This window comes from Bacillus rossius, chromosome 18 (genome assembly GCF_032445375.1).
Source record: "Bacillus rossius redtenbacheri isolate Brsri chromosome 18, Brsri_v3, whole genome shotgun sequence".
Lineage (NCBI taxonomy): Eukaryota > Metazoa > Arthropoda > Insecta > Phasmatodea > Bacillidae > Bacillus > Bacillus rossius.
Window position 1 is genome coordinate 4,129,910 of NC_086345.1, and position 61,060 is coordinate 4,190,969.

A 61,060-nucleotide genomic window follows, 5' to 3' on the forward strand; every position below is an offset into this window, starting at 1 on the left:
ATTGAAAAATACCTGCGCATGAAGAAATACGGAAGCAGTGTCTCACCATAGAATAGCGCGTATTGGCAGATCTCTACATTTCCGTTTCTGCCAACCTAGAAAACACTTTCTTTGGATAAAAAATCAAAATTACATAAATATTTTTGTAGTTTATTTGTTTAAAAATTTAACAAGTCTTATCAAATATAATCTACTTAAAATTACCCGTGATCACTATCAACGTAGTAGAAAATATTTTTCTGAGAACAAATATGAGCGTGTGTAACTAAGCACAAGTGATGAAATGAAAATTATATGGAAAATCAAACCTTGACTTGTAAGTTTTCTTTTTGTCTCTTTTAGTTAAATATATATTATTTTTACGTTAAACATTTTTTTCTTCAAAATAGTATTTATTGTTTTATTGTTTTATTTTTTTTTGGAACAGGTTTCAGAAACTAGATGGTTGATTGTAGACCGCTATCATGGAATGTGACGTCACGGTAGCCAAATTAATGATCAATTGACTCAAAATTCTTCAAAAATCACTCGACATTCCTCAAAAAACCTAGTAATATCCCTAATTCAAGGGGGGAAAATCAGTTTTTGAAATAGAAATATGCCGTTTTATTTTGCTAAAAATGGCACAGCCTTCAATTGTTTCCACTGTGGCTTAAATTCCCCAAGAACAAGCTTGCTCTAGAGGGGAGCTTTGACCTTGACCTTGTACTCGACCGCCATCTTGGATGATGTCACGTCCACTTTTCGTAATTTTCAAGCTTAAAAAAAATTAATTTAATAAATCTTCCTAAGATGCGTAATGAATATCTTCTGCTGCTAATATCTTTACTTACATGTTGATTATTCTGCTGCTAATATCTTTACTTACATGTTGATTATATTTATAATAAATATTACTAAGATCACTGGAGTCTTCTATTTTAACACCAGCCTTAAATTAACTTTCTTCATCGACCCAGTTATCATCGCAAGCTTGATCTGAATAATTTATTTCACACGTCGTTTCCAACATTTCTGTCTCAACATTAAATCACAGACATCCATCGTGTCAGCTTCAGTTGTGTCATAATAGTCTTATGATTTTTACATTCTTCGCTATCATTACAGTCATTTAATATTTTGCCTTCTTTCCTCTTCCTCAGTGTTGTAGACCAGTCCTCGATATCTTTAGTCAGCTTAGTAGTACAGGTCTTGCAATGTATATCCAAGAAATATTTGCCCAAATGATTTACGACGCTGGTTTTTGTTAAGGACCCAAAACACACTCTTATTAAGTTTAGCATTTTTCTGAAGCTAAACTCCTTGCCGCAGTATCTGCAGCAATGTCTCTGATACAGCTACAGCAACGAACCAGGATACATGTAGCTTCAGCACTAATGCCAGTTGGGAACTGAGAGTTATAAATTATTACTTTTGTTACCTAAATGTAATTTTTTCCAATTTTTCATCAGTGAGAGTTATTTATCTCATATAAGAAACATTTCGCAAGTAGTTCTGTTTATAAACAAAACATGTCGCCACGTGTTGTGTTGAGGGAAATATTATTTCATTTTCATGTGGGATGCGAGATGCTCACTAACGATCCCAAGAGAAGAATGGCTTCGCTTGACATCAAGAAGAAAGAAGTTGTCTTGCACAAAAGTGCTTCTCAGCTGTCTCAAGGCATATTATTTGACTTAGTAATGGTTGTTTTTTGTTTAAATTCACACAGATAATAAATAATTTTTGTCATAAATTGCTAGCTGAAATTCACAAATAAAATGTTATACTGAATAAAATTGCGTGACTCATTAAGTAAAAATAATTTTCGTGTAGATATCGATTTTTCAGAATTAACCAGTAGCACTCGGAGAACATTAGTAGAAGTCTCGACAGGAATAATGAGCACATGAAGAATACCATAAAATATTGGCAGGAATAATCAGGAGCACATGTCCTTCATATCAGCAAATTACAGAAAAAAATAAAAAAATACAAAATCATAATAAAAAAATAATAGAAACAAAAAACCGCTTTTGCCAGCTTGTGAACTTCTACTTTGTTGAACAAGGATGGACTTATAGCACAATCTGTTCTTTTAAAAATAAGGCAGGTTTTCTAGATACGTACGCCGTTAAATAGTTATTTATTAAGTTTGCTTCAAACGAAGTGAGAGGGGACGTGCCAAGGCACACCGGCGGAAGGCACGAGGCGTGCCTGCACGGGCACTTGGGCACACACGTGCTTGCACGAGGGGAGTGTGCCTAACTCGACGTGGGATAAGCTTCTAGTGGAATATGACCGCCCACAGCTGAGCAACTAGTGGCCTTACCACCGCCTGCGGGAACATGAGTTTTAAAAGACCACACAAAGAGGAATAATGAAATAGTTTTAAATTATGAAATCCTTAAAAAGGCTTAACATATTATCTTTACAATGTACTTGTTAATAATTTATTAAAACCTTAATTTTAAAAATAATTCATTTGCGGCACAATTTAAATTACTAATCCTTGAAATTAAAATATCAGTTGTCAATATTATATTAGTTTACATTAAATAAACACAATTAAGGACAATCGATTAACATTTTATTGCAAATGTGTTGCAGTGGAATATTATTTTTTAAGTACATATAATGTGTTAGATTTTATTTGAATTCATTATAATTGAAAATGTTATCTAGGTTTGCGTAAAAGATATTAAAATAATTATGACAAAAAAATTGTTGGCACAGAACCCAATAATTTAGTACAAGTTGGACATTACATTTTTTAAAAATAAAAAAGATAACAATTCTTAGACTATAACATTTATCATTGACAAAAAGTTCATTTAAAAGCAGTTTTTTTTACCTTACATTCGTTTTCGGCTTAACTTTCACTTTTTAAATACAGCTGATACCTGCTTCTGATTAGATGGTTTTTAGGAAGTAGAATTGCAATAAAAAATACGAATTTTTCCGCTTTTTTTATGTCATACTTGTCTTTTCTAAAAAAAAAAAAAAACAAATCTAGTGCAATATTTTTACACAATAAATAAAAACTAATTATATTGGAAGAAAAAAATTGGTAACCTTATTCAGTCAATTTTTAGTCGACATTTCACTAGTTCCTTGAAAACATTCAGTTTTTCTTGATCTGTGCGTCTGTATATAGGTTTTTTTTTAAAGTTTACTTCAAACAACCTGAAGTGACTCACGTCACAAGGCTTAAAGGCATCAACTCCGTCTGAACGCTGCACCGACATTGAGGTCACGAGAGAGGGATTGAGGTTGAGGCTCCGAGAGAATTCCCTGGCGAGGAAACAGGATTCGTTCCCAAACTGCAAGGAATCTGGTTTCTACCGCCCGGTGGTAAACCCCGGATCTTCTTGGTGGGAGACCACAGATCTTACCACTTAACTACTGTGGCCGCCTAAAAAAAATATTCCATAAATTGGGTTTTGATTCGTATGGAAAGAACTACATAAAAAATTTGCCAAAGTCAGACTTCAGCGCCTGGAAACATTTAAACAACCAATGAATGAAAAATAGGTGATTATTAATAATCTCCCCAACGAAAATATCTCTTCATGACCGTGCCTCAAATCAACGTTCGTTGGTAGAATTAATAACGAGAAAAAAATTTTTCCACGTTCATATATTTTACAGAAAACAATCAAACATATTAATCAATTACTTTAAACTTAAAGTCTGTGTTTGACTTTTTTCATTCAAGTAATGATTTTATTACTTTTAACACTTTTTGTTAATATTTTTTTATTGCATTAACGCTATCAACTAGAAATATATTTGGTACTGTATATAACATAATTAATATAATTATTTCCTAAAGGTTTGTGTATTACTGATGCATATAATTTAACTCGATAAAAATACGAAAATGTTATTTCTTTCATTTCACTTGTTTGGTAAGAAAAAATTAATATTACATTTTAATCCTAAGAAAAATGCTACTGAAAATTCTACTTATTAAAAGTATCAACACTGCAAATAAAAAAAGCTATTTAAGTGTACCTTTATTGGTAAATAATCATATAGGGAAGGAAATATCAAGTTAAACTTCATGTTTGCTTGAAGTAATATTATATTATTTTATATGAAACACTTTATGACGTTGTGTGAAACAATAAATTAAAATCAAGCAAGAATGAAATGAAATAAAATATTTACATTCGTTGCAAAAATATGGGAATCAATGTAATTAAAATTAAATTGTGTGCCAGTGTTTAACAAAATATTTAATTACAAATAATGATTTTTGTTATTATTTAGATACCAAAACCAAAAATAAAGTTAAAAAAAAAAAAGTTGTCTGTAAAGTCGGTTTACGGACGATAGTTTAACGTGACAACGTCATAACACAACATTGATGAAATTATTGATCCTGAAAAAAATGAAATATCATATTCGGCCTGAGACTGAACCGTAATAGTTTTTGAAACCAAAATATTTAGGCATTAAAAATATTGTATTATTTAAGGAAGAAATATTTTTTTAAATTTTTCTATCATTTGTATGATAAAATGTACCTCTGCATAATTTTATGAATAAAATTGAATCATTTTTTTTATTTATCACTATTTTAAATGGATACAAAGAAGGAGTGAAATGAAATTTACAATTTAATTGATAAATTTACTTTTCTTTGCATTCAATAATTCAAATATATTTATTACTTTTGTAGTGTCGCACGCGCCATATTTATTTTTACAAGTACAAAAACGAAAATATTGTAGTGGCCGGGATGCGATCGGTCAACCTTTCGATTGGTAGTCAGCGATGCTAAGCGCACAGCCATGAGGCCATATTGGAATATATTGTTTCAGATGTTATATATTTATAAAAATTTATTTCTGTTGTGGAAGTTTTAAAAACGTATTTAGTCCACCATGTTTATTTCTTATAGTGGTAGGCGGGAAATTAATAACCGTAGCTACCGATTGTGCTGAAAATCGGTACACGATCTTTAAATTACATAATATTAATAATAATTTAAACGACGAAAATATGATTGAAAAGTCAAATCGATGGTTGTTCCAATCAGGTGGAAGAAAGATGCCACGCATGCATACAATGAGCATAAAAGGACACATCGGTAGTAGGGCATCGGCAGCGGGACAATTTACGTTACGGGACACTTTTTCGTGCGTGCAGCCGGCGTTCATCGATTTATTAGACGTTGTCACGTCAAAAATTCTGTTAACCAAATGTAAATATAGGATTTTTTCTATTTAATTTTTTTTTCAAGTAGCATGTATAAAATTCATTTTGTATATGAGTTATTAAAAATCTTCCAATATTACAAAAATATGACGATAATTAGAATTTTACAAAATTCTTACTGTATGTATTTTTCAGTGCCTTATATTCAATATAATGATTTAAAAATTCTGGAATAAAAATAGTAATAATTTATAAAACTTTTTTAATAACAAATATAAAAGTATTGATTTTTCTGTTTATATAGTTTTTAATAGTTTTTGAATAAATATTTATAAGTGGTTAAATGAAATATTGTTAACAAAGTAGTGTAACTGCGACCCAGTGAAACTGCAGGCCTGGCTCGCTGCTGGAGGTGACATTGCGGGCTTATCTGCGCACACGTGCCCCAGGCGTGACCGCGGCGCCATCACCAGCTGCATATAACCACCCGGCGACCTGCAGGCGCCACTCCGCTGCTGCTGCAAGCCGCGCCATGCACCACCTGGTGAGTGTGCCGAGTGCTCAGCTGTTGGTAGATGTGCTACTACTTGGGAAACTCTGAACTACAGTAGTGGGTATACCGGCAGCGAGAGAAAAAGGGAGAAAGAATAATTTTTTTCTATATAAACATTAATTTACAAAATTATTACTCATTTAAAAATAACTACTCATTATTGGTCATTCAATATTGATATAAAAATCTTTTGAAATACTCACCCCATAAGATATATTTTTTAATTAATGTCAAAAAACAGGATTGATTATAATAAATTAGTTTTTGATTTAATTTTATATTATGTGTAGAATAGATTTGTTAGAGCATTTTTCGAGAATAATTTTGTTGATCTGCATATATATAAACTTATCATTGAGTTATAGTGCAACAGATTTTGACAGTAGTCTACATAGACATATTTCAATGTATTCATAGGCTTTGATAATGTACTGCTGTCGAATGAATGAACAGTGACAACATGTCCGCCGCTCCGAGACGCGAAAACTAAACGGCACGAACCTTCGTGACAGTAATTCTTGACATTATAAACCATATTGCCACAAAGTTAAAATTAAAACGTTTAATATTATACGCACGAGATCTGTTTAAAATATTTTTAATTAGATTTTTCTTCGTTGGAATGAACATATTTACATGCTTGTCGGCTCATAGTTATTATACAGTGAATGATTTTGTTTATTAAATAATAACACGTGATATATTTAACCTGCTAAACAAAAGCATGAAAAGCATTATAAGAGCAAGATTTATTTAGTTACACAGCTTAAACTATAATCCTATAACACTATTAAACAATACTAATTAACAAAAGTAATTGAAATAATAACTAACGTCCGCAATTGTTTAAAGTCATAAAGGTTTCGCAACAATGTATCACGAAAAAGTTGAAATAAAATTTGGCCTTGTAATATTTCTTTTACCGCGGGTAAGAACGTTTCATTTACATAAAGAAACTATCAGTTTTGTATCGAAAACCAAACTTACAATCTTTCACTGATTTCGCGAGTAAAACAAATTCTGAATCCACATTAACTTTACACTCTGGTTAAATCGGTTCTATGATTGGTTTCTGGGTGCGGTGTCAAAATGGTGGCTTCTGCAGATTTGGAACCACATCCTTGGAGACGTTACTGCGGCCATCTTGGATGACATTTGACCATGACATTGACCCTCAAAATTTGCCAATGTTTATAAAAATTCTCTGAAATATCTAGTTTTTATAAATCAATTACTGCAAAAAATATCCTCTTTCAATTGAAAAGAAATTTTTTTGAGGGGTATTTTCCTATTTTAAACTTCAAAAATGCCAGAGACATTAATAGTCCTTTAAGCAGCTTAAAGTCCTTGCATACAAGCCATATTAAGCCGCTAAAGATTATGACCTTGACAATTCGGATGCCATGGCCGCAATTTTGCAGTTTTACATAACCTTTGCACTTTTCGTTATTACCATCATGTTAAAAATCCTTAAATATTATCAGATTTTAATGGAAAAAATTAAAATTTATTAAATATATTTTATTATAAATAATTTCCGCCATTTTGATAATGGTTTGCTAATTTGACATTTCCGTAATTAGAGAGCTAGAATTTCGAGAAAAAATTTATAAATAATAAACATTTAGTAAATAATAATTTAATGAGTAACGCACTTAAGTCATAAAGTGCTCGGTTCAAACACAGTGAGGTCAATCGATTATAAATGTCGACAGATCCTTCCTCCATGAAGCTACCGGCAGACTGACCTCCACGTCTAATGCCAAGGCTGTTAATATCGCCAGCCAGTATGATGTCATGGCAGCCAATATTTCTTCCTGAAAATATTTTTTTGGTTTCTACAAGTCATTATGGTAATTCATTGTGTGGACTCTGTTGGTTTTCTCTGTGTGCTCCTGGTTACTCCTGGCGAAACTTCTGCTGATGTTCTCCGAGTGCTTCTGGTTATTTCTGAGAGATAATTCATTTGAATTGCAAACATGTTTCATTTAAAGACCGAACTAAACATAAACCATACATGATGTGGCTAATATTATTTATTTAGGATTGATAATCGCTTATGAAGAGTTATAGTCAATTCAATTTTGGGTGGTATGTAATATAACCGGGTCAACTAGTTAATAATTAAAAAATATGTACTTAATAATTTTATCTAGTAATATTATGACATTATATTTGTATTATTAACAAAAATGTAAAAATATTCAGAATAATTTATGAAATAAACATAATAATACATTAAAAATTTATATATATATAAAAAAAAATTCTATCACTTATTTACAATATATATATAATTTTAATTATATGTACCAGTGTTCAATATCAGTAAATCAAAAACTTATTTTTTTTATTAATATGTAGCTACTTTCATGGAGTCAATTTTTTTTTTGACATTTGAGGACAAGCAACGTAAATTTATACATTCTCATCATAATTCGTTCAAAACGTGCCTAAAGAAGTATAACTCAACAAATGGTTTCTTATCTCCAGATCGTTTTCCTCGCCATCCTTGCTGTGGCTGCCGCCGCCCAAATCAACATAATGATTCCCGGCTTAGTGGCCTACGACGCCCCCGGCATGGCAAGTGCTGACGCAAGTGCCGACACCGTGGCATACGCCGCCCCCGGCATGGCAAGTGCTGACACCGTGGCCCACGCCGCCCCCAAGATGGCCAGTGCTGGTACCGCCCCCTTGAACTACGTACCCTCCGCCGAGGAACGTGCCTCTCAAATAGTATGGCCCGCCCACTAACTGCATACGCCGCCCCCGGTGCCGCCCCCGGCTCGGAGGCCGAAGCTTACGCCTTACCGCAATCGTCAATGCACACCTCATTTTAGCAATTGAAATGTTACCAATAATGTTGCACCAAAAAAAATAAAGCATTATAATCAGATTGTTTAATTGTAGAACCTATTTCCAGATACACCTTGAATATGACACATTTTACCCTTATCGGCCGAGACTTGTGAATTGTGTTTCGTATCGCATCAGGATGAACTGGGACGACAGAATTGTATCCCCTTGGAAAGGATACGTTTTTTAATTTTGGTGGCGGTAGTGTAACTGGGTAGACACTGGAAGGGTAACTTTTACGATTTCTTAAAATGTCGAACTTTTAATGCAAATATGCACTCGAAAGGTATCCCCTCGGAAAGGGTACCATTCAGAATTTTCTTTGCAATAAAACAGCAGAAAATAAACCGGAAAGTTACCATTTCCGATTTCTTAAATTACAGATTATTTTCTGCTTTAAAATCGTAAAAGATATCCCCTCTAACCAAACCAAACGCATCACCAAACCTAACATAACATAACCGAACCTAATATAACCTAACATAACCTAACCTAACCTAACCTAAACTAAACTAAAATAAACTAACTTAAACTAAGCTTACTTTCCGAGGGGATATCTTACTAGCCCATATTTACAAAAACTAAAACATTTTAAGAAATCGGAAAGGATACCTTTCCAGTTCATTTTCTCTTTTGTAATTGTACAGAATTTACTAAAAGGTACCATTTCCGAGAAGATACCTTTCCATTGCATATTTTCATTAAAACCGAAACATTTTAAGAAATCGGAAAGGGTACTGTCATGTCCACCATTTTGGCCTCGGCTGGTATGATAGCACAAGCCCCAAGTGCGCCACCCATCCTACATAATCTATGGGGAGGAAAGTTAGTTCGCCACCCGCCCCTAGATGGCAGACTAAGGGGAATGTAAATTAAGGAAACTTTGTCTACCTGCCCAGCCTAATTCAGGACAATCATGTAAAGACCCAGTATTGTAACAAGAAGCCTTTAAATTATACAAGTGAACGTCAATATTATTGTAATTCGAATATGTATGCACAGGAAGGGTACAGATGTGCCCTCCCTGATGAATATGTACATACCTTGTATATTTACTATGGCTGAGCTAAGCCAGGCGGAAAGCTCTTCCCAGTAATTTCTGGGTTAATAAAAGTGGCAAGAATACTTGAGCAGTATTGTTTAGGCAGCGACCTCTCTGGAGGACCTCTCCTCCTTCCTACCTCTCCCTGCTCTTGGGCAGCGACCCCTACTCGGGGACCGCTCCCGCTCTCTCCCTGCTCTTGGGCAGCGACCCCTACTCGGGGACCGCTCCCGCTCTCTCCCTGCTCTTGGGCAGCGACCCCTACTCGGGGACCGCTCCCGCTCTCTCCCTGCTCTTGGGCAGCGACCCCATCTCGGGGACCGCTCCCGCTCTCTCCCTGCTCTTGGGCAGCGACCCCATCTCGGGGACCGCTCCCGCTCTCTCCCTGCTCTTGGGCAGCGACCCCATCTCGGGGACCGCTCCCGCTCTCTCCCTGCTCTTGGGCAGCGACCCCTACTCGGGGACCGCTCCCGCTCTCTCCCTGCTCTTGGGCAGCGACCCCATCTCGGGGACCGCTCCCGCTCTCTCCCTGCTCTTGGGCAGCGACCCCTACTCGGGGACCGCTCCCGCTCTCTCCCTGCTCTTGGGCAGCGACCCCATCTCGGGGACCGCTCCCGCTCTCTCCCTGCTCTTGGGCAGCGACCCCATCTCGGGGACCGCTCCCGCTCTCTCCCTGCTCTTGGGCAGCGACCCCATCTCGGGGACCGCTCCCGCTCTCTCCCTGCTCTTGGGCAGCGACCCCTACTCGGGGACCGCTCCCGCTCTCTCCCTGCTCTTGGGCAGCGACCCCATCTCGGGGACCGCTCCCGCTCTCTCCCTGCTCTTGGGCAGCGACCCCATCTCGGGGACCGCTCCCGCTCTCTCCCTGCTCTTGGGCAGCGACCCCTACTCGGGGACCGCTCCCGCTCTCTCCCTGCTCTTGGGCAGCGACCCCTACTCGGGGACCGCTCCCGCTCTCTCCCTGCTCTTGGGCAGCGACCCCATCTCGGGGACCGCTCCAGCTCTCTCCCTGCTCTTGGGCAGCGACCCCTACTCGGGGACCGCTCCCGCTCTCTCCCTGCTCTTGGGCAGCGACCCCATCTCGGGGACCGCTCCCGCTCTCTCCCTGCTCTTGGGCAGCGACCCCTACTCGGGGACCGCTCCCGCTCTCTCCCTGCTCTTGGGCAGCGACCCCATCTCGGGGACCGCTCCCGCTCTCTCCCTGCTCTTGGGCAGCGACCCCTACTCGGGGACCGCTCCCGCTCTCTCCCTGCTCTTGGGCAGCGACCCCTACTCGGGGACCGCTCCCGCTCTCTCCCTGCTCTTGGGCAGCGACCCCTACTCGGGGACCGCTCCCGCTCTCTCCCTGCTCTTGGGCAGCGACCCCATCTCGGGGACCGCTCCCGCTCTCTCCCTGCTCTTGGGCAGCGACCCCATCTCGGGGACCGCTCCCGCTCTCTCCCTGCTCTTGGGCAGCGACCCCTACTCGGGGACCGCTCCCGCTCTCTCCCTGCTCTTGGGCAGCGACCCCTACTCGGGGACCGCTCCCGCTCTCTCCCTGCTCTTGGGCAGCGACCCCTACTCGGGGACCGCTCCCGCTCTCTCCCTGCTCTTGGGCAGCGACCCCATCTCGGGGACCGCTCCCGCTCTCTCCCTGCTCTTGGGCAGCGACCCCATCTCGGGGACCGCTCCCGCTCTCTCCCTGCTCTTGGGCAGCGACCCCATCTCGGGGACCGCTCCCGCTCTCTCCCTGCTCTTGGGCAGCGACCCCTACTCGGGGACCGCTCCCGCTCTCTCCCTGCTCTTGGGCAGCGACCCCATCACGGGGACCGCTCCCGCTCTCTCCCTGCTCTTGGGCAGCGACCCCATCTCGGGGACCGCTCCCGCTCTCTCCCTGCTCTTGGGCAGCGACCCCTACTCGGGGACCGCTCCCGCTCTCTCCCTGCTCTTGGGCAGCGACCCCTACTCGGGGACCGCTCCCGCTCTCTCCCTGCTCTTGGGCAGCGACCCCTACTCGGGGACCGCTCCCGCTCTCTCCATGCTCTTGGGCAGCGACCCCATCTCGGGGACCGCTCCCGCTCTCTCCCTGCTCTTGGGCAGCGACCCCTACTCGGGGACCGCTCCCGCTCTCTCCCTGCTCTTGGGCAGCGACCCCATCTCGGGGACCGCTCCCGCTCTCTCCCTGCTCTTGGGCAGCGACCCCATCTCGGGGACCGCTCCCGCTCTCTCCCTGCTCTTGGGCAGCGACCCCATCTCGGGGACCGCTCCCGCTCTCTCCCTGCTCTTGGGCAGCGACCCCTACTCGGGGACCGCTCCCGCTCTCTCCCTGCTCTTGGGCAGCGACCCCTACTCGGGGACCGCTCCCGCTCTCTCCCTGCTCTTGGGCAGCGACCCCATCTCGGGGACCGCTCCCGCTCTCTCCCTGCTCTTGGGCAGCGACCCCATCTCGGGGACCGCTCCCGCTCTCTCCCTGCTCTTGGGCAGCGACCCCTACTCGGGGACCGCTCCCGCTCTCTCCCTGCTCTTGGGCAGCGACCCCATCTCGGGGACCGCTCCCGCTCTCTCCCTGCTCTTGGGCAGCGACCCCTACTCGGGGACCGCTCCCGCTCTCTCCCTGCTCTTGGGCAGCGACCCCATCTCGGGGACCGCTCCCGCTCTCTCCCTGCTCTTGGGCAGCGACCCCTACTCGGGGACCGCTCCCGCTCTCTCCCTGCTCTTGGGCAGCGACCCCATCTCGGGGACCGCTCCCGCTCTCTCCCTGCTCTTGGGCAGCGACCCCTACTCGGGGACCGCTCCCGCTCTCTCCCTGCTCTTGGGCAGCGACCCCTACTCGGGGACCGCTCCCGCTCTCTCCCTGCTCTTGGGCAGCGACCCCTACTCGGGGACCGCTCCCGCTCTCTCCCTGCTCTTGGGCAGCGACCCCTACTCGGGGACCGCTCCCGCTCTCTCCCTGCTCTTGGGCAGCGACCCCTACTCGGGGACCGCTCCCGCTCTCTCCCTGCTCTTGGGCAGCGACCCTATCTCGGGGACCGCTCCCGCTCTCTCCCTGCTCTTGGGCAGCGACCCCTACTCGGGGACCGCTCCCGCTCTCTCCCTGCTCTTGGGCAGCGACCCCTACTCGGGGACCGCTCCCGCTCTCTCCCTGCTCTTGGGCAGCGACCCCTACTCGGGGACCGCTCCCGCTCTCTCCCTGCTCTTGGGCAGCGACCCCTACTCGGGGACCGCTCCCGCTCTCTCCCTGCTCTTGGGCAGCGACCCCTACTCGGGGACCGCTCCCGCTCTCTCCCTGCTCTTGGGCAGCGACCCCTACTCGGGGACCGCTCCCGCTCTCTCCCTGCTCTTGGGCAGCGACCCCTACTCGGGGACCGCTCCCGCTCTCTCCCTGCTCTTGGGCAGCGACCCCTACTCGGGGACCGCTCCCGCTCTCTCCCTGCTCTTGGGCAGCGACCCCTACTCGGGGACCGCTCCCGCTCTCTCCCTGCTCTTGGGCAGCGACCCCTACTCGGGGACCGCTCCCGCTCTCTCCCTGCTCTTGGGCAGCGACCCCTATCTCGGGGACCGCTCCCGCTCTCTCCCTGCTCTTGGGCAGCGACCCCTACTCGGGGACCGCTCCCGCTCTCTCCCTGCTCTTGGGCAGCGACCCCTACTCGGGGACCGCTCCCGCTCTCTCCCTGCTCTTGGGCAGCGACCCCTACTCGGGGACCGCTCCCGCTCTCTCCCTGCTCTTGGGCAGCGACCCCATCTCGGGGACCGCTCCCGCTCTCTCCCTGCTCTTGGGCAGCGACCCCTACTCGGGGACCGCTCCCGCTCTCTCCCTGCTCTTGGGCAGCGACCCCTACTCGGGGACCGCTCCCGCTCTCTCCCTGCTCTTGGGCAGCGACCCCATCTCGGGGACCGCTCCCGCTCTCTCCCTGCTCTTGGGCAGCGACCCCATCTCGGGGACCGCTCCCGCTCTCTCCCTGCTCTTGGGCAGCGACCCCTACTCGGGGACCGCTCCCGCTCTCTCCCTGCTCTTGGGCAGCGACCCCATCTCGGGGACCGCTCCCGCTCTCTCCCTGCTCTTGGGCAGCGACCCCTACTCGGGGACCGCTCCCGCTCTCTCCCTGCTCTTGGGCAGCGACCCCATCTCGGGGACCGCTCCCGCTCTCTCCCTGCTCTTGGGCAGCGACCCCTACTCGGGGACCGCTCCCGCTCTCTCCCTGCTCTTGGGCAGCGACCCCATCTCGGGGACCGCTCCCGCTCTCTCCCTGCTCTTGGGCAGCGACCCCTACTCGGGGACCGCTCCCGCTCTCTCCCTGCTCTTGGGCAGCGACCCCTACTCGGGGACCGCTCCCGCTCTCTCCCTGCTCTTGGGCAGCGACCCCTACTCGGGGACCGCTCCCGCTCTCTCCCTGCTCTTGGGCAGCGACCCCTACTCGGGGACCGCTCCCGCTCTCTCCCTGCTCTTGGGCAGCGACCCCTACTCGGGGACCGCTCCCGCTCTCTCCCTGCTCTTGGGCAGCGACCCTATCTCGGGGACCGCTCCCGCTCTCTCCCTGCTCTTGGGCAGCGACCCTATCTCGGGGACCGCTCCCGCTCTCTCCCTGCTCTTGGGCAGCGACCCCTACTCGGGGACCGCTCCCGCTCTCTCCCTGCTCTTGGGCAGCGACCCCTACTCGGGGACCGCTCCCGCTCTCTCCCTGCTCTTGGGCAGCGACCCCTACTCGGGGACCGCTCCCGCTCTCTCCCTGCTCTTGGGCAGCGACCCCTACTCGGGGACCGCTCCCGCTCTCTCCCTGCTCTTGGGCAGCGACCCCTACTCGGGGACCGCTCCCGCTCTCTCCCTGCTCTTGGGCAGCGACCCCTACTCGGGGACCGCTCCCGCTCTCTCCCTGCTCTTGGGCAGCGACCCCATCTCGGGGACCGCTCCCGCTCCTCCCCTCTGCCCCTCCCAGAAGCCCGGGACAAGTCAGTACATTTCCATTTTCTATTTAGCGACACTACCGCCACCACAAGTATGAAAGGTACCCTTTCCAAAGGGATAAAATTCAGTTACCCCCCCCCCCCCACATCACCCTGATGAACTTCACATACCAGTGTTTAAATAAGAGGGTGTTTACTCTCTATTGGCTGCTGTTTAATATTTACTCCGACCGTATTGCGAGATATGAATTATTTGTTTTGTATTAATGTTGTTTGTTTTTTGTTGTCCTTGTGGACGTGTGGAAACTACCTGCCTTAGAAAAAACACATTATCAGCCTTTCTCAGGGAATAACGCGTATTTGCAGTTCTCTACATTTTCGTTTTTGTCATGCTACATTACTCTCTTTTGGGCATAAATATTAATATTTCAGTCATATTATCGTGGTTGATTTGCTTTAATTAATCAGAAAACATATCCAAAAATGTAAATTTTTCGTCAGTACTATCAACGTGCGTAGAAATTAATTTTCTGAGAACAAAAAAGAACACAACATGTAACTCAGTACAAGAGTTAACACTGCAAATTATTTGTTTTAACAAACCTTGACTTGTAAGTGCTCTTTTAATATCTTTATGCCTTCAGGATATTTTCAAAAGTAGGCCTATGTTTCAAGAAAACGTTGCATTAAACTTCTCCCTTGGAATAGTATTTTAAGTTTTCCTCTCATCGTGCCCAAAGAAGTTTCACTTCTGTAAGAACATTGAATATAAAAAATACCTAATAAAGTCGCCACGCCATAAGGAAATGTTATGAACATGTGTAGTTAGTAGGTATGCCCGACACGAGATGGCATTGTAATCGCCTCGTCTAGCTGGTAGCGCCCTTGTGCGGCGGGCAGGGGAATTACCTTGTAATATCGCTCTTCTTATGTCTAAACAACACGCGAGGAGAAAAATAAAATAAAGGTGACCTTTTACGCCAAGGTGAATTATAATTGATATTTACAGAATTTTATCTTTGTGCTTTTCTGAAATATAGAAAGAAGGATAGTAAGTGTTTTTTGAAAGCAAGACAAGATTATGTTTAAAAACTGTCAAAATTTAATGAGCCCATCAAAGCTGGTTGACAGAAGTGTATAATAAAGTGGAAGTGTTCGGTACAGACGCTTTAAGCGAAAATGTGCGTAAAACGGCCTGCACTTGTGTTCCTTCACGTGTCTTATAGTTTCAGTTCTGCTTGGCCGAGCGCACTCGAAATAAAGCCCTTGGTTTGGTTCAAGCGGTAAAGTTATGAGCAGTTGCAGATGACAGACCCGTGGCTCGAAAAGGGCTGTGTCCGATTTAAAGAATGTTTAATTTATGATGAACTAGCTGCAGTAGCCGGCATTGTCCGGGTGAAGGGGATGTTTTTCTAAATCCGATGAATACTGTAATTGCTTTCTTAATTTGAATGTCAAGTGTGCAAAACAATTTATATCATTGGCAGAGCCCGGCAGACGTGGTTCTAGCAGAACAACATCAGCCGTGTTCTACGAGTGTGTATTTATTTAACTCTATATATCTATAAAAAAATTCCCCGTTGGCACAGTGTACAGCGTTGTAGACAAAATTCGAAGTACATTTTAACTCTGGAAATAATATGGTAATTTCTTTAAACTCCTGGAACATTTTAAAAACCTAATATGTTTAACATTATTCAAAAAATTTCAATTAACGTTTTCTCATATACCATGAAACGAATATTTTTTTTATTGTTTTTGAATTAATTACGCAGGGAGTATCGTAGTTGGGCCGGACCCTTCTCAGGAGCCGCTCGTGGGACTCAGGTTCAGCATTCCTGAGCTGCCAGAAGCGACACCATCCTGTTTACCGCGAGCTGCAGCCGTCCACGTCAACAAGACAGCCGAGCTGACGAGCAGAGCGGCGGAGAGCAATCCGCCAATCACTACCCAAGAATAAACAACCAATGAACGATCAGCCACGCCTCCGTCAAAAGACAGGCAACGACACACTGTTGTATTTTTTTTATCAATTTCGCTCTAATTCAACCGCCAGATAAATATATTTTAATTACTTGTTTATTTTAAGTTCTTTTGGAATACAAATCATGTATGATATACACATTTTAACGTAACAAAAATGCGAATAAATACAAATTATTTTCATAAAGGTTTTACCGGATATTCTGGTATGTTCTTAAGTTAACACAATAAAGTACAAATGTTTGTAACTTGAATATACCGGCCAAATTTGGGAAAAAAAAGAACTATTTTATACTGAGAGTAACTTTTCATTCTGCAGTTTTTTCTTAAAAGAAGTAAGAAAAAAAAGGAAAAATATAATTTCTATGACATATTATTTCCGCAAAATACAACACGATCATAAAACAGACTGATCCGAGTATTTAAAAATATAATTTAATATTTAAACAAATATTTTTTTTTGTTACGGCACTTTATAAACTATTTGATATCCTTTGAATTGATATGAAATATAGATTTTTAAGTCACTCGGGTGTGTTCCAAAGTAGTAAATATTGTTTCCTTTTGGAACAAGGTACAGGGCCCGAAAGTTTATTTTAGACCACGATCTTGGATTGTGGTGTCACGGTGGCCATCTTAATAAATAATTTCATCAAAAATTCTTCAAAGAATTACTCAAAATTCCACAAAACACCTACACATGTACTTTTTTCGAGGGAAAAATTCCTGGTTTTTATGAGAATTTCCCATTTTATTCCCCAATTGTGCCACAGACTTAAATTGTTCCATTGAAACTTAAATTCTTCCTCGAACAAGCTTCCAAAAAGGCCTCTGGTTGGGATATTGACCTTGATCTTGGCCGCTTTCTTGGATGATGTAATGTCCTATAATGCGTAATTAATTTTCAAGCATGAAATACTGAAAAAAAATTAATTAATAAGAAGATTTCTGGAAAACTATTTATTAATAAGTGCTTCTACCATTTGGAAAATTGTCATACATACTGAAAATCCGTATCTTTAAGCTAGAAATTGGCATTTTTTAACTCGTAAAAAAATTAACTTACTATTTATTTTGATGATAAATTATATAAATATATATATTGTTGCAACACGGAGAGAAGAATTGATAAAAAATGGCGATGGATCCTTCTTCCACGGAAGCACGAGGCAGACTGACATCCCACCACTATTGCCAAGACAGATATTATGTCATTCATTATGATGTCATGGCGACCATCTTGTTCTCGTCTGCTAGAAGACGCCATCTTCGATCCAGATATTGTTTTTGTGCGATAGAGGGCGTTGCCGCACTATTTGATTAATTTTAACCCGCTGAGTAAGTATTATTTATTACAGAGGCATACGCCATTAAATGGCAGTCTTTCCGCCGTCTAAAAAAAATGTATTATTATTTAACTAGAACATAGATAATTCTATAAATCATCAAAAAATTACTCATTTAAAATAATTGATTTGATCAATTCCTGTCCTTGATTAGATCTCAAATTGTTATAGAATTGTTATCAAAATTATTTACATATTGTGAGTTTTGATAAAAAATTACAAATAAAACATATTTTGTAAATTATACTCTACTACAGGAACACAACGAAAAATAGCAATCTAATAAAGATTGTCTTGAACAGAATTATTCTCAGCTCCAATCGGTTTATTGAAGATAGAGACCGGTAAGATCCTTTACTGACGAAGTCTACCTCATCCTGACCAAGTTTCTTAATAATGGGTTTAAAATACTGCTTTAATTAGTCAGAGCCGTAAATAAGAGTATTCATAATCTTGAAACAGCCATTCTTCTTTCGGCCATTGAACTGATAGGGTTTACCATATACCTACATAGTCGAGCCACAATTTATATTCTTAAGTTGCGTACATTGCTAATTAATTAGCATGCTGATTCAAAATATCCCTTTTGAAATCGTCAAGTAAAATTGAAATGTTTTTCGACTAACTTAAAGTATTAAGGTAATTGTAGACTCTCAAAAATTAACGAAATGCAGTTTAGGCAAATAAAATTCGATTTATTTTACCTGTTGTTAATTGAACACAGTCTTGGGTAAGGTTTAATGTACAGGCATCATCATACATATCGGTTGCTGCATATATGCTTGATTGCTTTTACCCATGCAATACTCTAACCCTAACTGTGGAGTTTAAATGTCTCGCAGATAGTACCACAGTAAGCACCTGGACTTCACCGTTACAGTTTTTCGCATGTCGAATAAAATTGTCAATACTATTTAACAACACATGACACTCATCCCAGCGATACTTCATACGAGAGGAGTTTTTTATTCATTAATTTACCCTCTCATGTCTTCGTACATCATGGAAAAATGCCACGACAAACCACAGTAGCAACAAGGGTGTATAGTCGATGAAGACGAACATTTCAGTCTTGAGCTGGATGCTGATGTAAATGCTGTAGTACCAATTCCCAGGTAAACTCAAGGGCATAGATGCATCACTGTTGCAGGGAAACCTTTACTTTCTGTCGCACAACAGGTACATGGCAGTTACTTTGCATGTAATGAAGTGTCTTTATAACATATCATTTCTTTTTAAAGCTACATTTTTTGCGAGAAAGAATATTCTAACATTCTCTTTTCTCATGTCGAGAAGCATTAATGTTATTCGTTAAAATCTAGTCATAGTAACGACACTAATGCTGGGAAGATGGCAATGCACCTTTAGTGGACATCATTGATGGTAATGGTACTGCAAACATTGAAGACTTCTTCGATGGAAAAACGTAATTTAACGAGGTATCCTCCGCAGCGATCAAAGTCTCTTATGCCGGTAGAACCACGCCAGTTAAAGTATCTTCTAGTGTTGTCTGTGAGGATGATACATTCCTCCAAGATCTGCTTGGTCGGCGACGTGATCTCCGCTGTCGTGGTAAGACTTCCATCAGGTACTCTGTCGTTGTCGTCAACTATGCCAACGGGATCTGCTGCATAGTCGTCGTCATCGCTTTCATCAGGGTCCCCGAGGTCGTTGGTAATAATTCCATCAGGTACTCTGTGGTTGTCGTCGACTATGCCAACGGAATCTGCTACGTTGTAGTCGTCATCGCTTACATCAGGGTCCCCGAAGTCGTTGGCGATACTTCCATCGAGTTCGTCGTTAAAGATAGTAAAGTTAGTGAAGATGCAGTTGAAAAATAAAAGGAAGCACATTCGTCAAAGTCTCCAACAACTGTGTTTGGTACCAACAGCTCCAGCGACGTTTGGCTACAATACTACAAGGCTAATTGGCTATGAATTTACTGGTCTACGAGGGTAAAAGGCCACAAGGCTATGGGGTAACGAGGCTTCGTGGATTCTAGGCGACCAAGGAAGGAGGCTAGATGTCTCCAACTGACTAGAATAGCATTATCCTGCAGAGAGAGTTAATTTTTAATTTTGAAAGACACATTGCCAAGTAGTACTTCTTTTCAACAACAGATGTAACAATGTATTGTGTCAAAGTAAATATATATATTTTTAATTTTGTGATGCGGGATGCACACTCACGATCGGAAGAGAATGTTGGCTTTGCTAGACATCAAGGAAAATGAAGTTCGTCTTGAATTTTGTTTTTCGATTTTTTAAGGAAAAGTATTATTTGGAAAGAAATTTTTTTTGAACTTCACTAATTCAAAATATTGTAAGTGCTCTTTTGTATACAGGGATTAACTTATTCAACTAAATTAGGAATAAAATGCTTCTCTAATTTAGAAAAACAATTACAATCAGGGTTTGTTTTTTCAGGAATAACTAGAAACAATCGAATAATATCAGCAAAATTTTCGCCGGGAATAACCAATGAAATGCCTAAAAATTATTTTTAAATTATATAGCTGTAAAAAAAACCTATTTTTTTCCATGCAGCCTTTTTATCCTTAGGCTTTATACTAAAAATTTTAGTTACGAGAAAAATTGTTTTATATGTTGTTTGATATCGGATTGTGTTTGTTATCGTTAGTATCAGAAGAGTTATATCTGTATCTATATCTTAATGTTTTATAAATTTCAATTAAAATTTTATTTTGTCAGATAAGAAGAAAATTAATGATGTTTTATTTTATGATGAAATTTGTATACTTCTTAAACTTTGTAGTGTTTACTGCCGAGCTTAGAGTTGTTTTTTTATCAATGTTGAAGAATTAAAAAAAATACCAGCCCAACCAAAATAGCAAGACTCAAGCTACATACAATGTGAATCATCAAATGTCAAACTAATTTACATGACCTCAGATTCCCAAGGAGAAAGGTAGATAGCCTGTTCTGTGCTCTGTTCCCTCCCGACCATTCATAAAACCAGCGAACTTTATTTCAAAGACCCCTTGTACTGAGGAGTAGTTTGTGTGCATGCACACAGTCTTAGGTATAATGCAGAAAAATATGAGCAAGTGAAGGGGGTCATGGTCATGGTCATGGTCATGCGATACCTCAAGGGTTTTTATGAGCAGTTGTTATAAAAATTTTCAAAATGTATCTATCGTCCCATTTTATTGACAGTAAAATACGTAAGTAGTATATGAATGGCGGAGCTGAAACTGGCGCTGGCGCGTGGAGCCGGAGCCGGTGTCCACCATCTTGGATTGTGACGTCACGACGGCCATTTTTGACTCAAAATTCCTCAAAAATGACTCAAAAATTCCCGTTTTAAGAAAATAATTCCCGTTTTAGAGGGAAAAATTCACGTTTCGAGGGAAAATTTCTCGTTTTATTCCGTAAAAATCCCAGCAGCTAGAAATGTCCATATGTAGGCTTAAGCATCCATGTCTACAGCCTCAGATAAGCCTCATCATGGATGATGTCACCGTTGCAATTTCCGTTACGCCCGCCATCTTTATCCGGCGCCTGGCACCGGCGCGTGGAGCCGAGAGCCGAGCCACATCTCTGATGTCACGTCTATCTGTGATGTCATGGCGGCCATCTTAGATGAGCGTAATAGGACACAGCGTAACGGGACAAGTAGTACCGCGACTTTGACCTTGACCTTGACCCCGGCGGACATTTTGGATTCGCCATCTTGGATCCGCCATCTTGGATCCGCCATTTTGGATGACATCATTTTGTTTTCTAGAAAATTCCGGCATTGTGTTGTCCCCCATATTGGATGATGACGTCACTGTTGCAATTATCGTTATAGTCGCCATCTTGAAATTCAGACGCCATCTTAAAAATCCGAAATTTTTATGTTAGAAAATCGGGAAAAATTTTAAAAATCATTAAAAAATTATTTAATCGTATAAATAATAAAAATCTTAAAAACCACTGTTGCAGTTATTGTTACGGTCGCCATCTTGGATTATATAAATGTTGCATATTTCGTTACACCCGCCATCTTGGTTGAGTACTATACCATCGTTACACTTTATGTTGAGTCCGTCATATTGGATCCTATAAATGTTGCAATTATCGTTATGGTCGCCATCTTGGAAATCCGTAATTTTTATGTTAGAGATTCGGGAAAAAATTTAAAAATCATAAAAAAATTAACTTAATAGAATTCTGATTGATTATATCGATTCCCGTCCTTTTTTCAAAACCGGTTAGGGCAAAAAATAAAAAAAAACATCAGTTCCTTCCTCCACAGAAGCCACCTACAGACTGACATACCACCACCAATAAGGTATTTACCATCAGCTGGTATGACGTCATGTCCGCCATCTTGACTTCGTAGGCAGAAGACAGCCATCTTATTGTAGTCTGCTAGAGTTTGCTGGTGACATGTTAGTATAATGTTCTGTTCACAATACCTTTAACCTCGTCTATTGACATTGAACTTTGTCATTGACCTTGACATTGAACCTTGACCTTAAAAATTGACCTTGACCTTGAAATTTGACCTTGCCCTTGAAATTTTACCTTGAACTTGAAATTTTACCTTGACCTTGAACTTGAAATTTGACCTTGACCTTGAAATTTGACCTTGACCTTGAAATTTGACCTTGACATTGAAATTTGACCTTGACAATGAAATTTGTCTTTGTCCTTGAAATTTGACTTTGTCCTTGTCGACCATCATGGATCCGACATTTTATGTTCAGTACATGCTACCAGGAGCTACCACCTGCCGGAGTACACCATCTTATGTGTGTACTTGTATTATAGAGTACATTTCCATCTGCATAATTTTATTATAACCCGCAACAAAGCAGTAATCATTTATTACCGAGGTGCCCCCGCCATCTTGAAATTCTACCGCCATCTTGAAATCATGTAATAATGTAGCTAGAAAAGCGGGAAAAAATTCAAAACTCATTAATTAAATCACTCATTAACTTACATATTGATTCGATCTGCTCCAGTCCTTGGTTCGATCCCTGAATGAAGCAAAATATTTAATTTTATATAAAAAATAATAATTTCAATAAACCATGTTCAAAATTCTTAAAGACTATAAATCCTATACTACCATCATCATATCAGACATCAAGACCACCATATTGAAAATTCGTAATTGTAATGCTAGAGATTCGGGAAAAAGTTCAAAATTCATTAAATAAATTTGTAATCTGTATACTGATTGATTAGATCGACTAAGGTCCTTGGTTCGATCCCTGTCCGATACAAAACAACTTTAATTTTAAAAAAGTACCAGAAAAGTGTAAGGTTCGAGAAATAAAACACCTCAAAGTCTTTTACAAACATAATATTTATTACACAATTTCTATCCTACTACAGAATCACTTGCTAAAGCCAGCAATCTTATAAACATTTAGCCCTGCATAGACGTGCAACGACTACTTCTTAGCTCCAAATGGCTCCAAATGCTCCAAACGGCCTTCAAATGGCTCCAACAGCCTCCAAATACTTGACAGCTCCAAATGGGTCCAAATGCTCCAAACGGCTCAAAATGCTCCAAATGTCTCCAAAAGGCTCCAAATGCTTCAAAAGACTCCAAATGCTCCAAACGGCCTCCAAATGGCTCCAACTGCCTCCAAATGCTTAAACAGCTACAAATGGCTCCAAATGCTCCAAACGGTTACAAATGCTCCAAATGTCTCCAAAAGGATCCAAATGCTTCAAAAGGCTCCAAATGCTCCAACAGCCTCCAAATGCTTAACACAGCTCCAAATGGCTCTAAATGCTCCAAACGGCCTCCAAATGCTTGACAGCTCCAAATGTCTCCAGCAGCTCCAAATGTTCCAAATGCTTGACAGCTACAAATGCTTCAAAAAGCTCCAAATGCTCCAAATGGCTCCAAACACCCCAAATGGCTCCAACAGCTCCAAAAGGCTCCAAATGCTTCAAAAGGCTCCAATTGTTCCAAGAGATCCATCTTTAATTGGTTCCAACTGATTCCAATTACTTTTCTTATCGAACTTGACATGATTACTAACATGTCTTTATTAGTATACATTTTGACTGGCAGTGGTAACGTATTTTGCACCTTTAAGTTATAAGTTTTATTTAGAAATCAGATTTCGATAAATGGTAGATACCATTTGGAAAGAAAATATATTAATTTATCTTTAATTTTATAAACATACATTTAATTTAAGCCATTATTGTATGTAGCCAGCTTCCCTCAGTTCTTTGAGTATGAAAGATATTTCTTTAATGTTCGAATAGTTTCCTACACAAAGCGATCCATGTAGTAGTCGTAGCCTGTCAACCAATATGTTAGGATCTTCCCATGAGGTATAATCAAACTCTTCTGCTGCGTTCATCATCCTTGCATGTTTATAATAGATATCTCTGGTGTCTATCGTTTTAACACCAACCTCAATATCACTTTCGTCATCGTGCCAGTGATTATCACAAGCTTTATCAGGATAATTTATTTTATTACGACGTTTCCATCGTTTTGGTCTCAAACCACCATCAAAGTCTTCGCTCTTGCATGCTTTCGGTGCTTCAGCACAATACTCAATCATGTCAGCCTTACATGTGTCAGCACAGTCTTCGTTCTCGCCAGCTTCTGAAGTGTCACCAAAGTCTTCAATAATGCCAGCACCACAAACTTGATCAGGATAATTTATTTTATTACGTCGTTTCCATCTTTTTGGTCTCAGACCGCCATCACAGTCTTCGATCTTGCCTGCTTTAGGTGCTTCAGTACAGTACTCAATCATGTCAGCCTCAGATGTGTCACCACAATCTTCAATCATGCACGCTTCAGATGATTCATCAAAGTCTTCGACCTTGTAAGCTTCAGATGGTTCTCCATCTTTCTCATTTTCATGGAGACGACTAGATATTGGAGTAAATATATTTTCATTTCTAATGTGGTTACACATTCCTTCGTTTGTTTTAAATTTTAAATTATTATCTTGATCTAGATCAGTAATTTTAGCATTAGCTTTTTCGCCTTCGTTCCTCTTCCGCGATGTCGTAACCCAGTCTTCGTTATCTTTATTCATCTTAATTGTACAGGTCTTGTAATGTCTATCCAAGTAATATCTTCTACCAAAGGATTTCTGACACTGACTGCAATGAAATGGTTTTTGACAAGGACCCAAATTACACTCGCTTCTCTCATGTCGTTTAGCATTCTTTCTCAAGGTAATCACCTTGCTACAGTATCTTCAGTGATGACGTTTCGATACAGCGTCAGATCCTAAAACGGAATTCATATTAGTTACCGAGACTAATGCCAGATGCAAACTAAGAGTTTTAAATTAGATATATTACTTAAATAGAATTTTTTAATTATTTCATCAGCGAGAATTAATTTATCTCATTCAAAGGTACTTGTTGCAAGTAGTTCTGCTTTTCAACAACAGATGTCACCACATGTTACTTGCAGGTAAATAATATTTAGTTCTTTTATGTGGGATGTGGGATGCTCACTAACGATCGCAATAGAACGATGGCTTCGCTAGACTCCAAGGAGAAGGAAGTTCGTCCATCCTGTTAGTGCTTCTTAGATTTCTCAGAGATTATTTGACTGAGTAATAATATTTATTTTAAATTTCCACCTGATAAAAATATTACAAGTGATGATTAATTAGCAGAAGTTCACTAATTATATGCAACCTTGAATAAAAAATGTCATGCTTCATTAAGTAAAAAAATCCTTCATGCAGAGATAAATTCCTTATCAGTAACCAGAAGCACTCGGAGAAAACCATCAGATGTCTAGTCAGGAATAATCAGAAGCACCCAGAGAAAACCATTAAAATATTGTCAAGAATAATCAGGAGCACACGGAGAAATCCACCATAGTATTGACAAGAATAAACGGGAGCACACGGAGCAAACCGCCACAAGTTTTCTTTGATATCGTAAAATTTCAGGACAAAAATAAAAAAAAAAAAAAATTAATAGAAAAAAAAAAAAAAAATACATAAACAGATTCTGCTAGCTTGTGAACTTCTCATTGTTGAGCAAAGATATAGTTCTAGTACAAGCCAGAATTTTATGTATTTTTTTATTTTATTTTTTTAAATATTCTATTAATTAATTTTTTTTTCCTGAAATTTTATGATATCAAAGAAAACTTGTGGCGGTTTTCTCCGTGTGCTTCCGATTATTCTTGTCAATATTATGGCGGTTTTCTCCGTGTGCTCCCGTTTATTCTTGACAATACTATGATGGATTTCTCCGTGTGCTCCTGATTATTCTTGACAATATTTTAATGGTTTTCTCTGGGTGCTTCTGATTATTCCTGACTAGACATCTGATGGTTTTCTCAGAGTGCTTCTGGTTACTGATGAGGAATTTATCTCTGCATGAAGGATTTTTTTACTTAATGAAGCATGACATTTTTTATTCAAGGTTGCATATAATTAGTGAACTTCTGCTAATTAATCATCACTTGTAATATTTTTATCAGGTGGAAATTTAAAAAAAAATATTATTACTCAGTCAAATAATCTCTGAGAAATCTAAGAAGCACTAACAGGATGGACGAACTTCCTTCTCCTTGGAGTCTAGCGAAGCCATCGTTCTATTGCGATCGTTAGTGAGCATCCCACATCCCACATAAAAGAACTAAATATTATTTACCTGCAAGTAACATGTGGTGACATCTGTTGTTGAAAAGCAGAACTACTTGCAACAAGTACCTTTGAATGAGATAAATTAATTCTCGCTGATGAAATAATTAAAAAATTCTATTTAAGTAATATATCTAATTTAAAACTCTTAGTTTGCATCTGGCATTAGTCTCGGTAACTAATATGAATTCCGTTTTAGGATCTGACGCTGTATCGAAACGTCATCACTGAAGATACTGTAGCAAGGTGTTTACCTTGAGAAAGAATGCTAAACGACATGAGAGAAGCTAGTATAATTTGGGTCCTTGTCAAAAACCATTTCATTGCCGTCAGTATGAGAAATCCTTTGGTAGAAGATATTACTTGGATAGACATTACAAAACCTGTACAATTAAGATGAATAAAGATAACGAAGACTGGGTTACGACATCGCGGAAGAGGAACGAAGGCGAAAAAGCTAATGCTAAAATTACTGATCTAGATCAAGATAATAATTTAAAATTTAAAACAAACGAAGGAAGTTGTGACCACATTAGAAATGAAAATATATTTACTCCAATATCTAGTCGTCTCCATGAAAATGAGGAAGATGGAGAACCATCTGAAGCTTACAAGGTCGAAGACTTTGATGAATCATCTGAAGCGTGCATGATTGAAGATTGTGGTGACACATCTGAGGCTGACATGATTGAGTACTGTACTGAAGCACCTAAAGCAGGCAAGATCGAAGACTGTGATGGCGGTCTGAGACCAAAACGATGGAAACGACGTAATAAAATAAATTATCCTGATCAAGTTTGTGGTGCTGGCATGATTGAAGACTTTGGTGACACATCAGAAGCAGGCGAGAACGAAGACTGTGCTGACACATGTAAGGCTGACATGATTGAGTACTGTGCTGAAGCACCAAAAGCATGCAAGATCGAAGAATGTGATGGTGGTTTGAGATCAAAACGATGGAAACGTCGTAATAAAATAAATTATCCTGATCAAGCTTGTGATAATCACTGGCACGATGACGAAAGTGACCTTGAGGTTGGTGTTAAAACAATAGACACCAGATATATATATTATAAACATGCAAGGATGATGAACGCAGCAGAAGAGTTTGATTATACCTCATGGGAAGATACTAACATATTGGTTGACAGGCTACGACTACAACATGGATCGCTTTTGTAGGAAACTATTCGAACATTAAAGAAATATCCTTAATACTCAAAGAACTGAGGGAAGCTGGCTACACACAATAATGGCTTAAATTAAATGTATATTTATAAACTTGAAGATAAATTAATATATTTTCTTTCCAAATGGTATCTACCATTTATCGAAATCTGATTTCTAAATAAAACTTATAACTTAAAGGTGCAAAATACGTTACCACCGCCAGTCAAAATGTATACTAATAAAGACATGTTAGTAATCATGCCAAGTTCGATAAGAAAATAATTGGAATCAGTTGGAACCAATTAAAGATGGATCTCTTGGAACAATTGGAGCCTTTTGGAGCATTTGGAGCCTTTTGAAGCTCTTGGAGCCATTTGAAGAATTTGGAGCCATTTGGAGCATTTGGAGCCTTTTAAAGCATTTGTAGCTGTCAAGCATTTGGAGCATTTAGAGCTGCTAGAGACATTTGGAGCTGTCAAGCATTTGTAGGCCGTTTGGAGAATTTGGAGCCATTTGGAGCTGTGTTAAGCATTTGGAGGCTATTGGAGCATTTGGAGCCTTTTTTTGGAGCTGTTGGAGCATTTGGAGCCTTTTGAAGCATTTGGAGCCTTTTGGAGACATTTGGAGCATTTGGAGCCGTTTGGAGCATTTGGAGCCATTTGGAGCTTTGTTAAGCATTTTGGAGGCAGTTGGAGCCATTTGGAGGCCTTTTGGAGCATTTGGAGCATTTAGAGCCATTTGGAGCATTTGGAGCCATTTGGAGCAAAGAAGTAGTCGTTGCATGTCTATGCAGCGCTAAATGTTTATAAGATTGCTGGCTTTCGCAAGTGATTCTGTAGTAGTTTAGAAATTGTGTAATAAATATTATGTTTGTAAAAGACTTTGAGGTGTTTTATTTCTCGAACCTTACACCTTTCTGGTACTTTTTTAAAATTAAAAATGTTTTGTATCGGACAGGGATCGAACCAAGGACCTTAGTCGATCTAATCAATCAGTATATAGATTACAAATTTATTTAATGAATTTTGAACTTTTTCCCGAATCCCTAGCATTACAATTACGAATTTCCAATATGGTGGTCTTGATGTCTGATAGGATAATGGTTGTATAGGATTTAAAGTCTTTAAGAATTTTGAACATGGTTTATTGAAATTATTATTTTTTATATAAAATTAAATGTTTTGCATCATTCAGGGATCGAACCGAGGACTGGAGCGGATCGAATCAATATGTAAGTTAATAAGTGATTTAATTAATAAATTTTGGATTTTTTCCCGCTTTTCTAGCTACATTATTACATGATTTCAAGATGGCGGTCGAATTTCAAGATGGCGGGGGCACCTCCGTAATAAATGATAACTGCACTGTTGCGGGTTATAATAAAAGTATCCAGATGGAAATGTACTCTATAATACAAGTACACACACAAGATGGTGTACTCCGGCAGGTGGTAGCTCCTGGTAGCATGTACTGAACATAAAATGTCGGATCCATGATGGTCGACAAGGACAAAGTCAAATTTTAAGGAAAAAGACAAATTTCATTGTCAAGGTCAAATTTCAATGTCAAGGTCAAATTTCAAGGTCAAGGTCATATTTAAAGGTCAAGGTCAAGGTTCAATGTCAATGTCAATGACAAAGTTTAATGTCAATACACGAGGTTAAAGGTATGGTGAACAGAACATTATACTAACATGTCGCCAGCACACTCTAGCAGACTACAACAAGATGGCTGTCTTCTGCGTACGAAGTCAAGATTGCGGACATGACGTCATACCAGCTGATGGTAAATACCTTGTTATTGGTGGTGGTATGTCAGCCTGTAGGTGGCTTCTGTGGAGGAAGGATCTGATGTTTTTTTTTTGCCCTCACCGGTTTCGAACCATGGACGGGAATCGTTATAATCAATCAGAATTCTATTAAGTTAATTTTTTTATGATTTTTAAATTTTTTCCCGAATCTCTAACATAAAATTTACGGATTTTCAAGATGGCGTCTAAATTTCAAGAAGGCGACCATAACGATAATTGCAACATTAATAGGATCCAATATGACGGACTCAACATAAAGTGTAACGATGGTATAGTACTCAACCAAGATGGCAGGTGTTACGAAATATGCAACATTTATATAATCCAAGATGGTGAACGTAACGATAACTGCAACAGTGGTTTTTAAGATTTTTATTATTTATTTGATTAAATAATTTTTTAATGATTTTTAAAATATTTCCCGATTTTCTAACATAAAAATTGAGGATATACAAGATGGCGTCTAAAATTCCAAGATGGCGAACATAACGATAATTGCAACGGTGACATCATCATCCAATATGGCGGACAACACAATGCCGGAATTTTCTAGAAAACAAAATGACATCATCCAAAATGGCGGATCGAAGATGGTGGATCCAAGATGGCGAATCCAAAATGTCCGCCAGGGTCAAGGTCAAGGTCAAAGTTGCGGTACTACTTGTCCCGTTACGCTGTATCCCGTTCGCTCATCCAAGATGGCCGCCATGACGTCACATATAGACGTGACGTCAGAGATGTGGCTCGGCTCTCGGCTCCACGCGCCGGCGCCAGGCGCCGGATAAAGATGGCGGGCGTAACGGAAATTGCAACGGTGACATCATCCGTGATGAGGCTTATCTGAGGCTGTAGACATGGATGCTTAAGCCTACATATGGACATTTCTAGCTGCTGGGATTTTTACGGAATAAAACGGAAAAATTTCCCTCGAAACGTGAATTTTTCCCTCAAAACGGGAATTTTTTCTTAAAACGGGAATTTTTGAGTCATTTTGAGGAATTTTGAGTCAAAAATGGCCACCGTGACGTCACAATCCAAGATGATGGACACCGGCTCTAGCTCCACGCGCCAGCGCCAGTTTCAGCTCCGCCAATTATATACTACCTACGTACAGCTATATAAACAATCACAACTCTTAACAAAAAATACTGTTTTAACATAATACCAACTATGGGTATTCCCCGCACAGTGTGACAGTGTCAATCAGGTGTAGTGCCATTTGAATGGCATCGAGAAAAAAAACTACAAAAAGAAATATTTTGTATAATAAAATATAAACCAGCTATAAGCATGTTATTTCCAACTAAGAAATATTAAAATGTAATAACATAAGTATTCATTCTTTATAAATAACTACTTACCAGGAAAAGAGTTTTTTAAATTTCTCAAAACACAAATATCCGCCAGATATCTCAAAATTTTTTGCAAAAAAAAAAAAACAAATTCACGTGATTAAAATTATTTTATTGATAAATTGGTAGCAGAAATCCACAAATGAAAAGTAATTTTGAATAAAAAGGCGTGACTCATTACGTAAAAAAAAATATTGTACAGAGATAGATTTCTTAGAAATAACCAGAAGCATTCGGAGAACTTCAGCAGAAGTCTTGACAGAAATATTAACGAGCACAAGAAGAATACCATAAAATATTGTCAGGAATAATCAGGAGCACATAAGAAAACTAAGGAACATTTTCTCAATGTCAACAAATTACAGAAAAAAAATAAATTAAAAATTACAAAAAAAATTATAAAAAAAATAAGAAAAATTGATTGTCTATGAAGTCGGTTTAAGGACAATAGTTAAAATGACAACGTCATAACAAAACATTGATGAAATGATTGCATACTTTTATGAATAAAATTGAATCATTTTTATTTTAATAATAAAAGTATAAATACTTGAAATTATACTAGTAATCAGAATTTTTAAATGCAAGAATAATTAATCTTTATTGCAAAAATTGTTTTTGTAATAAGCAATGAAAACCAGATTAACTTTTCACTTCACTTTATAAACAGTCGACGGACAGTCACGTGTAGATGACTTGTACCCAATTAATTTTAAAAACTGTCGTTTAGCTATAAAGTTAAATATAATTATGAACAAGTTTTTATATAAACAAATGTAATCAAATATCTATCATCAATTATATGAATAAACATTATATTTTAGTCAATTGTAACATAACCTATTATTACTGCACTCGCCGGCAGCGTGACGGAACTATGAGCGTAAGGGAACAATGAGCGAAACAGGACACAGCGAAACGGGACACAGCGAAACGGGACAATTTGCGTAACGGGACACTTTTTCGTGCGTGCAGCCGTTATTCATCGATTTATTAGACCTTGTCACGTCCAAACTAAAAAAAAAAAAAAAAAAAAAAACACTTCTGCCTGATTTTGAACTTCTAGTTTTTTGAACAAGGATTGAGTTATAGCACAATCTGTTCTCTTAAAAAACAAGGCAGGTTTTCTAGATATGTACTCCGTTAAATAGTTATTTATTAAGTTTGCTTCAAACGAAGTGAGAGGGGACGTGCCAAGGCACACCGGCGGAAGGCACGAGGCGTGCCTGCACGGGCACTTGGGCACGCACGTGCTTGCACGAGGGGAGTGTGCTAGGCGCAGTTAACTTAGCGAGAGATAAGCATGACCGCCCACTGCTGAGCGACTAGCGGCCTTACCGCCGCCTGCGGGAACATAAGTTTTAAAAGACCACACAAAGAGGAATAATGAAATAGTTTTAAATTAGGAAATCCTTAAAAAAGCTAAACATATTCTCTTTACAATGTACTTGTTAATAATTAATTAAAACCTTAATTTAAAAAAATTCATTTGCGGCACAATTTCAATTACTAATCCTTGAAATGAAAATATCAGTTGTCTATATTATATTAGTTTACACTAAATAAACAAAATTAAGTACAATCGATTAACATTTTATTGCAAACGTGTTGCAGAGAAATATTATTTTTAAAGTACATATAATGTGTTAGATTTTATTTGAATTCATTATAATTAAAAATGGTACCCAGGTTTGCGTAAAACATATTAAAATAATTTATGACAAAAAATTGTTGTCACAGAACCCAATAATTTTGTAGAAGTTGGGCATTACATTATTTTAAAATAAAAAAGATAACAATTCTTAGACTATAACAGTTATCATTGACTAAAAGTTTTTTTCAAAGCGGTTTTCTTTTTTTACCTTACATTGGTTTTCGGCTTAACTTTGACTTTTTAAATACAGCTGATACCTGCTTCTGATGAGATGGTTTTTGGGAAGTAGAAATCCAAGAAAAAATACTAACTTTTCCACATTTTTATAAATTCATACGTATCTTTTCTAAACAAAAAAATAAAATAAAATCTTTTGGAATATTTTATACACAGTAAATAAAAACTAAATATATTGGGGAATTTTTTTTTGTAACCTTATTCAGTCAATTTTTATTTGAAATTTCACTGATTCCGTCTAAACATTCAGGTTTTCTTGATCTGTGTATCAATATATAGTTTTTTTAAGTTTACTTCAGACAATCTGAAGTGACTCACGTCACAATGTTTGAAGGAATAAACTTCGTCTGAACGCTGCACCCACGTTGAGGTCACGTGAGAGGGATTGAGTTTGAGGCTTCGAGGGAATTCCCTGACGAGGAAACATTACAGGTTCCCAAACTGCAAGGAATCTGGTTTCTACCGCCCGGTGGTAAACTCCGAATCTCCTTGGTGGGAGACCACAGATCTAACCACTTAACTACTGTGGCTACTTAAAATTTTTTCTATAAATGAGCCAAAGAAAGATTTCAGCGCCTGGAAACATAAAAACAACCAAAGAATGATAAATATATGTTTATTAATAATATCCACAACGAAAATATCTCTTCATGACCGTTCCCTTAAATCAACGTTCGTTGGTAGTTTTAAAAATGCGAAAAAAAAAAAAAAATCCACGTTCGTCTAATTTATAGAAACAATAAAACATATAAATCAATTATCCAAAACTTAATATCTGTGTTCGACTTTTTAAATTCAAGTAATAATTTAATTACTATTAAACCTTTTTGTTAATAATATTTTTGTATGGCATCAACTAGAAATATGTTTGTTATTGTATATAACATAATTTATATAATTATTTCCTAAAAGTTTGTGTATCACTGATGCATATACTTTAGCTCAATAAAAATATGAAAATTTTATTTCTTTAATTTGACTTGTTTGGTAAAAAAAAAAATTATATTACATTTTTATCCTATGAAAAAGTCTATTGAAAATTTCACTTATTAAAAGTATCAACACAGCAAATAAAAAAAAACTATTTAAGTACACCATTATTGGTAAATATTCATATAAGGAAGGAAATATCAAGTATACCTACATTTTCCCTTTAAATAACCTAATATTATATTATTTTATATGGAACACTTTACGAAGGTGTGTGAAAAAATAACTTAAAATCAAGCAAGAATCTAATGAAATGAATATTTCCATTCGTTGCACAAATATGTTATTCAATGTTTTTAAAATTAAATTGTGTGTCAGTGTTTATCAAAATATCTAATTACAAATTATGATTTTTGTTATTATTTAGATACCAAAACCAAAATTAAATTTAATAATTCTGTTCACCAAATGTTAATCTAGATTTTTTCCATGCAATTTTTTTTTCAAGTAGCACATATAACATTCATTTTGTATATGAGTTATTAAAAATCTCAAATATTCCAAAGAAACGATGATAATTAGAAATTTACAAAATTCTTACTGTATGTATTATTTAATGCCTTATATATAATAAAATAAGTTTTAAAAATTCTGGAATAAAAATAGTAATAATTTATAAAACTTTTTTAATAACAAATATAAAAGTATTGATTTTTCTGTTTATATAGTTTTTAATAGTTTTTGAATAAATATTTATAAGTGGTTAAATGAAATATTGTTAACAAAGTAGTGTAACTGCGACCCAGTGAAACTGCAGGCCTGGCTCGCTGCTGGAGGTGACATTGCGGGCTTATCTGCGCACACGTGCCCCAGGCGTGACCGCGGCGCCATCACCGGCTGCATATAACCACCCGGCGACCTGCAGGCGCCACTCCGCTGCTGCTGCAAGCCGCGCCATGCACCACCTGGTGAGTGTGCCGAGTGCTCAGCACCACTTAGTGCTCGTGTTAGCACATGTGCAACTGCTTGGGACACTTTCAACTACACTAGTGGGTGTGATATCAGCGAGAGGAAAAGGGAGAAAAATTATTTTTTCTTTTTCTATGTTAACATTAATTTACAACATTATTACTCATTTTAAAATAAATACTCAGGATAAAACATTTTTTATTTGTCATTCAAAATTCATAAAAAAATACTGCTGAAATAATAACCCCATAAGTTTTTTTTAGTTAATATAAAAAACAGGATTGATTATAATAAATTAGTTATTGATTGATTATATTTTATATTATGTGTAGAAAAGATTTGTTAGAGCATTTTTCTAGAATAATTTGTGTTCTTTTGCAAATATTACCTTATCATTGAGTTATAGTGCAACAGAATTTGACAGTAGTCTACATAGACATAATTTCAATGTATTCATAGGCTTTGATAATGTACTGCTGTCGAATGAATGTACAGTGACAACACATCTGCCGCTCCGAGACGCGAAAACTAAACGGCACGAATCTTCGTCACAGTAATTCTTGACATTATAATCATATTGCCACAAAGTTAAAACTAAAACGTTGAATATTCTACGCACGAGATCTGTTTAAACTATTTTTTATTAGATTTTTCTTCATTGAAATGAACATATTTACATGCTTGTGGGCTCATTATTATAATACTGTGAATGATTTAGTTTATTGAATATTAATACGTCAAATAATTATTCTGTAAAACTAAATCATGCAAAGCATTATAAGAGCAAGATTTATTTAGTTACACAGCTAAAACAATTCTCATACAACAATATTTAACAATACTAATTTACAAAAGTAATTAAAATAATATCTAACATCCGCAATTGTTTAAAGTCATAAAGGTTTCGCAACAATGTTTCACTAAAACGTCACAATAATATTATGCCTTGTAATATTTCTCTTACCGCGGCTAAGAACGTTTCATTCACATATAAAAAAACTATCAGTTTCGTATCGAAAACCAAACTTACAATCTTTCACTGATTTCGCGAGTAAAACAAATTCTGAATCCACATTAACTTTACACTCTGGTTAAATCGGTTCTGTGATTGGTTTATGGGTGCGGTGTCGATGTGGTGGCTTCTGCAGATTTGGAACCACATCCCCGATGACGTCACGGTGGCCATCTTGGATGACATTTGACCATGACATTGACCCTCAAAATTGCTAATGTTGATCCAAATACTCAAAAATATCTATTTTTTAGAAATCAATTACTGCAAAAAAAAATACCATTCTGATTGAAAAATATTTTTTTGAAGGGTATTTTTTCATATTCGACTTCAAAAATACCAGAGACTTTAAAAGTTCTCTAAGCAGCTTAAAGTCCTGGTCTACAAGCCGTATTCAGCTGCTAAATGTTATGACCTTAACAATTGGGATGCCATGGCCACAATTTTGCAGTTTTACATAACTTTTACATTTTTCGTTATTGCCACCATGTTAAAAATCCTTAAATATTATTCGATTTTTATGAAAAAAAAAATTTATAAAACATATTTTATTTTAAATAACTTCCACTATTTTGATAATGGTTTGCTAAATTGAAATTCCGTAATTAGAGAGCAAGAATTTCGAGAAAAATATTATAAATCATAAAAATTTAGTTAATAATATTTTAACGAATAACGCATTTAGGTCATAGAGTGCTCGGTTCAAACCCGGTGAGGTCAATCGATTATAAATGTCGACAGATCCTTCCTCCACAAGGCCACCGGCAGACTGACCTCCACGTCTAATGCCAAGGCTGTTAATATCGCCAGCCAAGATGATGTCATGGCAGCCAATTTTTCTTCCTGAAAATATTTTGTTAGTTTCTCCAAGTTATTATGGTAATTCATTGCGAGGATTTTGTTGATTTTCTCTGTGTGAACCTTGGTTACTCCTGGCGAAACTTCTGCTGATGTTCTCCGAGTGCTTCTGGTTATTTCTGAGAAATAATTCATTTGAATTACAAACGTGTTTCATTTAAAGACCAAACGAAACTCAAACTATAAACGATGTGGCTAATATTATTTATTTAGGATTGATAATCGCTTATGAAGAGTTATAATCAATTCAATTTTAGGTGGTATGTAATATAACCGGGTCAACTAGATATATAATTTAAAAATATGTACGTAATAACTTAATCTAGTAATATTATGACATTAAATTTGAATTATTAACAAAAAAACATAAATATTCAGAATGTCTTTTCTAATATATTAATCAGTATCAATTGAATAATTAATTAAAATTTACAATGCAAATATATTATATACACGGGAACTAAACCTAATTTAATAAATGAACATGATAATACACTTAAAAAATGTATATATACAAAATTTATATCACTCATTTTCAATATATATATATATAACTTTTATTAAATGGACCAGTGATAAATATCAGTAAATAAAAAACCAATCTCATTTTTTGTTTATATGTATCTTTATTTGTCCAGTCAATTTTGTGAAATTTGGGAGCAAGCTTCGTAATTAAACATTCTCATCATTATTTGTTCAAAACATGCCTAAAGAAGTTTAACTTCAACAAATGGTTTCTTATTTCCAGATCGTTTTCCTCGCCATCCTGGCTGTGGCTGCCGCCGCCCCTGCAGTGTTAGGTGCGGCCCCCGTGGCCTACGCCGCCGCCCCCGGCTTGGCAAGTGATATCACCGAAATTCGACTTGCCGCCCCCACGAACTACGCACCCCCCGGCGTGGCCTACGCCGCCCCCGGCTTGGCAAGTGCTGGCGCCTACATGCGACCTGCCGCCCCCTTGGCCTACGCACCCCCCGGCGTGGCCTACGCCGCCCCCGGCTTGGCAAGTGATATCACCGAAATTCGACTTGCCGCCCCCACGAACTACGCACCCCCCGGCGATGCCTATGCCGCCCCCGGCTTGGCAAGTGCTGGCGCCTACATGCGACCTGCCGCCCCCTTGGCCTACGCACCCCCCGGCGAGGCCTACGCCGCCCCCGGCTTGGCAAGTGCTGGCGCCTACATGCGACCTGCCGCCCCCTTGGCCTACGCACCCCCCGGCGAGGCCTACGCCGCCCCCGGCTTGGCAAGTGCTGGCGCCTACATGCGACCTGCCGCCCCCTTGGCCTACGCACCCCCCGGCGAGGCCTACGCCGCCCCCGGCTTGGCAAGTGCTGGCGCCTACATGCGACCTGCCGCCCCCTTGGCCTACGCACCCCCCGGCGTGGCCTACGCCGCCCCCGGCTTGGCAAGTGATATCACCGAAATTCGACTTGCCGCCCCCACGAACTACGCACCCCCCGGCGATGCCTATGCCGCCCCCGGCTTGGCAAGTGCTGGCGCCTACATGCGACCTGCCGCCCCCTTGGCCTACGCACCCCCCGGCGAGGCCTACGCCGCCCCCGGCTTGGCAAGTGCTGGCGCCTACATGCGACCTGCCGCCCCCTTGGCCTACGCACCCCCCGGCGAGGCCTACGCCGCCCCCGGCTTGGCAAGTGCTGGCGCCTACATGCGACCTGCCGCCCCCTTGGCCTACGCACCCCCCGGCGAGGAACGTGCCGCTCAAATAGGAATGGCCGCCTTATATTAGCATAGGCCGCCCCCGGTGCCGCCCACGTCTTGGTGGCCACAGCTTACGCCTTACCGCCGTCGGCAGAACACACCTCATTTAAGTAAATGAAGTGTTACCAATAATGTTTCACCAAAAAAAATAAAGCATTTAAAATCAAATTGTTTATTGTTTAACTTATTTCCTGATACACCTTGAATATGTCACATTTAACCCTTATCGGACGAGATTTGAGAATTGTGTTTCATATCGCATCAGGACGACAGAATTGTATCCCCTTGGAAAGGGTACCTTTCGTAATTTTGGTGGCGGTAGTGTAGCGGGGCAGACACTGGAAGGGACCCTTTACAATTTCTTAAAATGTTTAATTTTTAATGCAAATATGCACTGGAAAGGTTTCCCCTCGGAAAGTATACCATTCAGGATTTTCTTTGCAATATAACACAACAGAAAATAAACCGGAAAGTTACCCTTTCCGAGTTCGTAAAATACATATGATTTTCTGCTTTAAAATCGTCAAAGTTATCCCCTCTAACCAAACCAAACCCATCACCAAACCAAAAACCAAACCAAACCTAACCTAACCTAATCTAACCTAAGTTAACCTTAACTAAAATAAAATAAACTAACCTAACCTAACCTAACCTTACTTTCCGAGGGTATACCTTACTAGCCCATATTTACATTAAAACTAAAACATTTTCACAACTTCACATACCTGCATACAAATAAGAGGGTGTTTACTCTCTATTGGCTGCTGTTTTATATTTCCTCCTGACCGTATTGCGAGAGATTGGATATTTTTTTTGTATTTATGCTCTTTGTTTGTCTGAAGTCCTTGTGGATGTGTGGAAACTACCTGCGGTAGAAAAAACACAGTATCAGCCTTTCTCAGAGAATAGCGCGTATTTGCAGTTCTCTGCAGTTCCGTTTCTGTCATGCTACATTGCTTTTTTTGGATATAAATATTAATATTTCAGTCATATTTCCGTAGTTTATTTGCTTTAATTAATCAGAAAACATATCCAAAATGGTAAATATTTCCTCAGTGCTAACAACGTGAGTAGAAAATAATTTTTTGAGAACAATAAAGAACACATGTAACTCAGTACAAGTGATAAAAGTGAAAGTTAATTGTTTTAACAAACCTTGACTTGTAAGTGCTCTTTTAATCTATTTTTGACATCAGAATATTTTCAAAAGTATCTTTCATGAAAACGTTGCATTAAACTTCTCCCTTGGAATAGTATTTGAAATTTTCCTCTCATCGCGCCCAAAGAAGTTTCACTTCTGTAATAACATTGAATGTAAAAAATACCTAATAAAGTCGCCACGCCATAAGGAAATGTTATGAACATGTGTAGTTAGTAGGTATGCCCGACACGAGATGGCATTGTAATCGCCTCGTCTAGCTGGTAGCGCCGTTGTGCGGCGGGCAGGGGAATTACCTTGTAATATCGCTCTTCCTGTGTATAAACAACATGCCAGGAGAAAAATTTAAATAAAGGCGCCCTTTTACGTCAAGGAGAATTATAATTGCTATTTACAGAATTGGCAAGTGCTATCACCGAAATTCGGCCTGCCGCCCCCTTGGCCTACGCACCCCCCGGCGTGGCCTACGCCGCCCCCGACTTGGCAAGTGCTGGCGCCTACATGCGACCTGCCGCCCCCACGAACTACGCACCCCCCGGCGAGGAACGTGCCGCTCAAATAGGAATGGCCGCCTTCTATTAGCATACGCCGCCCTCGGTGCCGCCCACGGCTTGATGGCCGGAGCTTACGCCTTACCGCCGTCGGCAGAACACACCTCATTTAAGTAAACGAAATGTTACCAATAATGTTGCCAAGAGAAACAAACAATAAAAACAATGGAATAAAATTATTAACTCTTAAACATATTTCCGTATACACCTTGAATATTTCACATTCCCTTATCGGCCGAGACTTGTGAAATGTGTTTTTCGTATGGCATCAGGATGAACTTCACATACTTCCATGCAAATAAGAGAGTGTCTACTCTCTATTGGCTGCTATTTTATATTTCCTTCCGTCTGAGTTGCGAAGGATTGGATTATTTGTGTAGTATTTTGGTTATTTGTCTGTTGTCCTTGTAGGCGTGTGGAAACTTACTGTGGTCGATGAAATATGGAATCAGCCTCTCTTCAGAAAATAGCGCTTGTTTGCAGGTTTCTACATCTTCGTTTCTATCATCCTACACTACTCTTTTTGGAATAAAAAATTATTATTTAAGTAATATTTTCGTAGTTGATTTGCTTTAATAATTCAGATAAACGTACCTATCAAAAATAATATAGGCGGATACCGGGGCACCATGAGTCATGGGGTACCATGGGTCAGCAATTGTTTAGAGCAACCCAGAATGTTTAGGTTGGCGAAACTTGCATAAAATATTTTCCATTTAGTGGCCCACATATTGTATCTATATATCTGTGATCAGTCTATGTTTTCTCAGTGTGTGTTTTGTGTTTATTATCTACATGATGATAAACTATTTTGCTAACCAGTTATTATTGTTTTATTAATCTGTTTGCATTATAAGATACAAATACTGACTGAGCAGCACAAATGTATATGTATCTTATCGCATCTACATAAATTGCAGGTAATTTCATTTCATATATTTTAGGTTATGTTTCAACAATTTTATTTGTTACAAGCACTTTGGGGCACGATGGGTCAGGCAACCTTGGGGCACCATGGGTCGCCACTAAATGTTTAGGTTAGCTATACTAGAAAGGATCAAATACAAAACAGTTAGGCCTAATTAATTTTTTTGTTTTTGATCATGGTTCGAACATACAAACTTCAAAAAGCACTTAATTTGGTCGCAGAAGGAAGGAGCATTCGAAGTGCAGCTGACGAGTGTGGTGTCAAAAGAGAGACTCTAAGACGCAAGAGTAAGTTAATGAACTCACAAACTCCAGTATAATTTTAACTTAAACCAAACTACAGCCATCGAAAAATTTTTAGTGATGACGAAGAACTTTTAACTGTAGAATATTAAAAAAATTGCTGCCAAATGTTCTATGGACTGACAACAAAAGACTGTCGCAAACTGGCATATGAAACTGCTGTTGTTAATGGTGAAAATGTCCTGAGTCATGGCATGCAAAACAAATGGCAGGTGAAGATTGGTTAGCAGGATTTTTTAAAAGACACAAAGATCTGTCACTTTGGTCTCCAGAGGGCTGTAGTCTTGCTCGCGCTACTGCTTTCAATCGTCATAATGTAGAGGCATTTTTTTTTAACAATTACCAGGAATTATTGTTGAAAGAACCACAGCTTGGAAACCCTTCGCGAATTTTCAATTTAGATGAAACCAAAACAATGACTGTTCAAAATAGTGGAAGAGTAATTGCTGAGAAAGGTTTCAAAGCTGTGTGTGAAGTCAAAAGTTTGGAAAAAGGCACTTTGGTTACAACATGTTGTATTGTCCGTGCAGATGGCAATTATCTGCCGCCCATTTTAATTTTTCCTCGAGTGCATTTTCGTGATCACATGCTGATTGGGGCACCACCAAACACACTGGGGCTAGCCAACCCATCAGGATGGATGATTGGGGATCTCTTTGTAATATCATTTAAACATTTCATTAAATATTCCTACAGCACGAAAGATAAACCTAGTCTGCTGATATACGATAACCATGAGAGCCACATTAATTTAGAAGTCTTCGAATTAGCAAAAGCAAATAGTGTTCACATTTTGACACTTCCTTCACATTCATCGCACCGGATGCAGCCCCTGGATGTTGGTTTGTATGGTCCCTTTCAGAAGTTTTACAGTTCTGCTATTGACTCTTGGATGTTGACTCAGGAAAACAGGAAAAACAGTATCAATTTACGATGTAGGTGGATTTGTTCGCACATCCCTCCCACATGCTATGACGCCAAATAACATCATCAGTGCTTTTAAAAAGACTGGAATTTTCCCTCATGATCCACATGTTTTTAGTGATTATGACTTCCTCCCTAGCTCAGTTTCGGAATGCTCCCAGTCATCAAATTTGACATCAAAGGAAACAGACATTCCGGGTCAATCACAAGCTTGCCCACAAGCTGTCCAATATGTGGCGAGTAATGATACATCATTCATTGTGCCAAGTTTTGTGAATGATGAAGAAATAGGTGATAGTGCTCCACGGCATTTCAAAAGTCCTACAGAATTTCGAGGATACCCAAAAGCAGAACATCGACCAGGCACTAGGAAACGCAGACAGTTGGGAAGCAGCAAGATTTTGACTGCTACACCACAATGTCACAGATAGGGTTTTTCCCCTTTTCTTTCTTGACCCAGCGCTCATAGCCGTGAGGCCCTACCGCCCTGGGGCCCCCATGGGCATGGATGCGGATACGCCGCATACACAACCAGGAAGAGCGTTAGTGCTTTTGGCTATGCAAAGAGACTGAGGCTACCCATCTCAGCTTATGCACCACCTCCGGCCCCCTACTCCACTCAGCTCACCAGCAAGTTGGATGCTCCCTTAGCCCCCTGGAGTTACTGGTACACCAAAGAGAGAAATTATGTTGGGGAAAAGAAAAAAAACAACAAGAAAAAGAAAAAAAACAAAGAAAATAAAATCAGCAGTAGTGAAACGTCGCCTTTTTGTTAATGAGAAAGATTATTCAGAATCCGAAGGTGAAGACAAGGTGATTAGCCCACCAGACAGTGATTGTGATAACTGTATGGAATCCAAATCCAAACTCAGCAAACTCATAAATCATTTCTTTCACGCAATACAGAGCCAAATGAAGGTGACTATGTTCTTGTGGAGTTTCATGATAAGAAAAGTAAAATGCACTATGTTGGACAGGTGTTGACGATTACAAATAAATCAAATAAAGGAAAAGAATAAGAGGTGAAATTTATGGGAAGTTCGAAGAAAACCCTTGATAAGTTTATTTTTCCACAAGAAGATGATATTTCGATAGTGGGACGCTCCGATATCTTGTTTGTCTTGCCAAGGCCTGAAACACGTGATAAAAAAACTGATCGCCAAAGATCATTTTTAAAATTTGCTGTGTCATTTGATTTATTCAACATGCGCTAAAAAGACTACTTACAGACAAGTGGCTATTTCTAAATCGTTTGCTATGGATAAAGTGTAATTTTTATGGCGGGTTTTCATATTTTTGCTGTAACTGTAATTGATTTTTTGTGTTCATTTAATATTTTAAGCATGTTTATTTAATTAAACCTATTTTAAAAACAATTCAACTAAAATAATTTCATATTTATACATAAATTTGATAGTTAGAATTTTTGCGACCCATGTTTTAGACCAAAACTCTGTTTCATAAGAATGACCCATAGTGCCCCGAGTATGGGGCACTATGGGTCACTTCTAAAAAAAACATATTTCATATTTAGACATAAATTTGATAGTTAGAAATTTGCGACGATGAGTCGTGCCCCGGTCTCCCCTACCTAACTCCAATTCGTGATCACTATCAACGTAGTAGAAAATATTTTTCTGAGAGAAAAAAGGAACACGTGTAACTCAGTACAAGTGATAAAAGTGAAAATTCTATGTGATATCAAAAATTATCTCTTATGTGCTGTTTTAATATTGTTTTTTTTTTTGCTTCAGAAATATTTCTAAACAATGTTTCACAGAAAGGTTGCATTAAACTTCTACCTTAAAATAGTATTTGAAAATTTTGTCTCATCGCGCCCCAAAAAGTTTCACTTCATAAATACCATGGAATGTAAATAACACCTAATCAAGTTACCACGCCGTAAGGAAATGTTAAGAACTTGTAAAGTAAGTAGGTATGCCCGCCACGAGGAGATGGCATTGTAATCGCCTCGTCTAGCTGGTAGCGCCGTTGTGCGGCGGGAAGGGGAATTACCTTATAATATCGTTCTTTCTGTGTCTAAACCACACGCGATAAAATTTATGAAATAAATGTGCCTTTTAACGCCAATTGCGGTTTACGACATTTTTTAATGTGCTTTGCTGAAATATAGTACGAAAGATAGCAAGTGATATTTGACAGCAAGACAAGATAGTTTTTAAAAACTGTAAAAATTGAATGAGCCCATTAAAGCTGGTCGACAGAAGTGTACAATGAACTGGAAGTTGTCGGTACAGACACCTTAAACGTAAATATGTGAAACCTATAGCAGAAATAGTGGCGGTTTTTATGAGAGAATAAAGTACTGAAATTACAAACGTAAAAAAAAATCACTCTTAGTAAAAATATACCAATATATATTTCAAAACGAAACGTTGGCACGAACTGAAAAAAAAAAATGCAACACTGATGTTCTACGGAAATGTATGTTTTCTACTTTGAGGCATTTTATGAAAATAACTGTAACTCTGAAATATACATATATGATTCTTTGAATCGTTGATTCGCTTCTAATATGGCTCGGATACATATATTTTTTATGGGAGTCCTTTTCCAGAGTGTCCAGTCAACAAACAGGTTTAATGAAGTAGTTGGCTTCTGGGTTGTAGCCGTGTCCTTGGCAAATAGTTCACCGACGTTTCGGTCGACATTGCAGTCACCGTCATCAATGAGCAGTTACCTACTAGGTAGTAACTAGTAGTAGTAACTATTACTAGTAGGTACTGATGATGGCGGCTGCAATGTCGACCGAAACTTTAGTGAATTATTCGCCGATGACGCGGCTACAACCCAGAAGCTACTTCAGACAATGGCCGTGAAAGCCTGCGAACATTATAAACATTTTTTTTTCCTTCTTTACATGAACCACATTCCTCGTATCCAGACCTTGTGGTGCCGACGGAGGTGAAGGTCTGGTGAACGGCAGTTGTTTCCGCTCGGCGCCAGGCAGTGCAGGATGGCCTTGCCCTGGCAGGGAGGAACTCCGTGTTGCCATCCTCTCCTTTAGAACCAGTTACGACCCGCGGGCGAGTGAACCCGTGACCCGCGTTCTCAAGGCCAGCCGTCCGTATGGGTAGAAGGCACTAGGCCGAAACCAATTCGACAAAAAAATTTTCGGTTTAGTGCCTTACGGTCTAGTGATTTGTGGCCTAGTGTCTTTCGGTCAAGTGCGTTTCGGTTTAGGACTGTTTGCAAAACGTATTAAAAGCTAGATAATTTTTTCAAGTTTTCTGTCTAATGCCTTTCGACCTAGTGCCAAACGACCCAATGCATTTCGGCCTAGTTACTATCAGTCCAGTGCCTTTCGGCCTAGTGCCTTTCGGCCAGGAGTCATTTGGTCTAGTGCCTGTTGCCAGAGCTTAGACATATTCCCAGCGAGATAATTTTTCAAGTTTTAGTTCTGGTGTCTTTCGGTCTAGTGCCTTTTTAGTTTAGTGCCTTTCAACCTAATGGCTTTCGGCATAGAGCCTTTCAACCTATCGCGTTTCGGTTTAGTGCATTTCGGCCTTGCTTAGCCTTTGAGCCTAGTGCCTTTCAGCCTAATACATTTCGACCTAGTGTCTTTCTCCAAACGTATATAGGCCTATTGCATTCAGTCTAAATGACTTTCGACCTAGTGTCTTTCGACCTAGCGCCTTTTGGTCTAGTGCCTTTCGTCCTTGCGCCTTTCGGCCTGTGCCTTTCAGCCAAGTGTCTTACGGCCTAGTGTATTTCAATAAAGTGCCATTTGGTATAGTGCCTGTTGCCAAAACTAAGAAATATTTTCATCGAGATTAAAATTCAAATTTTTGGTATAGTGCCTTTAGGCCTAGTGTCTTTCAGTCTAGTGCCGGTTTCCAGTGCTAAGACATATTCCCAGCGAGAAAAATGTTCAAGTTTTTTGCCTAGCGCTTTTCGGCCAAGTGTCATTCGGCCTAGAGTCTTTTGGCCTAGTGTCTTTCGGTCTAGTGCGTTTCGACCTAGTGCGACTTCCCCACCTACATCAGCTTTGCTGTCAATTTACCTGCTGCTAAGGGTGAATCCAGGACGATGGTAATGGGGAGGGGGTGAAGGTGCCTTATTTCAGGAGAGCTGTAATCTAATGACAAATTAGTGACTTCTCACAGATGACAAGGTGTACTTATATTGTAATTAGTTTTTTTAAAAGAGAAGATATATTAACAACCATCATGTTAATAATATTTCGGATATTTGTTGTTTACACATTTTTTCCTAATGTTTTTCCGGTTCGGAAAATCTGAATGCTGAAAAGTACGCTTATTGTGTTTTTGTTATTTTTTTTCACGTAGCAGCGGAAAAAAAACGAATTGACATGATTTTTTGCATATTTTATTTTTTGGGCCGGAGAGTTACAAAGACTACCTACATATAATTATGAAATTCCATCAAATCCTAAGGAAGTGAAAAGGGGATGAATTCAAATTTTACAATAGTCGATCATAGACACGGAGATTGTGTGTCATTTCTCTATGTCCGCCACTCAGTCATACAGTAATTTCTGGCAACTTCCTATCCTTCTCCTTGGCTTAACACATCCGCCTAGTAAAGCTCGCGGCTGTTAACGAACTAAAGGCGCTAATAACAGTTTAGTTTATAACTTCTTCAGATGGCGTTGCATTGCATTTTGAAACGTGTCATCATTTGGTGTGTCCGTCACGTCTTGCCTAGGGGTTACCTGCCTTCCCACGAAATGTAAGTAGCTGAAGATTGGCGTCCCAGTTTTGCTGATGCGTAGCCTTGATGCACCGAGATTGTGCTATCAATGGGGTTTAAAAATCTAAATTTCCCGTTTTTCAAGTGTATTTCCTGCAGACTTGAAACTCGGTAGTTATGTTGCTTATAATATGATGTGTTAAGCTCGGGCAACGCTGGGTACTTCAGCTAGTTTATTATAAATCCTTTCATAAACCAAGTTAATACACCAAGGTATAAGCGAAATATATTATTGTGTTTTTTTTTTTGTGTTTTTTGGTGCAAACTCTGAATTTCTCTTTTTTCATAGTTTGATATGGTTTCATACCATAGAAATCTATGTAATATTTGTTGTTTAAAAACATTGAAATGCATTTCTTAAGAACCTATGGGCGCCATTCATATAAAAAAACGTTCACGGCTCAGTTAACCATACTTCTTGGAAAAAATGCTTTCTAACCAACGACTGATTAAAATAACTCATTTTCTTGACAACATTTACAAGTTTTAGAATAAAAATGTTTAAGAAGAGGTTAAAACATATACAATTACTGTTATTAAGCAGCGTGGTTAAGTTTATCGTTTTTATAAGTAAACCAATGTCGTTTAAGATTCTAGGTAAAGTGGATTATTTTTATCGAATAAGCACTTAATATAGTGTGTCTGCACTTTGGGGGAAAATGTTAAGCCCTGTGCATTGCTGTAATAAACTCCATTATTTTTACTAATATTTTTTGAGAAGAATGCAGCCCACATAAAAGAAGAAAACCTTGGAAGTTCTTAATTACTGCATTTCGTAGATATCAAGCTAGTGTACTTACAGAAGAGTTTTTTTCTGTAATTTTAATTGATTTTACCTAACGATATTACATTAAAAAGATTCTTGAGGTTTTAGTTTCATCATTAATTAACAAGATTTAAGTTGTATAATATAAATAATTGCAAAATTTTGGAGATTCGATTGACACTGATAAAAATATATTATATGGCCATTTTTCTATTCATGCTTCATCACGTACCAGACATGCTCCTGGTACAAAATTTTCTAATTATTTATATTTCTAATTAATCCTAAACTTGTAACCTAATTTAGTGGACTAAAAAAACAGATAATTAAATAAGGGAAAAGTCCCACGCATAAGTTAAGCGCTGCAACACTAAAGTCATCCATTCAGCAGGCCGCACGTTCGAATGATAAGTTGCGTACTGAGTTCACGAGAACCGAGATTTTCGCTGCAAGATTGTAAAGAGATACAATGCCAATGTAATATGAAACGTACAATTTTGTTTTAGTTGCACGCAAGAGCTGTATTGTTACGGGTAGAAACGGGGGACCTTACGTTACGCCAGCGTTTCAAATTGGCCGTAACTACCTCTCACGAAGGCAAGCGACGATTATGACGGCATTAATGATGTAAACTGGGTAACGCAGTACTTAAAACGCTGCATGCACGCGGGTGTTTTCCAGACTTGGATTAGTTCACACTGGAAAAATGAAATGGCTGGATTTCGTTTTGACATGTGAGATGTTTATTTATGTTTTATTTAAAATTTTTATGTAAACAATTTCGAAAATTTGAATGAAGAAGTAAAATTGTATGGTTAGTTTGGCAAGGAAAAAAAAACGGAAAAAATAACTTTCAGGTTATGGCAATGATGCACTGCACCGCCGAAAACTGAATAGTGAGCAGGCGCGGATGGTTGCAGAAATGTACTCGAATCCCACAGAGTTAATTATTGTCCGGATGTGTCATGGTTTGACGTAGTCAAAAATCAACTTTTGGCCTCAATACCGTCGTATTGCAAATCCCCGGTGCTTAACCGCGCCTTAAGATGTATTACAAACATGAATTAACACAGTCACTGCCGTAATTAAAATCACTGTCCGTCAAAACAGTTTTCACTATGCAAACATTAAAGCCGCCTCCTCCTCCCCAACACACACATAATCAGTCCAATCTGTCAGTTCGGACTTATCAATTGGAAATGAACAGCCTGAACTTTCGTGTTTGGACTGATCGGTCAGAATTGATGGACTGGCGAACTGATGGCTGTCCATCAAAAATTAATTTATGTTATGTTTCAATAGAAATGGCGGGGAAATAAACGCTTGACTAAGTCGCTCAAAACAGAAAAACGAAATATATTTAATCTGGCAATACAAGTTTTGATGCATCCTATAACCCAAAATCAATCTATTAGCTGGCGTTTAATCTTTTTTCGGTTGTATCCCGCCAGGGCGTGTATCTGCGCTACACTTAACTACTGTCAGTTTCATTCCACTATGGCGTTTTCTGTTTCCTAGTGGCTTGCATGTAACATTTCACATTTTCACACATTACGTGCATCGACGTTCGATAACTCCGGGAAAAATTAAAAAAAAAAAAAAAAAAAGTATTCCGTGATTCCGAACGCGAAAGACTTAAGACATTCGCTGCAATTTTTTGAAACTGGATGGCTTTAAGTTATTGTGTTGTGATTTGCAGGGAGAGGAAAAAACATATATAAAAACCAGTTGTTTTTAACTCGTGCCATGCCTCACGATGAGCGCACAACATGTTTGCTTCTTCTGCACGGAACAGCAAGGAATGCTCAGATCGGTTACCAATGCGGACAGCACAGTCTGCGACCAGTGCGTCGCGGAACTTACACCGTCATCACTGCCCGGTCCGCATGCCTGTCTGTGCCTGTCTGTGGCATCGATCCGAGGGGCTCGCTAAGAGTCCCAACACCACTTGTTTAGTGTACATTTTTTGATGTGTTTGGGTCGAAACAGCACAGAAGACCCTCCGCGGAAATATCTCTGCAGTCCAGGAACGCAACCCTTTTTTTTGGGGGGTATGAGCTTGTATTGGCGCGCACTTTTACGCTGTGTTCTTGTTGGTTTTTAACCGCAGACCACCGGCAACAACGCCGCCGATTTTCCCACGGAGTATAGCTTCGGCGCGTGGATGGGTCCCGGAGAAAGCCGCCAGAGGCGCTAGTTTCGGGCCTATCAGGCGACGGCCCTGACGTAACCCTCACGCACATTCCTGTTCGGTGGTGGGAGGAAGGGAGGGGGGGGGGGGGTTGAGTTCACGGAGAAAGCGAGCGGGCAGCGTCGCAAGGTGGGTTGTCTCCCAGGGCACGCGCCAAGGTATATATACCGCTGCCGAGATCTGCCAGACGCACAGCAGCACTCGCCTCGCAGCCTCCCTTCCCCTGACAGAAGAGGACCACAGCCTCCAAGCTCGCCGCCATGTTCAAGCTGGTGAGTACCTACATCGAGGGCCCCGCTCACGCGGTGCGCAGAGCTGCGGGAACAACCACGGGTTATCGAAACTACTCAAGATATAAGAGAATATGTTGAGGGCCATAAAGTAGTTTCTACTCCGGATTAAGTTACTAAACTTTTATTTTTTGAAAAAAGTTTAAATGGCTAAAAGGCGTGTTTTCAGAGTATTTTTTATGCATAAAAATACCGGTACAGAGTCTCAAAAGTGCTTGAAGGAATTATATCACACCGTTTGATGTTACGCTCACTGCTCAAATTTCTTAGTTCTAATATGCACGACGAGAAGACTGCGCGCCAGTTGAGAGCCTTGCACTTAGAAGCGATACCACGCTAGTAGAACCAGCGAGCTTCACACTTATCATCCCATCCACACCAACACAGATACACCCCTGACAGGGCGGGCCCCTTAATAGCACTGTCAATGAAAAAATTTTTTTTTTCAGTTTTCTTGATAACTACGCATATGACATTAGTTGGGAACATTGTGTAAAAAAAATTTTTGTAACTTTAATTTGATCATCTTAAGTAAATATAATTTGCGCTGTCGTGGTAAATGTACGTGAAAATCCCTCGAATGAGAAATAACAAAACGATGAAATAATCAGCGTGATGAGCGAGAATGAACCTTAAGGCGGCACGGAACCAAGAGACGTCATATTGGTTGCAACAACTTTCATGCCATAACAATTTGTCGTATTTTAGTTTTGTAAATTTCCATTTGTCGAGCAGGGATCGCATCATCAAGAGATATCTTCAAAGACCATGAGATATTGTCTATTGACGGTATCGTTGCAGTTGTAGTCATTACCGAAAATAACTTCGATGATACCTTTTTGGAAAAAGCTTATTCTAACAGTTAGTCCATATTTAACTTCATTATAAACTTTACTTTAGTAAAGCAGAAAAATTTTTAAAATTGGCCATTGGGAAAGTTTTATGACCTTAAATATTTTGAAAACAATATTACGTCTATCTAGTGCTTTATGTTATCCGTGTTCGAATTGGGAAACAATTTTGTTAAGGTGATTACGTGAACTTAATTTAAACTAAATATTTTTAAAAATTATAAATTATACTTTTGTAATTTGCTATTTAAAAACTAAAAAATATAAACTAACAAAAATTGGTGTTAACTTAAGACGCTTGCTTTTAAGACAATTATTTTACCATTAGTTCCTATAAAATTCACTTAAGTGAATTTTATATATTAATATATTTAAGCTTTGTTTGTTTAAAGTATTTTCTATAAATATTGAATTATATGTTAAGAAATTTTAACATCTGAAACTATTTAACTGCAAAACAAGTTTATTTAAGTGTATTCTTCCTAGCTTTAAAACATTAAATATATTATAGTAAAAAGGGATATAAAAAAAGAGAATTATGTTAGACACATTAAATCGTCGTTAAATTTAATGCTTTGAGCTGAAATTTAGGGTGTAATTTTTTCTACACAGTAAAAATCATATTACATGTAAATAAATTTTACTAATTTTGGGATTTAAAATCGTTAGCAAATATATATTCTTTGCGAACTAATAAAATACTAGTTAAATATCGTATATATAATTTTAATATTCATTCCTTTTTTCCATTAAAACATTTAAATATATTAAATTGAAATATTAATAATGAAAGGGGGGATAACTTGGAAAAATCTGAGTCAAGTTTGGTGGCAGACAAATAAAAATGATTAATTTAGACACATATACATAGATATTTATTCGCAACTGAGAGAATAAAGTTTCAAATTCTCCCTATTTTTCCCTGGCAGTCTCACGTTAAAGGTTAAACACTTGTGTAAGAGTCTGTGTCCAGGATCGCTTGCACGTCAAGCTCAGGTTTGGGGTCACGGGTTCATTCCTGACTGCGGAGCGACTCAAGTTACAAGGAGATCCGTTAGGAATCGGAAACGGCCTTGTTGGCCTCAAAATTTGTTCGGTCAAAACCATAGGACAAATTATGTTCGCAGGCTTTCACAGCCATTGTTCTGAAGTAGCTTGGCTTCTGGGTTGTAGCCGCGTCCTTGGCAAATAATTCACCGACGTTTCGGTCAACATTGCAGTCGCCATCATCAGGGAGCTGTTACCTACTCAGTAGGTAACTGCCAAGGACACGGCTACAACCCAGAAGCCAAGCTACTTCATTGGACTTCAATGTTTCACAAGTTATAACCTTTGTTTCCTGGGCTAAATACTCTAGAGGCCACTGTGTCCAAGCTAGTGCCGTAAAAAAGGAACCTAGCTGTAACTTTCTGTTTTGTGTTCTCAGGTCGTTCTCGCCGCCGTGCTGGCTGCCGCCGCAGCCGCCCCCGCCCCCGCCCCCGCCCCCGGCTTCCTGGGAGGCGCCGCCTTCGCCGCCCCTCTGGCCTACAGCGCTCCCTTGGCCTATAGTGCCCCTCTGGCCTACAGCGCCCCCCTGGCCTACGCCGCCCCCGCCTTGCACGCCGCCCCCCTGGCCCTCGCTGCCCCCGCCGTGATCAAGACCACGTACGCCGCCCCCGCCATCGTCAAGACCTACCACGCCGCCCCCCTGGCGCTGTCGGCGCACTCCATCTGGTGATCCGACCACCAACTGCATCGCCGCATCGCTCTGTACATCCGCTCACCGCGCCATCCACCACTATTGTATGTCTTAATGTAAATAAATAAATGATTTTTTTTCTACTAAAAACCTTGCTTATGTTATTTCAAACGCATAAAAAACATAAAAACATCCAGTATGATTCCTCAATAAGCACTTGACTTCAAACAGTAAAAAATTTAACGTTTACTATTGGAGAAACAATTACCATGACCAATATTCGTCAATGATTTTTCAATCCCAACATTAAAAAAATCAGTGAAAATATCATGCATTAGTTCCAGTTAACACGTATGACAAAACATATGTATCTCACAGTAACTAAAACATTTAAATATAAACTTTTTTACAGGGAGTTAGCATCACTTAGATTTTTTTATCCCACATCGTGGGAACTTGGCACCATATGCGAGTGGCTCCTATAAAAAACAATTGCAGGGAGGTGCACATGTTTAGGTCACATTCAGGAGTTCTGGCGGCCCACGAGGCAGGTCACACATCGCGGGAGTCACACATCTGTGACATGTGAGAGAGTTGGGTGGAAGCATCGTCCAGCCGCTACGCCATATATTGGTTTTGCACTCTTTGAATTACCGGACAAAGACCACTTTCAATGGATGGTATACTTGGGCCATTGATGCCATTTATGAAGAAAAACCAAAGAAAGTTAACTCTTTCAATGTCTCAATGTGAGGTGATTTTTAAGTAAACAAAGTAAACACGTTCTTCAATTTTGCGATACGTATCTACCTTAATGATTTAATCTGGTCCTCGTGATGCAAGTGCAATATGTATATCATTTGCTATCACTAATATATTCTAAATAGGCTATGGTTGTGAATTTTCTTCCATAAAGACTATTACATCAACTTAAAAATATGGCATACATTCTGAGTAAAATTAAATGATACGTCCTAGTTCTGAGTGCAGATTTGTCTTTGTTCAGAATTTGTCACAATGAATTTAAATTTTGCGAAAGATTTAAATATTATTGAAATATTTACTCCAAAATATCTGTGCCTGGAGTAAAAAAAAGTATTTAGCATAATAAATGGAAAATATTCTTACTGTACGCAACTTCCTGGGTGCTCTTCATTCTATTCACTCAGATCGTGTTAACTCTGTGCCACATCGCTGTATGAAACGAATACGCTTTTATTAATCCCTGTGGCTATGTAAATTAGCTTTTTGCTCAAAAAAGATGGACATGAACCGAAAACAACGATAATAAGCTCATTTCTAACAGCCTCTCACTGCTGACCTAATGCATTCTACTTAACTATTTTCTATACTTTAAAGAAGCCAAACTAAAAAAAAAATACAAATGTCAAAAAATTTTATTTGTTGAAAATAATACGGTTTATTTCAGGTATTTCCCCCCCCCCCCCCAAATTGTTAATTTAATAAAAATAATTGGTTTTACTCTAGGATAATAAATTTTACAAATACGTGGATTTCACTAGCGCAATAATATCAATTTTACATTGGACAGTAACATGTTAACGTTTTCTTCTATCCTTAGCTTTAATTTAACTGCTCCGAAATTAACTATAATTTTGCAGTTTTATGAGTTTGTGACTAATTGAAAATGCATTGGGTACGTAAAAAAATTTTGAATTTAAATGATATAAATTTCTGCATCTCTACTAGACACATTATAGCTTTTATAAACTGCTATATTTTAATTAAAATTAGGAACATAGATGGTAGTAGCAGCCTCGACGATTTTTCTTGGTTTGTAATATTTTTAATAAGTAGGTGAAAATGTGTAGTACCTATATTTGATATTATTGCTTTGTCTATCTCTACAAGAAACAAATAGGTACATAAAGGTAGGAACTATTAAGAAAAGTGGTAATTAGTTGTTTATATGACAGAATTCGGGAAAATTATACATTTTTCAAATAATTTATATCTATATATATATATCTTTCGCCGCTTACTTCCTTTAGTCGGTGTCTTTTTTTTTAAAAAAAAACTAAGCTTTTTTTTTTTACTAAAACGTTTACATCCGTTGTGGCTTTTTTCAAAAAATTTTAATTTTCTATTTATTTTCAACTTTTTAGAGAATTCCTACGTTACTCTCTAAATATCTGTATATTTTACTGTCCTTCTGTATGTTTGGTGTCTTACAAAATTCTACACCCCTACACTTTACCTCCCTACTGCTTCATTTTATGTTCTTTTTTTTATAATTCCCCCCCCCACCACACCCTCCCCGGCACGGAGTGGCCGACACCGTTCTTTTGAGAGTGATGTTTTGAATTGCGATATCTTTTAAGATATCGCAAACTGCTTCTGTTTTATATTTTTGTGTAAGAATAAATAATTGTATGAATAACTTAATAATAAACTAGCTACAGTACCAGGCTTAGGCCGGGCTGAACACAGGGTGATTTATTGTCCGCGAGTTAAAGAAAAATGGATATCTTGGTGGACATAGAAAACTGACACACAATAGTTGTTTGTATGTCTATGAACAGTTTAGAAGTTGATGGTCTGGTTTTAGCAAAAAGGATATCGCGAAAATATTCTCCATTTTCAAATATCGATGTATACAAGTTTACATGGTGATCGGCTGAACTGTTTAGAAGTTGATTCACTGTAGAACCATCTAGCGGCGAGTTACAAAAATGGCTAGCATAAACACCTTCTACATGAAAAAACACTTAGATATGTCCATTTTTATGGTGATCAGTCAAACCGTGTCGGAGTTTATCAAGTCATACATACCAAAATCCAATTTTATATATGAAAGGTTTGTTACCGCGCCTAATGGCAAGTTAACACCATAAAAACCTATCTAAGAAACATCGCCGATAAATCACAAACCTTTTACAGAAAACCGTATCCAAATCGGTCAAACCGTTTTGGAGATGAATGTTTTCCGCACACACAAGCCCTCACCATAAACTTATCCATTCCGTCGTGGGTAATGAAAGTAAGGTTTTTAGTTTACTCGTTTGTTAATTCATTCTAAACACCCAAAGGTATGCTGGAATTTCCGTTTCTGCTATCATGCAAGTAAGAAATAAGGCAGAACATTATTGAAAATTTCAGTAAATTTCCGGACGTTTCAGCGAAGAGTTCCACTGGAATAAACGAAGAGTCCTTTGTAGTTCCTCATATCCAGTTCTCGTGTTCCCCACTGTTAGCTGAGCGAGAATCCGCGTGGGAGGAAGAAGACAGTTATTGTTAATATTATAATTTAACGACTATTGAGTTCGAGTTCAAATTAAGTAAACTGAACATTAATAAATTAACCAAGATCTCTGTATGATCTGTAATCAGCGTTTTTGAAGTTATACTTCTTTAGAGGCGTTATGAATAAAATGATGAGAGTGAATTTTTACTAGGCGCGCGCACCACGCAGAGAAATTTTCACACCATGAAAACAAGGCTACATTATATATATCTTTTAAATCTTATACTTTAGCTATTGATATTGAATACTGATTCACGTCATTAAAAACACTTTTTATTGTTAATATTAGTGACAGAAATTGTGTTAAACTACGTCTGGGCGTATTAAAACATATTTTCTCCAGAGACTTATTTTAAATGTTTTTATTAGTGTTATCAAATTACTGATCAATAAGCTAAGAATGCAGAAAATCCTAAATATATTCATTCGCTTCATTTTTAATTAAAAATGAGACCATGTTTCTCCTTAAACAGAAAAAAAACATTAATGGCATAGACTAGAAGAAAAGCAAAATCGACAAAGCATATTCTGTTGAAAAATGCTTTCCATTCAAAATTACCATCGTGTCAGGCTCAAATAATTTTATTCATAAAATCCCATCAGAATATCTGTACTCGTTCTAAAAGCAACTTGGCTTTGTTGATTACTTTGAATCACTCCAGCTCGTTTTCCAAATCCTTCTCTGCAGCTGCCGCACGTACTTGGAATGAACTTGAAGAGGCAACAAATTGCACACTCAGGTTAGAGAAAGCTTGTTTTTAAATATTTCAAAAAGATATCGTATCTTGAAATGAGTAGTGACTGCGATTCAATTTTTTTTTTCTTTAAGAAACTTGAGGTACGTGTGCCTGTGTATGTGTTGGTGTGTGTGTGTACGGTTGGCGTATAGATGTGATGTTTTAAGATAATTTGCTTAATATGTATGGTTCAATATTAATAGTTTATAGTTTTTAAAGTAATTCTATTTAATTGTTTTTTTTTTTTGTAAATTATAATTTTTGTTTTTGTACTTTTGCTCTGTAAGAAATTAGATAATCATAATAGACCAAAAACCTTAAAAAGAATTGATCAATTATGCATATTTTCCCATCGTTCAAGTGAGGGCTATTTTCTTAGCTAAGACATTTAATTTAAGTACCACTTTTTTTGTAATTTAATTATTTTAAATCTGTGATTAAGTGTAAGGCAAACATGGCCACATTTGAAAATAAGATAAAGAATAAAATATCTGCTCACACATACGTTAAAGAGTTCATAATGTTGTTATTTTAACATAACCAAAAGATTACACGGTTTCACATTTTTGTAGCTAACCGTACCTAAATTCACACCTTAACTAACAAGTAAATTATTACACTTTTGAAATAATTGAAGTATCACAAGGCCTGGACAAGAATGACTGTCAATTATGCCAGGAAGTATGTTGATGCATGTTTGATTTTTTTATAATTTTACTTTGTTAGAGAATTACACGAAGTTACAAAGCATTTTTTAATTCTTTCTTCAGGCTAAAGCAGGTATAACTTTTTTTTACGTGTTTCATATCTGTGCGTGCTACTTCTTACGCGTAGGAAGATTACTTCATACGTGTTGTTTGGTTTTAAAATATAACTACCAACTTTTATTATTAGATAAACTTAATCTCATATTAATTCACAATGAATTGTTAACTACAATTTTGTTTACGTTCATTATAGTTAAAACCCTGCGTCACAAAGCATTATGGAAATAAGATTTTTGGTTATTTTATTACTATTATATTTTCAAAATATTTTACGATATCAAATAAAGATAATGACTCAATAAATAATAGTTTAAGTATCTAAAACAAATTTTGTATTTCAAGTCAATAGCAATGGAAGTTTTGGTGTTAAGCCATTGTGTGCAGGAAAAGGGTCCACAATTATTTATAACGTTAGATTGTGCTTTAGTGTCTACCTTACAAACAAGAAAAATATTAATATGAAATTGTTTTAAAATCACAGAGGGACACTACAAGTTTGTTTATTTGTCTTGATTCTATAGTTTTAATTAATTACTTTACTAACGCCAGGATTTGATCAGAATTAGAAGTTAAAATATTAAAATAATCTATAATATTTATTAGCTTATTCTAAAACTGTGTCAAGGTAGAATTTTCCAAGGACTTTGTCCATTTGGAAAAAAAATGTTCCACTTCAAATTAACTGTTACCTAAAACTGGGTTTAAAAGCTATAAAATGTTTCCTTGCGTAACTATATGATCCTTGTGAAACACCAATAAAATCATTCGTTTATTCGGGAGTTTCGTAATTACGTAACGTTCTTTTATAGCACATCAAAATGCGTAGTTGCGTTGCTTACCACACTAGCAGTAATACCACCTTGGAAGGCGTGGTTACGAAATTTCCTTGTCACAAAATCTAAATAAAATAAATTTAAATGTTTGTCCCAAGAACGAATGCTTGAATAAAAACGTGCACAAAAAACCATCCTCAGCACCTGTTTGTAGCTAAGGTAATTTATATATTAATAACAAGAAGAAACCTTTTGTTTGCAACCATTTTCCGAAAGAAAAAAAAGCTAGATTTTTTTCTAAATAAATATCATTGAACCAAAAAAAAAAAGAAAAAAAAACATTTAAAAAATTAAAATAAAAACCAAAAAAATCTAAAAATTTACATAAACAGCTTCTGACAGCTTGTGAATTTCTCCTCTGTTCAGCAAGGATAGAGTTCTAGCATAAGGCAGAAGCTGTTTTGTAATTTTATAATTTATTTTACTAAGTATTTTACTTCGTTTCGGTTTCTGCCTCACTATAGTCTTCGCTCTGGTCAGCTTAAGTGCATCTATATTGTTCTCAAGCTTGCGAAGACGACTATCAGTTTTTTTTTTTTTCAATTTATCATGGAGATGCTAATCCCTTCTGTTTCATTTCTTAAGTTTTGTCACTCTTAAATTCTATATTATTAGTGAGATTTGAGGTAGTGTTAGTAGCATCAGGTTTATCACTACCTGCAGTAATATATTTTTGGTCTAATACATAGCCTGCTATACAATTCTCTGAATGTGTAAGCCATTACACGTGGTTTTCCCTGGCGTTTAGTGTTGAATTAAATTTTCGGAATGGCTGTCAACAGACACAATTTTAATGTTTTCGAAAAAATTTTGGTTTATAACACTTCTCTTAGAGCGAGAAAAATTTCAATGCAAACATTAAAAAAATGTTATTATAAATTATCGGTTCCAATTAGCGGTCGGTGGGTACTCAATAAGAGCATGCAGGGACGGATGTAGTAGAGGCAGAGAGAAGGTGGGCGAAGGGAAGGGGTTAGTGGGGAAGCGGGGCAAATGGCTGGGGGCATGAGTGAAAAGAGCGATGGGTAGGGGAAGGGGCATTGAGCAGTTAGCAGGGGTCAGAGGGTAAAGAGCAGAAGTATAGTTGGCATGGGGCAGGGAGCAGCTAGCAGGCGGCAGGGAATACTAAGTAGCGGAAAGAGGGCAAAAAGCATGGTTGGTCTGGGCAGAGGGTAGGCGGTATTGGATAGAGGCATGGTCAAATGGCAGGGGGTAAGGAGCAGTTACAAGGGGGAAGAGTGAAAAGGGCAGGGGTAAGAGGGAAAAGGGCCGAGGTATTGGGAAAGAGGCATGGGGTAATAGGTAGAGGCATTGTCCAGGGTCATGTGGCAGGTGGCAGGGAGTAGTTAGAAGGGAATAGGGCAAATGTAGGGGTAATGAGGCAGAAGGCAGGAGTCAGATGGCAGTTGGTATGGAGAAGAAGGCAAAGTGCAGGGGTATGGGAGCAAGGGGTAAGTGTGCAGTTAGAAGGTGGCAGGTAACAGTTTGTATGGGGCAGAGAGCAAAGAGTATGGGTATTTGGATAGGTAGCAGGGGGTAATGGGTAGAGGCATGGTCAGGGTGCAGGTGGCAGTGGGTAATGGGTAGAGACATGTTCAGGACAGAGAGGGAAGAGAGCGGTTACAAGTGAGAAGAGGGCAAATTGCAGTGTAATCGGGTCAGGGGACAAAGTTAGCAGATGGCAGGGAGCAGTTAACAGGGGTATGGAAATGGAGGCAAGAGGCAGTTAGCTGGTGACAGAGATAAGTTGGTAGGGGCAGAGGGCAAAGGGAAGGGGTTTTGGGAAATTGGGCAGGGGGTAATGGGTAGAGGCAGGGTTATGGGGCATAGGGCAGTGAGCAGTTAGCAAGGGGATGTGGGCAAAGGACCAGATTATTGTGGCAGGTGGCAGGGGGCAGGGGGCAATTAGCAGGTTGTAGGGAGAAGTTGGTAGGGGGCAGCGGTAAAATGGCAGGGGTATGGTGAAAAGGGAAGAAGATAATGGGTAGAGGCATGGTCAGTGGTCTGTGGGAAGAGAGCAGTTGCAGGGGGGAAGGGCAAAATGCAGGGGTATGGGGCCAGGGGAAAGGCGCATTTAGAGGGGGCAGGTAGCAATACTTAGGGGCAGAGGTAAAAGAGCAGGTATATGGGGAAAGGGGTTAGGAGGTAGTGGGTAGAAGCTAGATGAAGCACATTCAAGTGGCTGGGGGGAGGGAGAAGTTAGCATGGGGATGAGGGAAAAAGGCAGGGTTATGGGGTTTCGGCAAGAGGGTAGAGAGCAGGATGCAGGATGCAGTTAGCCGGAGCAGACGGCAGGTTCAGCGGGTGTAGGGGCAGAGGGGCAGCCAGTCCAGGGTTAAATATAAGGCTAACAAAAATTTTAATCATAAAATACCCACTAATTTGCTGAAAATGGAACGGTTTATATGTTTTACTTACCTAGTTTTATTAATTTTACACCTATTATATATTTCTATTGGAACTTTATTTTAATGAGATTTTTAAGAAATATAACTGTAGTAGTGAATTTAGAATCCCTACTCTTTCAAATAATATTTTACTGTTATTAAATGTTACACATAAAATTATGTGATTTTTCAATACCGTGTCTCTGTCTATTGAACCATTACAACTTCATTATTTCTTTAAATACTGGTCATGAAATAAAGCATTAATTTAAACTGTAGTAATAGAACGAGGAATGAGAAAATTGTACTGAAAATTTTGTATATAATTTACACATACGCAATAAAATTATGTCAGGTAAGTTAATGTTTTATTTTTGCCTGGAAGTAGGAAGGAGGGGAGGTCGTAAATCACAATTTCTGCCCCGGGTGAAGGAATCCCTTATACCAGAAGAGTCACACTGAAAGGGACCAAGAAAAAATTGGTTGTCTGTAAAGTCGGTTTACGGACGATAGTTTAACGTGACAACGTCATAATAAAACATTGATGAAATTATTGCATACTTTTATGA

General features: G+C 39.0%; 3 protein-coding genes across 5 annotated transcripts; all 3 read left to right on the forward strand.

Annotated features, from left to right (window-relative positions):
- Nucleotides 1–5,667: 5,667 nt before the first annotated feature.
- LOC134541180 (cuticle protein 16.5-like) lies at nt 5,668–16,745 on the forward strand. 3 transcript variants are annotated; one of them, XM_063384412.1, is made up of 3 exons: nt 5,668–5,689; nt 8,192–8,381; nt 16,285–16,745. In XM_063384412.1, the coding sequence occupies exons 1-3, from the start codon at nt 5,678–5,680 to the stop codon at nt 16,317–16,319; spliced, it is 237 nt and encodes a 78-aa protein (XP_063240482.1). In that variant the 5' UTR covers nt 5,668–5,677; the 3' UTR covers nt 16,320–16,745. The 3 variants fall into 3 exon arrangements, with proteins under 3 accessions (XP_063240482.1, XP_063240480.1, XP_063240481.1); XM_063384410.1 differs by having other exon boundaries at nt 16,253–16,744; XM_063384411.1 differs by having other exon boundaries at nt 16,305–16,744.
- Nucleotides 16,746–34,506: 17,761 nt separating this feature from the next.
- LOC134541125 (resuscitation-promoting factor RpfA-like) lies at nt 34,507–38,296 on the forward strand. Its single transcript, XM_063384304.1, has 2 exons — nt 34,507–34,538; nt 37,158–38,296. The coding sequence occupies exons 1-2, from the start codon at nt 34,527–34,529 to the stop codon at nt 38,154–38,156; spliced, it is 1,011 nt and encodes a 336-aa protein (XP_063240374.1). The 5' UTR covers nt 34,507–34,526; the 3' UTR covers nt 38,157–38,296.
- Nucleotides 38,297–49,873: 11,577 nt separating this feature from the next.
- LOC134541089 (cuticle protein 21-like) lies at nt 49,874–52,652 on the forward strand. The gene is made up of 2 exons (XM_063384244.1): nt 49,874–49,955; nt 52,251–52,652. Exons 1-2 carry the CDS (start codon nt 49,944–49,946, stop codon nt 52,539–52,541), a joined length of 303 nt encoding a protein of 100 aa, XP_063240314.1. The 5' UTR covers nt 49,874–49,943; the 3' UTR covers nt 52,542–52,652.
- Nucleotides 52,653–61,060: the final 8,408 nt, after the last annotated feature.

Coding starts and splice junctions, on each gene's coding strand:
- LOC134541180 (XM_063384410.1), top strand. Junction 8,382..16,252: donor CCCCAAGATGGCCAGTGCTG/GTACCGCCCCCT, acceptor TTAATTACGCAG/GGAGTATCGTAGTTGGGCCG.